This window comes from Neomonachus schauinslandi, chromosome 4 (genome assembly GCF_002201575.2).
Source record: "Neomonachus schauinslandi chromosome 4, ASM220157v2, whole genome shotgun sequence".
In the NCBI taxonomy this organism is placed as follows: domain Eukaryota; kingdom Metazoa; phylum Chordata; class Mammalia; order Carnivora; family Phocidae; genus Neomonachus; species Neomonachus schauinslandi.
Window position 1 is genome coordinate 111,110,282 of NC_058406.1, and position 72,089 is coordinate 111,182,370.

General features: G+C 39.0%; 1 protein-coding gene, 1 non-coding gene and 1 pseudogene across 3 annotated transcripts; 2 read left to right on the top strand and 1 right to left on the bottom strand.

The window, feature by feature from the left end:
• Positions 1-16,457: 16,457 nt before the first annotated feature.
• Positions 16,458-34,255, bottom strand: ALKAL1 (ALK and LTK ligand 1). The gene is made up of 4 exons (XM_021688757.1): positions 34,066-34,255; positions 19,903-19,956; positions 18,979-19,059; positions 16,458-16,522 (listed from the first exon to the last, which is right to left on the bottom strand). Exons 1-4 carry the CDS (start codon positions 34,253-34,255, stop codon positions 16,458-16,460), a joined length of 390 nt encoding a protein of 129 aa, XP_021544432.1.
• On the top strand, positions 23,637-23,742 carry LOC123324650. Its single transcript, XR_006539928.1, has one exon. It is a non-coding gene; the product is annotated as a U6 spliceosomal RNA (small nuclear RNA).
• Positions 34,256-39,273: 5,018 nt separating the features above from the next.
• Positions 39,274-40,530, top strand: LOC110578737 (annotated as a pseudogene). The gene has a single exon (XR_002480193.2). The product of XR_002480193.2 is annotated as a V-type proton ATPase subunit E 1-like (transcript).
• The last annotated feature ends 31,559 nt before the right edge of the window (positions 40,531-72,089 follow it).

Sequence of the window (72,089 nt, forward strand, 5' to 3'; positions counted from 1 at the left end):
TCCTTTATAGATGACCTAAATTGTTATATTCTCTTCAGAAGTTCAGAAAAACTTCTGCTCTATACTCAGTGTTCAGAATTTTCATAATGATGTCTTGGTCTATCTTATTTTTGTGCTGGACATTCAGAGAAACTTTCCAAATAAAAACTCATGTCCTTCCATTTGAGATATTTTCTGAGTTATCTTATCGATGGTTTTACCTACCCCCCCCCGATGTTTTTTTCTGTTCTTTCTTTCTGAAACTTCTATTATTCAGATGTTAAACATCTTAGATACATCCTCAGCTTTCCTTAGGTATACAACTTATTTCTACCTCTTCCTCTTCCTTACTCTTTTTGTCTTGTTTTACTTTTTATATTATTTTAGGTTTTACAATAGGATCTCTGTCACATATTCTTTTTTTGCCCCTAAGGCTTTAAAAAGTGTGGGGCACCTGGGTGGCTCAGTCGTTAAGCGTCTGCCTTGGGCTCAGGTCATTATCCCAGGGTCCTGGGATCAAGCCCCACATCCGGCTCCCTCCTTCTTCCACCCCCTCTGCTTGTGTTCCCTCTCTCGCTGTGTCTCTCTCTGTCAAATAAATAAATACATCTTTTAAAAAAGGCTTTAAAAAGTGTAAAGCAATTCTTAGCTTGTGGGCTGTATAAAAATAAGGTATAGTCTACTAGCCTCTGCAAGCTATAGTCTACTAGCCCCTGATCTAGACAACATCTTTAATATGAAAGTGGAGAGCAATAAATATGACAATAAATAGACCTTAGCCCCATAGGGTTAATGAGGTTAAGACTAACAGAAAACTTAAAGCTTTTGCCAGGGACCTGTTTCTCTCTAAACAGCTATTGTGTCTTTTCAGACGCCACTAACAAATCCACTCGCTGTCTCTGCAGAGACCCAGACCGGCAGAAATGAAGGTCACCAACCTCGGAACAAGCAAAGCCTTGCATTCCTTACCCCAGACAACAAACGCAAGACCTCATCCATTTTATACCTGCTCTCAGAGCATGTGCACACCCCACTCCTCGTCCTAAGATGACCTCCTGAAGTCAGGGGCTGAATTCTGCCTCATTTTAATGTTAAGTCTTTACACCAAAGTGAACATGGGATGTATTTTACATATATGTCTGCTCAATGTACATGCTCCATCTTTCCTCATGAACAGTCATAAGCTTCCCTGACCTTGTCACCAATATGTATGTAATCCCATTCCCTGTGATTATAAAAACTTGTTCTATTCTCAGGCAGATGAGACAAATTTGAGACAGCCTCCCAACTCTTCATTTGGCTGGTTCTTGAATAAGCCCATTCTTTGCTGTGCATCAGGCAGATGAACTATACAATTATACAGTGCTCTCCTTTTAGGTTCTGGTAAACTGTTCCCTTCTCTCATTTTTTCATTCTAGGAATAACTATCATCCAAAAGGTGCTAGGTCCCTAATTACTGCATTATCACTTGCAGTTCTTCTGCAACTGTACCCAATGAACAGTCCCTTTGTATCAGATTATTTTGAGTATGCCTTCCTGTTGGCATCCTGATAAATATAGTCAAAGTAATACCCACTACTGGTACAAAAATCTGTAATAGTTTCCTATTGCTGCTGTAACAAATGACCATTAACTTAGTGGCTTAAAACAACACAAATTTACTCTCTTACAGTCCCCAAAGTCAGAAGTCTAAATCGAGGTGTTACAGGGTTACATTGCTTCTGGAGGCTTCAGGAAAGGATTCATTCCTTTGTTCTTTTTTAGCTTCTGGAGGCCACCTGCATTCCCTGGCCTATGTCCCTTCCTGGTGTCACCCCCATCCCCTACTTCCATAATCACATGTCCTACTACTCACTCTGATCCTCCTGTCTTCCTATTTAAGGACCTTTGTGATTACATTAGACCACCCAGATAATCAAGGATAATCTCCCCATCTCTAGATCCTTTACTTAATGACATTTACAAAATAACTTCATGGCAACACCTAAATTAATGTTGGATTGAATAACTGAGGACCATACCCTAGCCAATTTTACACATAAAATTGACAATCACATGGTGCCAGAAAACAGACTCTCAGAACAAGATTCTGGAATTGAGTGGGACTTGGTCATATATTTGAAGAATGCAAGGATTATTTTCTTAGCCAGGCAAAAATGGGATGCAGGTGATCTGCAACATGTAAAAGCATCAGGATTATTCATATTGTCACTGTTGGCAGCATTATATGGTGTGCAGATGGAGGGCAAGTTACTATGATATCAAGTGTCTGTGGTACTATGGACACAGCACTGATGATAAAGCTTATGGATCCATGCTGCTTCTCCTGACAGCCAGGGAACACAGTGGGAAAAAATGGAAATTAAACAATATAAACACAAATTCAAATTTGAACATGAACATGAATACAAAAATACAATTAAGAGCTTTCATGAAGAAGAACCAGAAAGTCCTTGTGATGACTTTGACTGGGTCCCTTAATCCCCAGTCACAGAGTAGACACAGCTAATAAATAACTAAGCAAGAGTCTAATTGCAATATTAGCAGAATTATAGCTCCAAGCAAATGCTTGCCCCTTACAGGTCATTTTGCTAAAATAAAGACCCTGTTTAGAAGAAGCAGGACTCTGAATCATAGAATGGCGACATTTAAGCAGAAATGGATGAAATTAAAAACTCATCTTCCAAATGCACTGAACTCCCCTCTCTCCCTCCACCCTCCTCCAGTCTGAGGAAATCAGTCCTTCTCTACATTCAAGTCTTTAAATGATATATCTGTAAAAGTTGCTTTGCAAACTTGTGTGGATTCTTCTCAGGACACACCCTACTGCCTCTCATTGCCTCCAGGCCTTATGAGTTATATTCCCAAGTATCAGAGGTAGAGAGGAATGAGGCCTACTCTAGAAAGAGGTACTGTATACACCAAAGGGTTAAAAGATTTTGCCAAATTTATTTACAGGGTAAATTAGAGAAGGGTATTCTAAAAATGTAGCAATCAGCCTGTCTGAGTTCATTGACATGGATTCAATGTCATCTAGGATCTGGGATTTACTGGATTGGTTTGGGCCCCTGTGAATAATATTAAAAGCCTATTCAGTTGGCTAATTGAAGCTTGAACTTAGCTATGGCCTATAGTTAATGATGTTATGTCCTCAAAATATGAGGACATCATTAGAACGCTGAATAGAAGGAATCTAAAGTTTCTTATAAATGGATATTTCATATGATTCTGTTAGGGGCAATCTGCTAGCCATCCTTATGAGAGCCCTGAAGAAATTTCATTACCAGGACAACATGAAATGCATTGCCAAAGGGACCATCAACATCCTTGAAGAGCTCTCAGGCTCTGTAGGCAATGATAATGGTGGGAAACACTATAGTGTAATTGATTTACCTGAAACAATGGGGTTCTAGGAAGGTAGAGCCCGGATGATAGTACCTAACCATCAGAGAAAAGCTGGATAGAATTATCTGGTCTATGAATGAATCTGCACGTTACACAGGTTTAAGCTGGAAGTGGCTGGGTTCCATCAATGGGAAGCAGCTATGGACCATCTGGAGCAGCAATCTTTAGGAACATCCTGAGTATCTGAAATCATATATCCACCAACCAATAGCTTAGAGCTTTCCATTCCATCCACATCTAACCCATTTTACCAACTTCTTGAGACAACATGCTTAGAACCGTAATATTTTCATTCCTTGGCCCCAGGACCCACACCATTGGAAGATACAACCAAAATCCTTGGAACAAGAAATCTTTGCTTCTAAGTACCACCACCAATAGTTGCCTGTACCTGATTCAGTAAGACAACTGTGGCTGGAGGCATATATCTGGGATCTCACTCCACAGATCTTTCTAGACACAACATAGACTTACAACATAGAACCAAAAAGCTTCAAAGAAACTCTGGTTCTGTGTGGCTTGGCAAATTACATGGGATGGGGAGAAAGGAAGCAACAAGCTCCAAGCTCCATGTAGCTTTTTCAAGCAATGCATCTCACTTAGTGCCTCTCCTGCATACTCCAATATAATCTAATCTATTCCTATTCACAGACTGTCTCCTAAATATCTAAACTAAATCCTCCATAAATCTCCTCAGCTCTCTGTTCATTTTTCCAGATTCCAAGTTTATGTCTCTGCTGTATCCTAGACTCACATCTAAGATTTGCTGCATGCTTTTGCCTTTTCTGGTTATGACTTTGGCTTGCTTGCTTGCTTGCTTGCTTGCTTGCTTTCTTTCTATCTTCCTTCCTTCCTTCCTTCCTTCCTTTCTTCCTTCCTTCTTTCCTTCCTTCCTCCCTCCCTCCCTCCCTCTCTCCCTTCCTTCCTTTCTTTCTTCCTTCCTTCCTTCCTTCCTTCCTTCCTTCCTTCCTTCCTTCCTTCCTTCCTTCCTTCCTTCCTTCCTTCTTTCTTTCTCTTCTCTTCTCCTCTCTTCTCTCTCTTCTCTTCTCTTCTCCTCTCTTCTCCTCTCCTCTCCTCTCCTCTCCTCTCCTCTCCTCTCCTCTTCTCTTCTCTTCTCTTCTCTTCTCTTCTCTTCTCTTCTCTTCTCTTCTCTTCTCTTCTCTTCTCTTCTCTTCTCTTCTCTTCTCTTCTCTCTCTCTCTCTCTCTCCCCTCTCTCTTTGTAACCCATGCTGTCTGTCCAAGCTGATTCATGAGCAACCTTTCCTGTCAGATCTACCCTACAGACACCAGGATGTGTGCTCCATCCCATGGATGATGACACTCCCACTGGGCACATTTAGACCCAACTGAAAGGACTTAGACTATTTAGCAATGCTATACAGTCCAAAGAATATCAGGTTTAGGATCAAAAAACATAGGAATAAATCTTAACTCTGCCAGTTGATGTCTGTATACACTTGAGGAAGTTATTAAAAATCCCTGAGCTTCAGTTCTCTTATCTCTAAAATGAGGCTGAACATTGATAAGAACAACCTTATAATTGAATTTCATAAGAATTAAATAAGATGAGAAACTGCTCGGTCTGTTGTTTTTATACATAGCATACATTCAAAAAGAAATTGCTACTGTTTCTGTATTTCACTCCAACATACATGAAATAGTTTCCATTAGAACACAGCTCAGGAATCTTTCATTTATTGATATTTTCATATTTAAAGCCATTCCACAAATGCTTTGAAGCTGCTGAACTAATTCTAATTTTGGAAATTGCTGTTTTAATAACAGTGACATAACTCCAGATGATGATGAAGGAAGATTCTAAGTCTTTACAGCAAACCAAGGACATCCCATGAATCACTAAGGTTCTTTTGCACACTGATGATAAATCAGCGATGCAGTGGAATTAGTAAGATAAACAGAATCCAACTCCTTCCTTCTTGTCCTTATTACAGCTTCTCTTCTTGGCATTCAAGCAAATAGATTAAAGAGATGTTCAATATTTCACAGAAGTGAGAAGCTCTGACATACCGTTGGAAATGTGTGACCGCTTAGAGGCAAAATAGCCAGTGAACAGTGGTTTTATTTCCTAGGAAAAGCTCACTCTTTAATGTCAACACATGATCCTATCTGGGTCAGTCAGCTTCTCCCTACAAAGAATTTTAACTTTTGAATGGAAAAACATAGAAATTGAACATTTTAAGAGCTCAGTCTTATCAATGGCAGTATTCTCAAGGGAAATTCCACAAATTCTTACTGTTCCCAGCATCCTGGTCCCAGCATCCTGGATTCCTGTTCTTCCCAAGGTCAAAGTTTGAACCCTTACCCTCATATCCTTCCATAAACTATCTCTTTTTGCTTCATCTAAATCAGGTTGTTTCTGTTATTTATTTAGAACCTCAGTAATTTTGAACACATACAGAAACATATTTGCTAAAATAAACTAAACATTGATTTCTGTAAAAATATTTTGCTGCAAAACTAAAAAATTGTTTTATCTGTTTTGGCATTAAAATCCACCAGAGGGCAGAAAGGATTTCAGCTGAATTTTCTCCAATGCATGTAAAGCAAACCACACCACTCAGTTCAGGTTGAATTTTAAATGGACAGCTATTCTTATTTTAATCCAATAGAATATTCATTATTAGGTTTTTTAGAAAAGGCATAAATCAATTACTGAAAAAAATTTGAGCCTTGGGGTGCCTGGGTGGCTCAGTTGGTTAAGCGACTGCCTTCGGCTCAGGTCATGATCCTGGAGTCCTGGGATCGAGTCCCACATCGGGCTCCCTGCTCAGCAGGGAATTTGCTTCTCCCTCTGACCCTCCCCCCTCTCGTGCTCTCTCTCTCTCATTCTCTCTCTCAAATAAATAAATAAAATCTTTAAAAAAAATTTGAGCCTTAGAAATGTTTTCAAACTTTCTAAGTAAAATTTTAGAAATAACTTACATAGACAAAACTACTTTAAAATAAAATAGGACACATCTCTAATGTATCTATGAAGGCCACATTATCACCAGATAAAATGGATTTTTTTTGTACAATACTAGTTAAAGTAAATCAGCATACAATTATGTAAAAAATGCAGAAGAAATGCAAATCAATTCTCAAAACGATTGTGTTGGGCAAGGAAATTATATATAATTTGACACAATTTTTCTGTTTTTCAGATTTTTCTGAAATGTATTCAAGTTATTTTAAATTACTTCAATAATAAAGAATTAAAATTAAGTTTTAAAATACAGAGTCCATAGAGAAGTTCCTAAATTTTAAGACCACCCCCAAATAAAATATAGATAGTCCTAAAATAGAAAACATCATTAATGATAAATTTGTAAGGAGAAAATACTCTTTAATGCCTTCAAATTAATTTCTAGGGTTTTATAGTCTTCTTGCTATCTGTTTCTTTAGTCTGTAATTATCTTTGTTGAAGAAAAGTCAAAATATATCAAACTTACCAGCCATTGGGGCTTCAGTCCACTTGATGGTAGGGACTAGAAAATGTGGGGAGAAAAGCAGAAGTCTTCCCAGAGAAGGTAAAATCTCCTCTAAGATTGGAAAGACAGCTGCAACCAGGCAGAGTAGTGGGGCACTAAAACACTAAATTTATAAAGAAAAATCAATAAATGTTCATCACGGTTAAAGTAACTTTTAAAGACAAGGCTCTAATAAATTCTGAAGGAAGTTTACTCTTATTTTCTAGAGTGGAACATTTAATCATCAATCAAGATACACAACTTTTAGGAGCTGCCCTTTACACATCTAGAGCTTTCTCTTCCATCTCAGCTCAGAAAATGCATTTATCTGCCACCTGCCCAAGTCTGAATCAAAGGTGATGTCAGCACGGAGCATGACAAGAATTCAAGCTCCTGCTGATGTATATTTTCTGTAAAGAATCTGTTTGGGTTTCCCAACTGATGTTTTTTCGTCTAGACAGCCATTTGGAACAAATTATATTATTTGCTTTGCCTGAAGGAAATGGCAAGGTTTCAGAGGTGTTACACCGATCCATTGTTTGCATATTACTTTCAACGTAAAATTGCTAAGAATAACAAGAGATGGTTCAAAAGCAAGTCCATCTCTCAATTTTGAGCAGATAATTACAGAACACAAAGAGTTTGTAACAAAAGTCAACTAACTCTAACTACGTTGAGAACTGGTTTTTTTTTTTTTTTTCCTTTTCTTTTACTAACATCTATGCTGTCTAGTGGAAATGACTTGTGTTAGTCCTGGAATCATGTGAGGAGGCCAAGCCTAAGACGAGTGTCTAGCCAGAAGTTCACAGCAATATTTTAGGGACCAGATGACAAACACCTAAGACCATAGTGGTGGGTGCAATGCACACTATATACATCAGGGGTATTACACTTATTTATTTAGCAATATGTTGTGCTCATTGTGTTCTGACACTTTGCTAAGCACTTTAATATTAGCTGATCTGTTTCTCTGAGAGGTGGTTACTGTTTTTATCCCCATACAGATAAGAAAATGGAGGTACCATAGGTTTGGTAACTTACCCAAGGTCACTTGATCAGTAATAATCTATCTGTTCAAAAAGTTATCCAAAAAACTCACATGACAAACATGTGTTAATGTTTTCATTTATTCAAATGCCTACTATGAGCCTTACTTTTTTCTCTTTTGTTCCAGAACCTATCACCTCCCACCTCCTGCAAAGCCTACTGATTTGTGTGTCTCTCAATATTTAAACAGAACCAAACCTTTTGTATCTTACCCAAAACTCCCTGGGCCTTGCGTTCCCCTCCAACTCTGCCTTCTCTCTCATCTTGGCCAGGCACTTTGAGCTTTTTGAACAATAATCTACGTTTCAGGGCCTCCACTTCCTTACTCCCATTATGCCACAACCCACTATCCTAAAACCTTTGTTCCCCAAACTTACTGAAGTTGCTAGCACCAGTGACATCTCCATTCCCCAAAGTCTGTTCCTCAAGACCTGTTTGAGGCCTTTTTTGCATCTCATGCTATAATTTGCTCTCAGAGGCTTCAGTTAAATCAATGGTTCTTAACTTAGCTGGGTGTCATGGGCCTTTCTACAATTTAATGAAAGCCATGGATCCATTCCTGAGAAAAATGAAGCATGGATGATATAAAATATATTATATATACAAATTATAAGTATATAAACCTATGTGTGTGTATTCCACTCACTTTCAGAAGGGATTCACAGATTACCTGGTAGCATACCACTAGCCTGAGGCTAAGAGCTTCTCATCTGAATTCATCCTCTATGCCCTGCCTACCTGGATGCCCCACAGGCCCTTTAATGGCCACTTGTCCCCATATAGTTTCATTGCCTCCCCCCCAAGTCTATTTTCCTTCCTCTTGTGTTTCCATGCTTCTATTGACACCAAACTGCACATAAATGTCAAAGACAGATTTTCCTCAAGGTTGGAGCTTGAACTGAAGTCCTAGCATGTGTCTGAAGTCACTTTACAAAAAGTGGATCTTGCCTTTGAACAGAACTTTCACTTAGCAGTTAGAGGATGTTCTAGCATTCTGGACACCTACTCATTATGACTAGGAAACTCAAGAAGTTTTTTAAAAATTATTTTTTTTTCCTTTTTGTTTTGTGAAGAAACCAGCCTGGACACACCACCTATTCAGAGGAGGGATTAGCCCCATTGTTGAGGGTTAATCTCTCAACCTTGTGTGGACTCTGCCTCCCAGCTACAACTATTCATCAGAGCTGCTCTTGGTCATCATAACTGCTGCTTCTCCACAACCCTCACAAGTATGAAGAAGTAGCTCCACTAAATTGAAAAAGAAAGTTGCAAGGATGATATCACCTGGTACTAATTAACTGACCACTCACTCAAATATACTTTCACTACCAAGCTCCTGAGATGTGCAAGAGGAAGAGGGAATATTTTGCTGACCAGATGCAGACAGGTGGATAGAATAGTTTCTGTACCTCAAATTGTTCTCCCTCTCTCTCCTTCTCCCCTCCATTATTGGCACAGGCTGAAGAAGCTGAAGACTGCCACCTTTGTCAAAGATCAAGGGGCATCTCGGGGTACTCTGAGAGATGTGGACATATGGTTTGCCCTGCCCGGGACTCCACAGCATAGATCCCAAGAAAAATTTCTAGAAACAGGGTATTAGGGGACTGTCAGGGCAAAGCCAAGGTAAAACTCAGAAACTGATCTCCACTGGGACCAGATAGAAGAGAGAGCCAAGATTCTTCAAAGAGGATAAAAGGAAATCAAACTGAAGAAACTCCCGAGTTAAAATGTCCATCAGATGTCAAAAAATAGCAGTTCCAAACAGGGCCCCAAATTTTTGGCGGGCACAGTGTATTAACGTTTTTCTAATTAAATGCCAACATTTAGAAGTTGAGATATTTCACGTCAAAGTCCAAATTCCAGCGTTCTAGAAAACTCAAAAGGAGGCTGCTTTCTAACATGGCAGCGCTGGCCAGCTCTGAAACCCACCACTGCTGTCAGGTTGTGAACACCAGCCACTGTCCCTGTGGCCCATTTGAATCATTTGCTTTAGTCACCTGGCCCTACAGTCACTTGATTTTCCATGCACAAGGTTAAATGGCTCTCCCAGTTTTACTACTATGTTCATGCCTCTGAGTTGGATAAACTGAAGCACTTACAAAGGGGAAATGAGGTGGACAATCTGTCCTGTGGGTTTTGCTTCAGTGTCTTTCCACGAAACACAAAAGTTTACTGTGTAACTAGACAACCTCTCGATAGTGTTTCATAAACCATTGTTTTTTATTATAAATTAAAATATGTTCTTTAATATCATTCATTGGATTTTGAGATAACTGTTTATTCTTTATTACATAAAGCACTTACTATGAGCCAATCACTCTTCTAGGCTCTAGAAATACTTCAGAAGATAGGTGCTCCTCTTTTAGAACCAATTTATTGTGAAGAGATAGATAAGAAACAAATATCATTATTACATTGAGTGATAAATGATATGAAACAAATTAAGCAAGGTAATGAGGAAGGGCTGCTTCAGACAGGGCTAGACTTTCTAATCAATTAACTATTTTTTTAACATACAGAAAAGTGATAAGACACATACACCCACCCCACCCCACCCCCCAAAAATCACACACGCGTCCTGTCTTCTAGATGCTCTCAAAGGCTAGTTTTAGTAACTGCATCTTGCCTTTATTTTATTTATTTATTTATTTATTTATTTATTGGTATTAACTTTTTTTTAATTAACATAATATATTATTTGTTTCAGGGGTACAGGTCTGTGATTCATCAGTTTTACCCAATTCACAGCGCTCACCATAGCACATACCCTCCCCAATGTCCATCACCCAGCCACCCCATCCCTCTCACCTCCCCCAACTCCAGCAACCCTCAGTTTGTTTCCTGAGATTAAGAGTCTCTTATGGTTTGTCTCCCTGTCCCGTTTCGTCTTGTTTCATTTTTCCCTCCCTTCCCCTATAATCCTCTGTCTTGTTTCTCAAATTCCCCATATCAGTGAGATCATATGATAATTCTTTCTCTGATTGACTTATTTTGCTTAGCATAATACCCTCTAGTTCCATCCACATCATTGCAAATGGCAAGATTTCATTTTTTGCATCTTGCCTTTAAAGCAAAGGTTATATTGGGGCACCTGGGTAGCTCAGCCAATTAAGTGTCCAACTCTTAAGCTTGGCTCAGGTCATGATCTCAGGGGTCATGAGATGGAGCCCTGCATGGGGTTCCATGCTGAGTGTGGAGCCTGCTTAAGATTCTTTCTCTCCCTCTCCCTCTGCCCCTCCGCCCAACCTTGGCTCACTCTCTCTCAAAAAAATAAATAAAATAAATAAAATAAAACAAAGCAAAGGGTATACAACAGAAAGAGAAGTGGAAGGGCAGGTAATTATGCAGATAGTTCAGAGATTCACTGGGCTGTCTGCTGAAACCCTTAGGTGACTAGTTGAGAGCAGCCAACTTAATTGATCTCTCAGTATTCTGGAGTAAACATTGTTAACCTCCTGTCTTGTTGCTTAGACAATGAGATTATTTCTGTGATGTGTGGATGTTGCTTTGTTACTAAGTAACCATGAGTATCCTATCCTATTCATCTTTCAATCACTTATTTCCCCATGTGAGAAAATTTTCTCTGTGGAGATAAATTAAGGGTCTTTTTATTCATTACTCTCTCAAGCTCTCCCTGTTGAGTTTAATACAATGTGAAAATGAGTATCAAGCAATAAAATAAACATCTTTTTAACTGGAGATATTTTTAATCAATCCCTATAGGTTTTAAATATATATATATATGTGTGTGTATATATATGGCATAGAATACATTTCTCAGCACAGTAGTCATCTGTGGGAATGCTTAAAATCTAATGTCATAGAACTCCATCTGAAATAATTTATCTTATGAAACCATACTAATCATGAAGTCCCTTTAGGCTATTTTCTTTATTTCAGCCACACATGTCTCACCATTAAGTTCTTACTTGTCATTATTCAATAGCCTCTTCTCTTTTATAAAAATAGCACTCCAGCTCTTAGATGATTATGAGCAAAAACTACTTCATTTTTCCAAATGTTGTAAAGATTATAATTACTATGTTAAGTGCAATGAACTAAAAATATGGTATTCTTCTCATTCTTTATTACATAGCATTATTGCAAAATTCCATTCTGCCCCTCCCATGTTTTTTTTAAACATAATTATTTGTCTTTGCCCATAAGCAAAATAAATAAAACTAAAAATTGAAAATCTAGTTTCACACTATTCCTGAAGCCAAAGGGCATTTTTGAGCTTGTTTTTCTGATGAATAAAGGAGTATGTATGTTTACATACACAGACAGGATATGGGAGTTATGGGAGAGACCAAAGGTGCTGCAAAATAAAAGCCCTGGCTAGTGCAGACATACTTGCATCTGTGATACCAACACAAATGGTGGGAATGAGTAGAGTGAAGTCAATGACTGTACTGAATATGCCCTGCTTTGTCTACTTCAAAAAGATGGGGGGGGTGTCTGGGTCGCTCAGTTAAATGGCTGACCTTGGCTCAGCTCATGATCCTGGAGTCCTGGGATCGAACCCCACATAGGGCCCTACACTCAGCAGGGAGTCTGCTTGTCCCTCTCTCTCTCTCCCTTTGCCCCTTCCCTCCATCCCCACTTATGCTCTCTCTCTCAAATAAATAAATAAAATCTTAAAAAATAATAATAATAAATAAAAGTATGAGGTTTTCTATCATTTTATTGTAGGTTTCTCATTTTTTCATTGTTGTTTTTACATGAAACTATTTTAATGTATCAGGATATGTTGTTAAATTCTAAACAGAGAGCACCTGGTTGGCTTAATCAGTAGAGTATGAGACTCTTGATTGCAGGGTCATGAGTTTGAACTCTAACACTGGGTGTAGAGATTACTTAAAAAAAAATTCTAAACAGAGCATCCAGGCAACCCCTATATTCTCCTAACTCCATGACACATTTCTCTCCTCTTTTTATTTAAGACAGCACTACCATATGTTCAAACTTCAAAAAGATAGGAATTTTCTTAGGAGACTAGTTAGTTGTCTAAAAAATACATATTTATACATATATATGTATATAATAATCATACCTCAATAGTATAACCTCTGCTACAAATATATTCAATTCAAAGAAAAACAACACAGATTTTTCATATTTCAGTTTTAATAAAATTCATATTTCAAATTGGTGCAATTAAAGACAAATTCTGAATAAATGTATTTAAATATTATTAAAAAGGGTTACAAAAGTGGACTTCATACATGATTATTCAACAAGCATATTACTTAAATCATATACCAAAAATCATTTCTCACCGGCACTCAGACATAATTTACATAATTATATATTTAATCCCTACCTATATGGAACATTAACCATGTAAGAAAATAATATATATCTAAGGTGCCTGGGTGGCTCAGTCAGTTAAGCATCTGCCTTTGGCTCAGGTCATGATCCCAGGGTCCTGGGATCGAGTCCTGCATCAGCTTCCCGCTCAGCAGGGAGTCTGCTTCTCCCTCTCCCTCTGCCTGCCGCTCTGCCTACTTGTGCTCTATCTCTGTCAAATAACTAAAATCTTAAAAAAAAGAAAAAGAAAATAATATATATCTAGCAAAAATAAAAGAATATCATACTTTTTAATATTCTATATACGTTGTGTGATTTAAACTTTGTTTTTTAAAAATTTCAAATTACGGGCGCCTGGGTGGCTCAGTCGGTTGAGCAACTGCCTTCAGCTCAGGTCATGATCCTGGAGTCCCGGGATCAAGTCCCACGTCGGGCTCCCTGCTCAGCGAGGAGCCTGCTTCTCCCTCTGACCCTCCCCCCTCTCATGCTCTCTCTATCTCATTCTCTTTCTCAAATAAATAAATAAAATCTTAAAAAAAAAAAAATTTCAAATTACTCTGTACATGAAGATAAACCAAGAAAGACTGCTCTGTATGAAAAGACACAAATAATTAGTTATTTCTGAGAAGTCTCTTATTTTACTCATCTTAATACACCATAAAGTTAGATACTTCATCTCTTTGCACAGTTAATATGATTCCAGGCACTTTTTTCTTCAAATCAGATTTACATTCTTAAGAAATGTCTGTCAGGGGGAAGAAGAAAAATGTCATTTATATTCTGGTTTTTAATGTACTTAAAATATGCATAGTTTTAATATAGTAATATTTTATTTTATTTTGCTGAAAGAATCTGTGGGCTCAATTTATAATCTAATCCTGAGAATATAAGTTAATGGGTGTGTGGAGGGATAGAAGCGTCAATCAGTACTTTTAGATACTTTAAATGATGACTTCCCCTTTAAAGTTTTTGATATCTAAATAAGCCAAAAATGAACTTGGCATCACCTAAGTAACTTATAAATATTCTTAAAATTTATTAATCTGTAATACTGTGTTTCTAATACCTTGCTAAATAAATAATTAGAAACAGATACTCCTATAGAGAAAATCACTAAATCTCTTACTCTGCAATTTCTAAGGGGAATATTTATCAGCTCTGTCTTCTATGAATCTAGTCCCAGGAGAATGTAACTTTACATGCAATATTTGGAATTACAGTACAGCACTTGTTTTTTGAGAACTTTTGCAGTTATTATGTTGTTTTTGGACTTTATGTAAATTTACTCATTCACATAAAATACATTAAAACAAAGAAAGATAAATGTGTCTTGATTTAAATCACTTCAATAGCCTAATGAATTTTCTTTATTCATGTTTTATATTATTCAAAAGGTTTGAGATAGACTGAGAGTTATTAATTCAAATATTTTGCCACTGAACATTAAAATGATCTTCTCTTAATCTAAAAAAAAAAAAGAGAGGGGCACCTGGGTGGCTCAGACGGTTAAGCGTCTGCCTTTGATTCTCAGGTCATGATCCCAGAGTCCCGGGATCGAGTCCCACATCAGGCTCCCTGCTCCGCAGGGAGCCTGCTTCTCCCTCTGCCTCTGCCTCTCTCTCTCTCTCTCTTTCATGAATAAATAAATAAAATCTTATAAATAAATAAATAAATAAATAAATAAATAAATAAATAAATAAATAAATAAATAAATAAATAAATAAAAAAGAGAGAATTTTGGGGGAGCCTGGGTGGTACAGTTGGTTAAGCATCCAACTCTCAGTTTCGGCTCAGGTCATGATCTAAGGTTTGTGAAATCCAGCCCCAAATTGGGCTCCATACTCAGTGCAGAATCTGTTTCAGACTCTCTCTCCCTCTCCCTCTGCCCCTTCCTGCTGCACGCTCTCTCTCTAAAATAAATAAATCTTTAAAAAAGAGGGAAAGAGAGAATTTTTTAAATTTTGCAACTGTAAATATGCAGAATTAAAAGTACCAATTATTATTGTTATTTTATAATTGCTTTTTAAGTAAGAATACAGGGACCCCTGGGTGGCTCAATCGTTAAGTGGCTGCCTTCGGCTCAGGTCATGGTCCCAGGGTCCTGGGATCAAGCCCCGCATCTGGCTCCCTGCTCCGCGGGGAGGCTGCTTCTCCCTCTCCCACCGCCCCCGCTTGTATTCCCTCTCTCGCTGTCTCTCTCTCTGTCAAATAATAAATAAATAAAATCTTAAATAAATAAATAAATAAATAAGAATATAAATAGCAACAACAAGAAGTCGGGGTTGTCTTAGTAATTGGCACAATGAACCTGTGAGATGAGTTAAGTAAATTCCCATGCAGTTACCTGGAGTAGGTTAAGTTACATAGGCCAAATGGAGATACTTGTAGATACTTTTATACTACACAAATTCCATGACTTCCATTTCTACTCCCACAAGCTGTGAAAAACTGTTTCTTTAAAGGGACTTGTCCGTGGTGCTGAAACACTGACCCAAAAAACGTGTTGGCTTTGTTCTGCCCTGGGAAAGAACTACTGAGTAGAAAAATCCCCGGGGGCGGGGGCAGAATATCTTTCAGTCTCTTGTATAGAGTCTACTTTTGCAAATAAATTTTATATTTTTCATTAGATTTATTTAGGTTATCCAAATACTTTATTGCCCTAGGGCTCCTAGGGTAATTTAGCCAGAATGAAAATTCGGACTTACAGTTTCACTCTGGCAAAGTATATGTGAGAGCTGGTGATGATTACATACTCATCATATTTTTGATCCCTTGCTTTTTCCTTTACTCTTCCAATACTTTCTCTCTTTTAGTTCATGTATCCTGCATAAACAAAAATTTTAGAACCCAGTGCTACTTTTATTATATCTTTTGACCAGTTAAAAAAAGGTAGAGCTTTAGTTTTGTTCATCTAATGTCTATCTGCATAAGGTTTCTGCACAATAATTATATAACCCCAAAAGTTGAAATATTTTTAAAAATCACTCAGGACTGGTAAGGCTGCCAAAAAGCTGTTTATTTTATTTAATTTAATCACTGTTGAGGGCATTTTAATTAATTCAATAAAGCAATCTATGCATTTAGACGAAGCTTTAACACTAAGTGAAAAATCCACAGATTAAGTTCATTAGGTGTTGCTAAAATCAGCTACCTGGCTTTTTAAATAGTTCAAAATTTCTTAAGAAAGTTAACTTATTAAATAGAATAAGAAAAATAAATAAATACATACTCATAAGGCAAGTCTTCTAGGTCTGTGAGCACAGGGGACTCACTGCTAATCTTGTTAGCAATCTAGCACATCTCTTGTAATCTAGAAAAAACATTTAAGGTCAAATTATGTATATAGTTACCACAAATGTGGGGAAAACCATATTATTATTGTCACTAATTAATAACGAGAGCTAAGATTTAATAAGCACCCAACATGGGCGCCTGGGTGGCTCAGTTGGTTAGGCGACTGCCTTCGGCTCAGGTCATGATCCTGGAGTCCCTGGATCGAGTCCCGCATCGGGCTCCATGCTCGGCAGGGAGTCTGCTTCTCCCTCTGACCCTCCCCCCTCTCATGTGCTTGCTCTCTCTCATTCTCTCTCTCTCAAATAAATAAATAAAATCTTTAAAAAAAAAAAATAAGCACCCAACATAACAAATGCTTAACCTGGGTTTTCTCATTAATTCTCATAACACAATTAGGTAGATGTTACTGTTCCCTCACTTTAGAGACAGAGATGAAAAACCAACATCCAAATGTCAAGAATCTCGTAACTAGTGAGTAGCTTGAGTTCAAAGAGTAAGCTTTCTCCACTATGCTGTGCTACCACTTAGTAAGTTTGCTTTGACTCCAGTGTGATTAATTTCCCTTAGTCATTGAACACAAGCAGTTTTTGAAAAAATTAAAACAATTCTGATTCCACATCCTGAGTAAAATTAAACATGCTTCAAGATGACCAATCTAGACATCGTCCACAGCAACTTCTTTCAAGATACATCTCCAAAAGCTAGTGAAACAAAAGCAAAAATGAACTTTTGGGACTTCATCAAGATAAAAAGCTTCTGCACAGCAAAGGAAACAGTCAACAAAACAAAGAGGCAACCCACAGAATGGCAGAAGATATTTGCAAATGACACTACAGCTAAAGGGCTGGTATCCAAGATCTATAAAGAACTTCTCAAACTCAACACCCAAAAATCAAATAATCAAGTCAAAAAGTGGGCAGAAGATATGAAAAGACACTTCTCTGAAGAAGACATACAAATGGATAATGGACACATGAAAAAATGTTCATCATCATTAGCCATCAGGGAAATCCAAATCAAAACCACATTGAGATACCACCTTCCACCAGTTAGAATGGCAAAAATGGACAGGGAAAGAAACAACAAATGTTGGAGAGGTTGTGGAGAAAGGGGCACCCTCTTACACTGTTGGTGGGAATGCAAGTTGGTACAGCCACTTTGGAAAACAGTGTGGTTTCCTCAAAAATTTAAAAATAGAGCTACCCTATGACCCAGCAATTGCACTACTGGGTATTTAGCCCAAAGACACAGATGTAGTGAAAAGAAGGGCCATATGCACCCCAATGTTCGTAGCAGCAATGTCCACAATAGCCAAACTGTGGAAAGAGCCAAGATGCCCTTCAACAGATGAATGGATAAAGAAGATGTGGTCCATATATAAATGGTATATTACTCAGCCATCAGACAGGATGAATACCCAACTTTTCCATCAACATGGATGGGACTGGAGGAGATTATGCTAAGTGAAATAAGTCAAGCAGAGAAAGTCAATCATCATATGGTTTCACTTACTTGTGGAACATAAGGAACAGCATGGAGGACATTAGGAGAAGGAAGGGAAAAATGAGGGGGGGGGAATTGGAGGGAGAGATGAACCATGAGAGACTATGGACTCTGAGAAACAAACAGGGTTTTAGAGGGGAGGGAGGAGGGGGGATTGGTTAGCCTGGTGACGGGTATTAAGGAGGGCACGTACTGCATGGAGCACTGGGTGTTATACAAAAACAATGGATCGTGGATCACCACATCAAAAACCAATGATGTATTGTATGGTGACTAACATAACATAATAAAATTTAAAAAAAAAAGATGACCAATTAGTTAAAAAGAAACAAAATGCTTAAAATCCATTTACCTTAAAAGGGAAGTTTAGGTTTAGAAAGGAATTTAAAAACAGCCAACTGAGTTACCACACATGATCCCAATTTGGACAGTTTTGATGATAGCATTTAAATATTACATTTGAAATTATTAACTTTGGTAACTTAAGTGTCCAAAAGAATTCATTAGAGCCACCTTTAAAACACTATGCTACCATTATTCAGAACAATCGATCACTCATTGTATAAATGATATGAAACTATTTACTTTAAAATAACTTAAGAGGAAATTTTGACTTATTCTTCATGGTCATCTTATTTTTTTTTTCATTTATATGACAGAGCCCTTTATGCCAAGGAATTTGAAAAATGATAAAAGGTTTAAATCCTGACAAACATTTCAGTCCTTAAGGAAATCTGGCTATTTTCAGATTTGGATATAGTCCCAATTACAATGCAGTTCCATTCCTTGCACTCTAACAGCACACACAAGTCTTCAGTTAAGTACTGTCAATGTTATAAATAGAATCTCATACGATGTTTAGTCTATTCCTAGCCGCCGACAGTTGAAGTTTAAAATTACATGCATTTATTGTTGGGTAAAGATTTTTTTTTAATGAGGAAAAAAACCCAAACTATCCAAACTACTTACAAGCTGGTGTTGAGCAATCCCTGGTGTTGTGATAGAGTCGATGGAAATGTTTGCTACATTCAGCTGAAAATGTGACTGGCCCTATTAGACAGGAAAAGAACGTTTATGATAAATATTGGCGTATTTTCCAAACAAATTTGCTAGCACTTTATGGATGGAACTAATACAACTGTAACTTAACGTCCTTCCATGCCCTTAAAAGAACTTATCTGACTCCTTACCCTAGCTCTGTAGGACTTGGTAAGTTGTAATCTGTGAAAAATCATCTGAATTCATTACCAATTCTCACCATTTCACATAATGGAAACTTCAGTTTCTGAAGAACTCTTTAGAATAATTATGAGGGGGAAAGCTCTAGACAGAAAAAAAAAATTGTACAAACAAAACCAAGTAGGTGTGAAGAATAAAAAATAAATATCCTTGGTTCCCACTTTCTGTTCTTCAGTTTTAGGATTCTTCACAATATGACTCCAACCTGCATTTCCAGGCATACTTTTGTCCAGTGGCCACATACACCCTTACCTAAACATACCCCACAGTGCATCCACACCATCTACCTGTCATGCCCCCAAACTACCATGTTCTCAAAGAATTCCTTCTGACCAGAATGCTTCTCTTATCCAGGAAAATACTATTCATCCCTTAGAGCCCAACTTAAATATCATGTCTACTACAAGCCTTTCCTGGTAGTTTTTGGCAAAATTATTCACTTTCTGTGCATCCCTAAAACTATATTTACACTTCTATTATTCACCAAGATCTGGTTTATATTACTATTAATACAAGTTAATGGCATTTGTCCACTTTCCTAACTGGACTGTTGAGCTTCTTACGGACACTTACCTTCATATCCCTAATGCCGAACACAGTAATTTGCATACAATCTTTTTATTTAATTGAATCACTGATAAATTTTGTGCTTACCTGTGAAATGCTTTATGAATTTGTCTTTTAAATTCAAATCTCTTGGGAATATTTCTGAAAAGAAAAAAAAAACTTTAGAATTTCTTGGATGCATTTCCACCATTAAAAATAGAATTTCTTGGATACATTTCCACCATTAAAAATATCCTTATAAATAGTCTATAATGACAACCACCTAACACATGAACTCATGGCAGTTCATGCAGCTGATTCCAAATCTGTATCTCTGGCCCTGAGCATTCCCTGGGGCTCCAGCCCTCCCCCAGACCTACCTGCTTGCTCTACCATTCTAATCAGGAAACTTATAGACCTCTCAAAAGTAAATAGCCAGAACTGAACATCTGATTTCCCCAATACCCCAGACCTGTCTTCCCCCCATGTTCCCTGGTCTCATACATGGCATCACTCTTTACCCTTTGCTCAAGCCAGATGTCAAGAAGGTATGCTTGACTTTCCTCTTTCCCTCTCTACTATGTAAACTTCATTATTTAATTTTATATATTCCAACTCCAGAAATTACCCGACTCATACATTTAAATAAGTGAAAATAAAAAATTGAACTACATCTCACACTTCACTTTGTACTCACTATAAGTACACCATCAATGAGGGGTAAGAGCGCTTCCTTGCATAGGGAGCTCCCTGCTCCTAGCAGCCCAGTTGTGAGTCCAGAGCAGCACTATAGGGCTATAGAAGTGCAGCTAGATTGGAGCTCCCCTTCCACTGACAACAAACATCTGCACTTATGAACCATCCAAACTAATCCAGAAAAACAAAGCAACAGTGAAGATATAAGTATTTCTTTATATAAATATTTTGGTGTTCTCGTTAATTACATTCCAGCCTGAACATGGGTCTTTCCCCCATACCTCTCTGAAACCAAGCATGGCAAATTGGCTCCTGGGATGTCAATACTCCACAGTTTATCTGGCAAAGTAGCTCCTCTGGCCCTTTCTGAAAGCTGAGTCAGTTGAGTGCAGTTGGAGTTCTATGGTTAAAGTGTATTCGAAGTCTATAAATAATTCTAGTCCCAAAAGCATTTTCAACTATGATTTTTTTAACATTTTAAATTTAAGTTCAATTAATTAACATATAATGTATTTTTGGTTTCATAGTAGATTTCAGTGATTCATCAGTCTTATATAATACCCAGTGCTCATTCTATCACTGCCCTTCTTAATGTCCATCACCCAGTTACCCCATCCATCCACCCCTCTCCCCTCCAGTAACTCTCAGTTGATTTCCTATGATTAAGAGTCTTTTATGGTTTGTCTCCCTCTCTGGTTTCATCTTGTTTTATATTTTCCTCTCTTCCCCTATGATCCTCTGTTTTGTTTCTTAAATTCCACATATCAGTGAGATCATATGATAATTGTATTTCTCTGATGATTTTAATCTGTGGACCTGGGCACAATGATGACACTCAGGATGATACTCCTCTTCTACACTCCCATAGCACATTTTCTAACTTCTATAAAGGCAATTGTCACATTATGATTAGCATGATAGTGAACTGTGCACGAGTCTGTCTCCACCACAATATTGTGGCTTCTTGAGGAAAGGGACAATGTCTTGTTCATCACCTGTAGGGTGTACAACAGTGCTTTACAGATGGGTCATCTGACAAATGTTTAAGGAATTAAAAGCTGAGAGGATGATCCTTCAAGTAGGTTGTTACCTTTCAAATGAAAACAATCAATGCCTTGCTTGAGCTCAGTATAGGCCACTAGGAAAACCATACTTTTAATACACTTGAATTTTCATTTCCAAGTACAAACACAATGTAAGAACATAAAGCAGATTGACTTAAATGAAACAGAAAAGTGATATTTAAGTTGACACCCAAAGTGATAAGCAAGAGATATCTAGGTAAGAAGAGATGGGAACAGCACCCTAGACCAAAAGAAAGAAAAAAGAAAGAAGAAAGAAAGAAAGAAAGAAAGAGAGAGAGAAAAAGAGAAAGAAAGAAAGAAAGAAAGAAAGAAAGAAAGAAAGAAAGAAAGAAAGAAAGAAGAAAGAAAAAATAAAGAAAGAAAAAAAATCTCTGAAGAGGAAAAGGTCACACTGTGTTCAAGTATTTGAGAACTGTCCAGGATGGCTAAAAGAGAAGAAGGTGAGGGAAAGAAAAGTCAGCTAAAGCAGCAGACAAAGGCACCTGGGTGGCTCAATTGGTTAAGTGTCTGCCTTGGGCTCAGGTCATGATCCCAGGGTCCTGGGATTGAGTCCTGCTTTGGGCTCCCTGCTCAGCAGGGAGTCTGCTTCTCCTTCTCCTTCTACCCCTCCTCCCCTGCTCATGCTTGTGCTCTCACTCTCTCTCTCTCTTAAATAAATAAATAAATAAATAAATAAATAAATAAATAAATAAATAAACAAGCAAGCAGCAGACATAGATGACATTATAGTCCTTTATAAACTTTGTCCTTAATTCTATGAGTGGTGGGAAGTCAAAGAATTAGGCAAGGGATGACACAGTCAAGATTCACTTTTAAAAAATCATAAAGCCCAGGATGGAGAAACAAGAATAGATGGAGAAAGATAAGTCAAAAGGTTTAAAGATAGGCTATTGTATTTCTAATGAATAGCACTAGCTTCAGAAGTCAAATTCTGCTCTATGGCTGTTTTTGCAAATAAAGTTTTACTGGAACACAGCCATGCTCATTTGTTCACAAGTGGTCTATGCCTGCTTTCATGTTATAATGCAAAGTTGAGTGGTTGTTGCAGAGATTAGAGAGCCCACAAAACCCAAAATATTTACTATCTGGCCCTTTCTAGAAAAAGTTTGCCAATGCCTGCTTGGTAGCACACTCCTATTTGTATTAAAACTGTAATGGTGATTGCAGAAAGGCTCCAAGAAGTAGGATTCTGGGGGTGGGAGAGAAGAGGTAGTAGTTTTCAATGCATACTCATTATTAATTTTAATTTTGAACATAAATCTGTATTACTTTTTCAATAAAAAATTAGTTGATTGAAACTGAATTTGTATTTAGTGTTAGATGCACCTGTGATAGTTTTTGATCAACAAAATATTACTTGAGAAATCGAATATAAGAGAATTACCCCCACACAAGATTAGCTGATTGATCTTTGATGGAAAATGGTCTTAAAAAGCAATCTTCATTATAGAAATATAAGTCACATATGTAATTTCAAGGTTTTTAGTAGCCACATTTTAAAAAGTAAAAAGGAATAGGTAAAATGTATTTAATAATTTATTTTGCTTAACTGAATATATTCTAAATGTTATCATTTCAACACATATTCCATACTTTAAAACTATTAAGATATTTTACATCTTTTTATACTAAGTTTTCAAAATCCAAAATGTATTTAACAATTACAGCACATCTCAACTTGGACTAGCCACATTGTGAGTGCTCAATAGCCACATGCATTGGGTGGCTACCATGTTGGACAGCACAAGCCTCAAAAGCATGCTTCATTCTTTTGGTATCTAACTACAAGGTATAAAAGATTACATATACAGATGGATTAAAAACAAAAGGATCTCCCCATAATGCGTGACAAGTATCCCAAAACTACTATCTCATTCATCTAATTTGTGAAAAGTTCTAGTTTTTATTTAACCAAAACAGTTGCCAACTGCCACCATCATCAGTTTTAAGTTTACAATAATATTTTTATGAAGAAATAGATAAGCATATACATATATGTATATAAATGCTGACAGGCTTATCTCTTGTTCCTACTTTTCTTGTTCAAAATGAGCAGAGATCATGCTCACCTCTGCAGCACATATATTAAATTGGAACAATACAGAGAAGATTAGCATGGCCCTTGTGCAAGGATGACATGCAAATTCATGAAGTGTTCCATATTTTTAGTCAGCCAGAGAAAGACAAGTACCATATGATTTCACTCATATGTGGAATTTAAGAAACATAACAAATAAGCAAAGAGGAAAAAAGAAAGAGAGAGAGGCAAACCAAGAAACAGACTCTTAACTATAGAGAACAAACTGATGGTTAACAGAGCGGAGGGGGTAGGGGACTGGATGAAGTAGGTGATGAATATTAAGGAGTGCACTTGCTGTGAAGAGCATGGGGTGATGTATGGAAGTGTTGAATCACTACATTGCACACTTGAAACTATTATTACACTGTATATTAACTAACTGTAATTTTTTTAGAAATATATTCTTTATTTAGCATATTGAGGACTACAAAAGGAGTAAGTATATATATATATTTTTTTGACAGTCTGACCACTTTTTTTTATTTTTTGCATCCTTTTTTAAATTTGAATTCAATTAATTAATATATAATGTATTATTAGTTTCAGAGGTAGAGTTCAATGATTCAACAGTCTTATATAATACCCAGTGCTCATTATATCACGTGCCCTCCTTAATGCCCATCACCCAATTACCCCATCTCCTCACCCCACCCCCTCCAGTAACCCTGTATGTTTCCTATGATTAAGAGTCTCTCTCTCTTTTTTAAGATTTTATTTATTTATTTGAGAGAGAGAAGGAGAAAGAGAGAGAACATGAGAGGGGGGAGGGTCAGAAAGAGAAGCAGGCCCCCCCACCAAACAAGGAACTCGATCCCAGGACTCCAGGATTATGACCTGAGCCAAAGGCAGTCGCCCAACCAACTAACCACCCAGGTGTCCCTGATTAAGAGTCTCTTACGGTTTGTCTCCCTCTCCAATTTCATCTTTATTTTTCCCTCCCTTCTCCTACGGTCCTGTTTTTTCCTTAAATTCCACATATGAGTGAGATCACATGATAATTGTCTTTCTCTGATTGACTTATTTCACTTAACATAATACCCTGTAGTTCCACAATGAGATACCACTTCGCACAGGTCAGAATGGCTAAAATGAACAAGTCAGGAAACAACAGATGTTGGCAAGGATGCAGAGAAAGAGGAACCCTCCTACACGGTTGGTGGGAATGCGAGCTTGTGCAGCTACTCTGGAAAACAGTATGGAGATTCCTCAAAAAGTTAAAAATAGAGCTACCCTATAAACTAACTGGAATTTAAATTAAAAAATTTTTTAAATGAGCAGGGATTATGTGGAATAATAAAAAAAGTCATAAGACAGAACAACTAGAAAACAAAATAATAGAAAATGTTTAGTGTTCACTTCTACCTGCATATAACAATATCTTACCATAAAGATAGTTGCTCCGACTTGATTGATTCTTTACAAAGCCATGTTAATTGATCTTTGCACCTTATTAGGTACTGAGGGGCATTCCTTCATTTTATGTTTTAAGCTAGCATTTTTCAGGTACCTAAATTGAAATGTTTGCTATATAGTTTCTTGAGTTATCACTTCCTTTAGTTAGAGATGACACAACTATTCTCTTTCTCAATATATAAAAACAGTTCCATTTTCAAAAATAAAAACTAGCCTTATTATATCAATGTTGAGAAAATTGCTGGTGGGAAATATCAGTATTTGAAAAACATTGAAATTTATTAAATATTTGAGGAAAAAAGCTGATGACAAACATATTCAAGCAAGCAATATCTTTAAAAAATACTTTTAGGATTTTTAAATACACTGTCATGGGGCGCCTGGGTGGCTCAGTCAGTTAAGCATCTGCCTTCAGCTCAGGTCATGATCTCAGGGTCCCAGGATTGAGTACCGCATCAGGCTCCCTGCTCAGCTGGGAGTCTGCTTCTCCCTCTCCCTCCCCCTGATCCTTCTCTCTCTCTCACTCACTCTTTCTCAAATAAATAAATAAAATCTTTTTAAAAAAATACACTGTCATAAAGTACTTTTTTCTGTCCTTGTATAATTACATGGCATCTGTACTAGTATATATTTGTAAATGTGTAAAATATATGTTTTTACATCATTCCTCTTTTATTAGAGTTTAAGATTTTTAAATAAAGAGATTAACTCTTTGTATGTAACTTTTAGGGGTCCTAATGCTATTTCAGCTACAAATTATACTCAGGATAATGAAGTAAACTAGTTGCCTTTTTTTTTTTTTTTCCAAATTTTTGCTACTCAAAGTATGTTCCCTAGACAAGCAGCATCAGCTCCCAAGAAGGCACCCTTACAGTTCCTAGTGTCTGCTGACTGAATAACTCAGTTCTGTGGATCTTGGCGAAGCTTGTAAGGAATACAGAATTCCAGGCCCAGAGCTATAAAATCACTTTAACAAGAACTCACAGGAGTTCAAGTTTGAAAGCAGTCATATAAATCTTCCAAGCAAGATACAGAACTTTTGCATACTCTGTACTGAAGTACTTCATAATCAATAAGCAGTTTGTGATTATTAGAAGACAAGATACAGAATTCTTTTCAGTAAAAAAAAAAAAAGTCATCATGGAGGTTGGCGGTGTTGGTGGTGGTGTTGCTTTGCATTTTTATCACTTCTTTACTTTCTAGCACTACCAGATGTTACTGGCTCATCTTGAATCATTCCTTGTCCCAATCTTAGTCTCGGCCATTTCCTTTATTAGAGCCCATTTCCTTTATTAAAGAATGGTATTAGAAACCACAATCTGGATACGAGGTGAGCTTGTTGCTGCTGGGGTCCAGTAGCTTCGAGGCTCTCTTAGCTGACAGAGCAAGGACATATATGTGTGATATGTATGGATGACCTGATTTTTAATACACCTCATGTTTAAATTATTTCTAAACTTGTGCTATGGTGCTTGATAGAATATATTTTTAGAATGTACAGTAACTGTAATATTTCACCAATGATTCTACAAATGACACAAACAAATCATTTAAAATTATCTGAGTTCAAAAATACAGTCATATTGAATCACACTCTGTACCCAACTGTGCACTGTGCCCTCTCCTAACCCAGTAGTCACTTGCCTTCTCAAGCCACACACCTACAAAGATGCTTCAGTTTCTTCTTTTCTACACTGAGGTAAACAAACTAAATAATCTTAAAGCAGCTTTCCAAGTCCTAAGTTATAAAATATTATGACAAAATTCTAACATTATGTGGTATGTTCACCAAAGCACAAAATATCAAATAAGTCCAGAAAACTGTAAAAAGTACAAAAGTGTGTTGTAAGGTAGATTTCTTCCAGGTTTTAAACCACAGGCTAATTCATGTTTAATTAGAACTTTAGCCATTTTATTTAAGGACTAATCTCATGAAAATGATTTATTTCCTTTCTGGTTTTGATCTAGTTAATCCCCCTTTCAGATTTATAATGATCATTTCCATAGACACTTAAAAAGACAAACCAGATTTTTATAAAAATGTTTTTTAAAAGCATCTCAAAAATAAATAGATGTACAGCATTCCTCAGTGTGAAAACATTGTTATTAAGAATGACAACCAAGGGGCGCCTGGGTGGCTCAGTTGTTAAGCATCTGCCTTCAGCTCAGGTCATGATCTCAGGGTCCTGAGATCGAGTCCCGCATCGGGGCTTCCTGCTCGGCGGGAAGCCTGCTTCTCCCTCTTCCATTCCCTCTGCTTGTGTTCCTGCTCTTGCTATCTCTCTCTGTCAAATAAATAAAATCTTTAAAAAAAAAAAAAGAATGACAACCAAATGTCAGTAGATGAGTGCAAACGAAAAATACAGAATCCAGAACTACTATGTTCTTCTTGGGTTAGGCAGCTAGAAACTTGTCAACAAACTGAACCACTGGAAAATCCCACAGTGCTGTTAATCCAATAGTCAATTCATGACACCTGAGAAGCACAGCCTCTTTACTGAGACCAGAAGTACTAAGGCAGATTTGAAGGCAGAGGCATGGTTGAGATAGGGAAAGGTCAAGTTTGAAATTCCTATAGTGTAGATATTCAGCAAATAGTGGATGTATGCATTTAAATGCCACAGAAGGGCCACACAGAAGCAATAACTGAAACTACAAAGGTGCTTGGGATCACATAAGGGAATACTTTGAGTGCAAAAAAATTCATGATTGGGACTTGAACCCTGGGATGCACACTTAAAGGGGAGCTAAAAGACAGGTGGTCAGGGAGAGAAAGAAGAGTGATCAGAAAAAAAGAGCAAAGCAGGAATAATTGTGGACAGGGAGGAGTCAGTGGCAGCAAAGCTTCTGAGGGTCCAGTAAGATAAAGACTGACAGGTGCACAGTAGACAGGAACAGAGATCGGAGGGCCAGCCAGCACCCAGGCAAAGTTGGTGAAGGTGAAATCATGCCTTTCAAGTTTCTGTATTTCTGATGCTTTGACATCTGAGGCCTTGCTGGCCCTGGTGAGATGGCCCCTCCCAGGCTAACCAATTCCTAGAGACAAGAAAGCCTGCAACCCCACCTTTCATTTACATACCAATCAATTCAGAGCCCACACCCCCACAAACTCCCTCATCCAGCTCTCATACTCAAGGTCAATATTCTCCTGCCCTAATCACCCAGGGCCAGAACCAGACAACTGCAGACCACTACACCCCAGAGCCCACCGAATTTATTTAAACTAATCAATCCTAAACCCACTCTCCTTGCCTTTCCAGAAGGAACCACTGATAAAGGCTTTTTGCTCTTTTTCACTCACTCTGCTTCTGACCAAACCTGCTGCTTGCCCAGAGGCATGCTGTGCCTCCTGTTTCTAGGGAACTGTGAGTAAAACTTCTCCCTTCACAATGGTCACTTCCATGTCTTGTCATGCATGATCAAAACAAATTCTGGGTACATCTTAAAATATGAGTGGTGGTAGACACAGGCATACCTTGGAGATGTTACAGCTTCAGTTTCAGACCACCATAATAAAGCAAGCCAAATGAAATTTTGGTTTCCCAGTGCATGTAAAAGTTATGTTTATACTATACTTCAGTCTATTAAGTGTGCAATAGCATTATGTCTAAAAAAATGTACATATCTTAATTAAAGATACTTTATTGTTAAAATGTGCTAACCAACATCTGAGCTTTCAGCAAGTTTTCATCTTTTTGCTGGTGGAGTGTCTTGCCTCGAGGTTAATGGCTGCTGACTGATCAGGTGTTTACTGAAGGTTGAGGTGACTGTGGCAATTTCTTAAAATAAGATAACAATGAAATTTGCTGCTTCAACTGATTCTTCCTTTCACAAATGCTTTCTCTCTAGCATGTGATGCTGTTTGATAGTATTTTAGCCACAGTAGAACTTCTTTCAAAACTGTATTCAATCTTCTCAAACCCTGCTGCTGCTTTATCAACTAAGTTTATGTAGCATTCTAAATCCTTCCTTGTCATTTCAACAGTATTCACAACATCTTCACCAGGAGTAGATTCCATCTCAAGAAACCACTTTCCGTGCTTATCCATAGCAATCAACTCCTCATCTGTAAGAGTTTTATCATGAGATTGCAGCAATTTAATCACATCTTCAGACCCACTTCTCTTGCTATTTCCACCATATCTGCAGTTACTTCCTCCACTGAAGTCTTGAACCTCTCAATATCACGCATGAGGGTTAGAACCAACTTCTTCCAAACTCTTATTCATGTTGGTATTTTATCCTCTTCCCATGAATCATGATTGTTTTTAACGGCATCTGGAAGGCCAATCCTTTCCAGAAGGTTTCAAATTTACTGTCTGGCAGCTGTAGCTTTATGAAATGTATTTCTTAAATAATAAGACTTGAAAGTCAAAATTATTCCTTGATCCATGGGCTGCAGGCATGCTAACATGAATCTCACTGTACATCTTCACCAGAGCTCAGGTACACTGCCAATGAGCAGTAACATTTTGAAAGGAATCTGTTTTCTGAGCAGTAAGATCTCAATAATGGGCTTAAAATACTCAGTAAACGTGTTGCAAACAGCTGTGCTGTCATCTGGGCTTTGTTGTTCCATTTCTACAGCGCAGCGTAATTCTTAAGGGCCCCAGGACTTTCACAGTGGTAAAGGAGCACTGGCTCCAATTTAAAGTCACCAGCTGCATTAGCCCCTAACAAGAGAGTCGACCTGTCCTTTGAAGCTTTATGCCAGGAATTGACTTTCCTCTAGCTGTGGAAGTCCTAGATGGCATCTTCTTCCAATTGCAGGCTATTTCATCTACCCTAAAAATCTGTTGTTTAGTATAGGCATCTTCATCAGGGATCTGAGCTAGATCTTCTGGAGAACTGGCTTAGCTTCTGTATCAGTACTTGCTGCCTCACCTCACACTTTGATGTTATGCAGATGGCTTCTTTCCTTAGATCTCATGAACCCACCTCTGCTAGCTTCCGACTTTTCTTCTGCAGCTTCTTCACCTCTCTCAGCCTCCACAGAATTGAAGAGAGTTAGGGCTCTGCTCTGGATTAGGCATTGGCCTGGGAGTGTTGTGCCTGGTGTGATTTTCTATCCAGATCATTAAAACTTTATCCATATGAGCAATAAGGCTGTTTTGCTTTCTTATCATTCGTGTGTTCACTGGAGTGGCACTTTTAATTTCCTTCAAGAACTTTTCCTTTGTATTATTTATTTATTTTTATTTATTATTTATTTATTTATTTGATAGAGAGTGCACAAGCAGGCAGAGCTACAGGGAGAGGAACAAACAGGCTCCCCACTGAGCAGAGCGCCTGACGTGGGGCTCGATCCCAGGACCCTGGGACCATGACAGGAGCCAAAGGCAGATGCTTAACCGACTGAGCCACCCAGTGGCTCCCAGTGCCCCTTTCCTTTGCATTCACATCTTGGATAACTGCTTCAAGAGGCCTAGCTTTTGGCTTATCTCAGCTTCTGATGTGTCTTCCTCATTAAGCTTAATCATTTCTGACTTTCAATTTAAAGTGAGAGACCTGTGACTCTTCCTTTCACTTGACACTTACAAGCCACTGTAGGGTTATTAGTTGACCTAATTCCAATATTGTTGTATCTTGGGGAAGACTAGCAGTCTGATAAGTGGCCGCTCCCCACTGCTCTGCCCTCAAGTCACCTTTCCTTGTTTCTGTTGTCACTTACTCTGTCCTGGGCTTTCCCCTTGTGTCCCCCAGGTGCTGAGGTAAAGCTGGGCGCATGCAGTGGCCAAAACAATGTTACCCAGAGTGGACTCCTTCAAAACCAGTACTGTGAGATGCAAATAAACGTTAGATTTTAAAAGAGAAAGAGGGAGGGAGGGGAAAAAAAGAAAGGGAGGAAGAGAGAAAGGAAGAGAGAGAGGAAGAAAGAAAAACAAAGAAGGGGTGGGGAGAGAAAGTTTGGCTAATACTGGTTTACATAAAGCTCCTCATACCACAGGTCTTCAGAGTTCTTGTATAGTGCTTCTCTAACAAGAGACCTAATGGCCATGTCCCTGAGGCTGGCAGACCAAGGAAGCCTTTTTTTCACAGATTATCACTCAAACATGTGGGAAAATGTAGCTATGGTGCTGTGGGTACATGTGGGAATGAAGGAGTGGGCAGAGAGCTATGGAAAGAGAAGTGTGGTCAGGGTTGTGGAGGCCAGTCAGGAACTGTCTCTGTCTCAAAGAAACTTTCCAGAAGATTCTTATATACTACTTTTCTCCTCCCCACCCTCCTCAATTAAAAATCTCTGGTGATTCCAAAAACTCAATGTACACAAGAATCTCCCAAGAGCTTTTTGATGCACAGGCACGGGCTATACTCAGGGATTTAGGATATCCAGTGAATACAATAATTACATTCAAAACTTGCCTCCCAGTTGCTTCCGAGATGTATGGCCTCATTCTAAGAACCACTGCCCTAGAAGGTATTAAGGGCAGCAGATGTCGTGTTGTCTAAACTTGGTCATAAATGCTAAGAAATGAGCTCATGACTCAGAAATGACACAGATTAAGTCATAAGATCTAATCAGGCTTTGAGGGCAAATAAAAGATCAATTCTTTTAAAGCTGATTTAAAATTTTTTCTTTTCAAAATTTCAGTTCCAAAGAAAAAAATTCCTCTTAAATGTCAAATGTGTCCAGTGACTTTGATAGGCTACAGGGCATTAAAAACTGAGTAATCCTCAGTTCCAACTGCAAGAGGCTTATATTCAGATAATATAATATTATATTATACAGATATAAACTATGTATATATTTTATATATATTATGTATATATAAACTATTACAAGTTACAGTATGAGGAGTGTTATAACTGCTTACAAAGATACCACAAAGTAACAGGGCCTAGGAGGATAGACAGAATTTGGAGAGATGAAAGAAGCACATTCCTGGAGGCTCCAGAGTAGCAGAGGCAAAGAACCGGCTGGCATTCCTTACAGGAACAGCCTGAATCTGTGTGGCTGGCACAGGGGTACCTCCTGTGGTGCCTGATGAGAACCACAGAAGGCAGATGGGACAAGTCACAGGGGGATGGAACGTCCTGCGTCCAAGAGTAGTTAGGACTTTCTTAGAAAACCAAAAAACACCACTGCAAATCTGTGACTAGGGAAAAAAGATCTGTTAAATGAAATTGGTCTTAAATAATGTGTTAACAATGTTTCTGTAGTTTGGGACTTTCTCCTACTCTTTTTCATTCCAACGTGACATTTCTTTCTCTGAGATGTTGAAATCAAAACCAAATGGAGACCAGCCTTGAAAATTCTGAGCTGACCAAGCCAGTTTTGTCATACAAACAAAGCTTAATTTAGCTTATTTTGCAAGGCTGACTTGACCTGGGTCGTCTCTTGCTTATGCCTCTAAAAATCATAAGCAAAAGTTTCCCAATGTGGATATTAGGTAACTACAGACCAATTCCCAAACATTTAATTTAATACTATAACCAATCACTGTGAAGAATAAATGGTCACTGCTTTCTCACCACATAGGTTGCTTTACAATATACCCTGAGCCTCATTCCATGTTTCAGTTTGAGTGCGCCTGGTGTGCAAACTGTCTTTTTGGTGCTTGCCCAATAAAATTTTACTAATTACTGTTTTGGTCATTCACTTGTTTTACTTTGGCTATTTCTGAACTTTTGACAGAGATAAGAATTTGGGCTCACAATAATTTCAAGTCCATGTATATGAAGGATGTGGCACCATCACTGCTGTAGTCACCCACAGGGCCCCACCTCCCCTCCTGAGAGCCCTGGGCTTGCCAGTCACCCTGGAAAGCTCACCCCAGACACCGGAAGCTCAACAGCCCACCTCAGCTTCTGAGGCCCTGGCCCACACCTTCCTCTGCTTCCTCTCTGGTTTACCTGTGCACCAGCCTTCCCTCCGTCCACACCCAGAGTGCATACTGACAGGGCGCGGGCTGCCTGCTTCAGTAGGTGGCCTCAGCCCTCTGCACGATGACTGGCATATAATAGGCACTCCAATGAAAGTTTGTGGAGGAAATAACTATGTATTTATATCACAACCTTTATGAAAAAAAAAGCGATACTAAGTAATCCCTCTTTGCTTTCTTAAAAGTGAAGTATGAGGCAAAAGAGTTATGAGGTGAGAGCAAGGCGGAGCCTGCTGGGCCTCCTCAGGCAGCCCAGCGGGGCTGGTCCCCGCAGCAAGCTGATGGCCCCGAACAGGGTCACTTCTGCTCCACACCTGGCCGTGGATCTACCTCGCTCGCTCTGTAAGGCACAGGCTCTCAAGAGAGACACGTGGTAGCAGCTTCTCTGTTCCTTGCTCACTACCTTCCTTCCTGCCCTGGGTGCCCTGCACTCTTGTCCGCCCCCTCTGACCTCACTGTGCCCTGGGATTTTCACATTTCCCAATCATACTGGACTTCCTTACCTTGGGGCGTCTCATGACCTCTATATTGGCTGGGGTTTTTTTCGCCGTTTTTCCCTAGTCCCCTCCTTCCGCATCTAAGTAGCCAGGGACCTGAGTGCCCAGAGCTGATTTGGGAGCCCGGCCTAGGGAAGGTCCGATTGAACAACAGCCACCTCAACCTGCCCAAAATCGCGGGTTCCTCAACCATTCCCTGAGGCCAGCTTGAAGGGGGAAACAAAGGGGCATTCCTGAGCCTGTTCAGGCTGCGTCTGTGTGTTCAGGCAGTGCTCACTGAATTCTCAAAAACCCAGGAAGACCCAGAATGAGGCGCTGACAGGTACAGAACCCGTGCACTATGCGTGGGCCGGTTGGGGCTAAACCCCACAGGTTTCGGCTGCTCCACCAGCCTACTGAAAAGACCTTCACCCGGGAAGGGACACATCACTCCCGTTCCTTTGCGAGATGGGGGTTTTTGCTACTTAAGTCTCAACAATGTTAAATCTAATAAACTCTTTACCTCTTTTCCTGAGAACCGGTTATCTGCAGAGATGGTCTGTCCTCTGCTCTGCTTAATTCCGCCTTCCTAAAACCCTCATCAGAGCAAAGGACTGGCTGGGAAGGGGATTGCTTACCAGTGCTCCGGGAGGCGTTGGGAGCCGGGCCGGCCCTGGCCGCGGGGAGGAAAAGCCACGACTTGGGTTCTTGGTCCGTGGCACGTGCTCCCCTGCCACCCCGGGGCCTCCCCTGGGCCCCGGGCAGGGACAAAGCCAGAGCGAGCACGAGGAGCGCGGGCAGCGGGGCGCCTGGCTTAATTGGCCTCATGTCTGCGCACGCGGAGGACCGCGCAGGAGGCTCACAGGGGCGGGTCCCGAGGCAGGTGTGTGTGCCGGGACTGGGGGGTCCGAGAGCCAGGAGAGGGGCTGTGGGGAGCTGTCCCCACGGCGTCCAGCTGTAACAGTGCTGGGACTTAGCCGGCGTAGGCTGATACCTGCGTGCCTCGGTGTCTCTGGGCGGGGACGCGGAGCGGAGCGGCTGCTGGGGACCGCAGGGTTGTCCCAGGGCACAAAGGCGAGTCCGAGCGCACCGGACTCCCCGGCACGGCACACACGAGCCTCGGGATCAGCAGGTCCTCGGGGCTCCCTACGGAATGCCCCTCCGGGGCCGGGACCTGGGTCTTGGTTCAGTCTCTGAGGGTCAATAGAACCCGAAACTTCTAGGTCGGGACGGAAGAAAGCAGAGTCGAGACTCGGGCCATGGTGTGCGGAGACGGCGATTCCGGGGGCTGAAAGGTACAGAGCTCACTTTCTCCAGCCTGAATCCAGCTGCGCTTGGAGGTGCTGGCCGGCGCGACCCAGCCGGGAGCAGGAGGCCCAACCTGCGGGGAGGGCGGCTCCGCCCCGGCGCGATGGTGCCTTCTCGCAGCAAGGGCGGAGCTGAGGACCCACGAGGTCAAGGCTGGGCCCGCCGACCACCCACGCCCAGCTCTCCCGCCTTCCTGCTGGGGTTGCTCCGATTCCCCAGGTTGAATCCTACTACAGATGAAGTCATCAAGGTTTACCCGTGCGCCCAAAACCGCAGAGGGCTAGATTTTCTTTTTTTCTTTTTTTTTTTGACATAAAGTACTCTCCAAATATTTTGTGGATACTAACAATAGAAAAATGAGATTAAGTCCACTTGTTCTGATTAAAATAAAATGGGCATCTCTGGATCAAATTGTGCTGTGTAAATTACTGTGATTTTAGTTATTTCATTAGCCCGATTTATTACTTTATATTAAGTATATTGAGAAATGTTTAAGTTACTCCCTAATCAATTGACTGCTAATCATCTTTTCGGATGCAATGTGGCAAATAGCAGAAAGAGACAACTCAGAGGGAATAACCACATGAGGCACCGTCCAACATTAAATTCTCCTACAAAGAGATCTTGTTAGTCATAAACCCTGAAAAATAACCCCAATGCGTTCAAATAATTTTTCTAGATTTGGTATTTCCAACCTGTCCCAGGGAACTGGGGAAACATAGCAAGCTTTTCAAGAGCCCTGTAAAAATCATGCTGAATGAAACTTTCTATATAGAGAAAGATACTGGTGAAGACTGCCACTTCCAATCTCTATACTATTAAGCATCTGGCAGATGAGAATGACTTCCACCATAGGAGACACAGAAAAGTGATCTTAGAAAAATTATGTTAAAAGAGTCTCGGAAGACCCTAGTTAGGTAGAATAAGTTCTTCTTACAGCTTTACTTAAGTGAAATAAGAAAACATAGGAAGTCTATGGACATTGACAAGTGTTCCAAAAATTTACTTCAATTAGAAATATAGTAAGTTAGCGGCCACTGTGAAAAACTGGGAAGATACAAGGTGAAATAATGATGGTAGAAGTGATACAGAAGTAGCAATGAGAAATGAACTCCAAATCAACTATCAGGGGAAGGGGGAAAAAAAAAAAGCCAAGAAGCTTGATTATTTCCCTTTCCATACACTGAAACTAGAGGAAGTAATCAATCTGATGAACTTTTCAGGGCCTGACAGTTTGAGCTCTACTTTTTGCTCAGTCATTAGCCATATGACCTTGAGCAAACTATTTAGCCTCCATTTTTCTCTCTGATAAAGTGAAAAGATTGAATTTCTGTGGTCCTCAGGCTGCGTGTAGCTTGTGAAAGAAGCATCTGGTGTGTGTCTGTGAAAAATGCAGATTCTGATACTCCCAGGGATCGCAGTTCCACCTAGGAGGTACCCAGTGAATCTGGCTTTTAAAGGACTGTGGGTAGTTTTGAAGTAACTGGTCCTTGAAACCCTCTTTTATTCATTCAACAAAAATTATCTGAATGCAAACCAGAGGTCAGGCACAGTGGGAACACTGAACCTCAAGAGTGGGCAAAATTGACAAGATCCTTTTCTTGTTAAGCATCTAGCCTCAGGGATCTGGTTCCCCAACATAATGATTTCATCATAAATAATCAGGTTGTATATAGCTAAATAACCGTTTGTTTTTTCTTCTCTGTTTTGTTTATTGTTTATCCTTGACTACTTATTGTCCCAAGTAAATGCTACTTGCCGTACCTCTTTGTAATTAGTTCAGAAGCACCTTTATGTGTTCATGTAGATACAATCTCAGTAACATATGCTAACTTATTTTTTAATAGACTTTTAAGACCATTTTCAAATTCACAGGAAGATTGAGAAGATACACATTCTATATAATTCCTGTCCCCTGCCCTCCTACACACACATAGCATCCTCCATTATCAACATCCCCAACTAGAGTGGTGCATTTGTTAAAACCAATGAAACTACATTGATAGATCATTATCACCCAGAGGGTTTGGTTTACATTAGTGTTCATGCTTGGTGCTATACATTGTATGGGTTGGATAAATGTTGTATGACATGTATCTACCATTATAGTATTATATGGAGTAGTTTCACTGCCCTAAAAATCCTCTTGGTCCATCTATTCATCCCTCTCCCCCATCCAGCCCTGGCAACTATGGATTTTTATAATGTCTTTATACTGTCTCCATAATTTTGCCATTTCCAGAATACCATATTGTTGGAATCATAGAGTGTGTAGCATTTTCAGATTGGCTTCCTTCACTTAGTAATATGCATTTAAATCTTTTCAGGTCTTTACATAATTTGATGGCTCATTTCTTTTTAGCATTAAATAATATTCCTTTGTCTGGATGTATGACAATTTTTTTTCCATCGCCTACTGAAGAACATCTTGGTTGCTTCCAGATTTTGACAATTATAAATAAAGGTGTTCTAAACATCTGTCTTTAGGACTTTGTTGGACATAAGTTTTCAATTCCTTTGAGTAAAAGCCAAGAAGCACAATTGCTGGAGCATACAATAAGAGTGTTGTTTTGTAAGAGACCACCATTTTGCATTCCTGCCAGCAATGAATGAGGGTTCCTGTTGCTCCACATGCTCTCAAGCATTTTGTGTGGTTACCTTGTTTTTTTTTTTAGTATGTAAAAGAGGGGGATCTGTGTCTCAAAGGGTACTTAGACAATAACTTGTGTTTTAAATAACCCAATATTTAACAGTACACATGTTAGAAACAAGTTTTTAAGCCTCAAATCTTATTTTTTAATAAATTAGCTAATAAATCAAACAGCTTAAGTTTCTCTAAATATTTAACACCAACAAACCCTATTCAACATTTAAAATTACAATCACACGGCGCCTGGGAGGCTCAGTTGGTTAAGCGACTGCCTTCGGCTCAGGTCATGATCCTGGAGTCCCTGGATCGAGTCCCCGCATCGGGCTCCCTGCTCGGCAGGGAGTCTGCTTCTCCCTCTGACCCTCCCCCCTCTCATGTGCTCTCTCTCATTCTCTCTCAAACAAATAAATAAAATCTTTAAAAAAATAAAATAAAATAAAATTACAATCACAAATTAAATATATTTGATTCTCTCAAACATTTTCTTTGGCAGGGGAAAGAGGTGAAAACATTTAAGTTCTACTCTTACCCAATTTCAATTATACAATACAACTATTCAATATGATCTCTATTCACCATGTTATACATTAGATCTTCAACCTTCATTCATCTTATAGCTGAATGAATGCTATAAGACCCTTTTTATTAACCTTTTTATTAACCTTTTGCTATTTCCCTCACGCCCAGCCCCTGGCAACCAGTTTTCTACTCTGTTTTTATGAGTAACCTTTCTTAAAATCCACAAATACATGATACCATGCAGTATACGTCTTTCTCTGTCTGGTTTATTTCAGTTAGAATCATGCCATCAATGACCATCCATGTTGTCACCAACAGCAGGATTCCCTTCGTTCTCATAGATGAATAATATTCCATTGTGTATATCTTCTTTATCCATTCATCTGTTGATGGACACTCAGGATGTTTCCCTATCTTGGCTTTTGTGAATAATGCTACAATGAACATGGGAATGCAGCTACCTCTTCAATATTCTCTTTTCATTTCCTTTGGGTAGATACACAGAAGTGAGATTGCTGGATCATATGGTAGTTCTGTTTTCCATAGGGGCTGCACCAATTTACATTCCCACCAACTCACCAGTGCACAAGGGTTCCCTTTTTGCCATAGCCTCACCAACATTTGTTATCTCTTGTCTTTTTTTCATAGCCATACTAACATGTGAAGTGACATCTCATTGTGGTTTGATTTGCACTTCCCTGATGATGAGTGATGTAGAGCATCTCATCTTTTCAATTGGCCATTTGTAGGTCTTCTTTGGAAAAATATCTATTCAGTTCCTTTGCTCGTTTTTTAATTGGGTTTTTTTTTTTTGTTACTGAATTGTGTAAATTCTTTGTATATTTTGGATAGTAACCCCTTACCAGGTATGATTTGCCAATATCTCCTCCCATTCAGTAGGTTGCCTTTTCATTTTGTTGATAGTTCCTTTTGCTTTACAGAAGCTGTTTAGTTTGATGTAGTTCCACTTGTTTATTTTTGCTTTTATTGTCTTTCCTTTGGTGTCAAATCTAAAAAATCATTGCCAAGACCAATGTCAAGGTCCTGGACTCATGACCTTTAAAACTTAGATCTTTGATACCCTGTTGATGGGTCATCCCACCTGCCATGTTTTGTCATGTGGAGGAATCTGATATTCATCTCTGCTAAAACCTCCTAGAGAGTAGCCAATTCAATATCTCTCCCTGATAGAAAGGAATCAGGGAAATCAAGATGTGCCTGGACACCTTTGTTGGTGCTAGAGAGCAAGGGTACTTGATGCTATCACAGATGTTTGCAGTGTCAAAGAGAAAGGAGATGGCTTACAGGGTTCCAGCTGACCAATTGTGTTGTTTGAGCATCAAAAAATAAAACAGTTTTGTCCCCTTCCTTCCACCGCCCCCTTCCAGCCTAAGCTAGAGCCAGTGGGCCTCCGGCCTAGCAGAGCTTTCGCCATGGCGCTCAGCGATGCTGACGTGCAAAAGCAGATTAAGCATATGATGGCTTTTATTGAACAAGAAGCCAATGAGAAAGCAGAGGAAATAGATGCAAAGGCAGAGGAAGAGTCCAACGTTGAGAAAGGTCGTCTTGTGCAAACCCAAAAGTCTTTGGGTTTGCACAATCAGTCTTCTGATTGAGCAGCAGAAGAAAATTCAGATGTCTAATTTGATGAATCAAGCAAGGCTCAAAGTCCTCAGAGCAAGAGATGACCTTATTACAGACCTTCTAAATGAAGCAAAACAGAGACTCAGCAAAGTGGTAAAAGATACAACCAGGTACCAGGTGCTGCTGGATGGACTGGTCCTTCAGGGTTTGTACCAATTGTTAGAGCCCCGAATGATTGTTCGTTGCAGGAAGCAGGATTTCCCTCTGGTAAAGGCTGCAGTGCAAAAAGCAATTCCTATGTACAAAATTGCCACCAAAAAAGATGTTGATGTCCAAATTGATCAGGAGGCCTACCTGCCTGAGGAAATAGCTGGTGGAGTTGAGATCTATAATGGGGATCGTAAAATAAAAGTTTCCAATACCCTAGAAAGCCGGCTGGATCTCATAGCCCAGCAGATGATGCCAGAAGTACGGGGAGCCTTATTTGGTGCAAATGCCAATAGGACGTTTTTGGACTAAACCTTTGGGCAAGGTGGAGTTCATCCATTGCTCTCCTGCTGTCAGGCAGAAGTTTCTGATATTTGAAGAAACAAGATATCTGTGTGGCTTCCTCTTCGCTCTTCTAATATTCTGTATTTATCAGTGGATCCTCTCTGTAGCTAATGCCCTTGGCCTAATTGTTAACATGAGAGAAAGTTTCACTTACTATGATCAGGAAACCTTCTTAGCTTATCTGAAAGTAGCACAACTTTCATTTGCTTCTGTAGCATGAAGGTGAGGGTATCAGATGGTGGTTACTGGAGCTTCCCTGAGTCTCTGCTCTTCCTCTCGTCTTCTGCTGTCAGTTCTCGAGTCTAGAGGGTGATGTGTATGGTGTTCTCTGACATTCAGTCTCTGCTCTTTAGGCTTCAGATGCATGGGGGGCATGCATTCCTGCCAGCACTGGTAGCTTCACTGTTCACCTGTTTGGGCCTAGAAGCGTTTCTCATCTGTAAATGTGATTTTGAATCTAAGCCATGAATCGGTCTTATTTATTAAAACAAAAGGTTTACATGGAAAAAAAAATAGAACAGTTTTGAAAATTGCTATGAATTTTTAATGTGACTCAAAAGAGGAAGGCAAAAGCATATGTGTGAGGCGAACGTGATAACCGCTGCACCACGGAAACTGCAAAAGCATATGTGATTCTTCATTTATATTGACAGAACATATTGTATATTATTCAGTTCAAACCATGGGTATATGGAATGAAGTTAACGTCCAATCAAACATACAATATCATGTAAAATCTTGTAGCCTGGGATATGTGTGTGTGCATATCCACACCTTCCTGATCCTGATGAGTTCATGAGGTTGTTTCCAATTTTAACTTTGCTAAGTCCTTTAGAATCATTTTTAACATATGTTTTTAGTTTCCCTATCTTAACTGCCAGCTCTTCAGAGTTTTCATTATATGTGTGTATGTATATGTGTGTGTGTTTGTGATTCATACAATTATATATAGAACAAAGAAAAGAAAGGGGAAGGAGAAAACAGTAAGGTCTCTTATAACTTAAATGAATAAATAATAGGCATATTTATGAACATTTATATTTATAGCATTTCCTTTAACTGGTTTTATGAAAACATGCAATTTCTACAAACATGTTTCAGAAATGTTTTTAATTAACAAGGTTTGGAGTTAATGAGTTACATTATGGACAGTTAAGGGCTCTATAATAAAAAAATCAACAAAAAAATCCTTATCTCTCTGCTAAATGTCAGGAAAATAAAACAAAGAATCTGTAGCCTTATGATAAATGTGACAGCCACTCTTATTTAAAATCATTGAGTTAGACTGAGCAGACAGGTAACACAAGGTTTTTTGTTTAGTATGCGGAATGGTAAATATTCTGTGTTTCTTATCATCTTAGGAAAATGAAAATATTTTGCAGTGCGGCTTCTAAATAAAGAAAAAATGTTTAGGTCTGAGGAGATTGGGAATTGCTTTCCCTCTGTGTAAGACTCCCTGTCCACATTTCACTTTTAATCGAGGCCAGGAAAGAATTAAAAAGTATATCTGTATGACACATTTCTCCTCGGTGACATAGGTCCTGATTCCACACTGGAATCTTCCACGTCTCTGCCCGAAGGTGTACCAAACTAGACTTCATGGAAAGCTGCCTGGATACTTACAATCACAGGTGATAGTGATGTACAAAGTGGCCACTCTGAACACATGGGGACTTTAAAGGGGGATATTACTGAATTATTTCAGAATAAGAAATATAATCAGAGGGGCGCCTGGGTGGCTCAGTCGTTAAGCATCTGCCTTCGGCTCAGGTCATGATCCCAGGGTCCTGGGATCGAGCCCACATCGGGCTCCCTGCTCCACGGGAAGCCTGCTTCTCCTTCTCCCACTCCCCCTGCTGTTGTTCCCTCTCTGGCTGTGTCTCTCTGTCAAATGAATAAATAAAATCTTAAAAAAAAAAAAAGAAATATAATCAGAAAAAGCTCAATTTACAAATGTTAGTGCACTTCTCTCTTCCATGTTTAGTTTGAGCTACCTTTACATCACTTTTATGATCCTGAATCAGCTAAGTGGCATACTAAGGCGACAGGAGAGAAAGAGGATATTATTTATAATTATCACGCAAGTGCATCATTAGTGCATTCTATTCATATTTTTGACCTGAGATACTCAGACACAAAGAAACAAATTGTTATATTCTTAGATGAATGTTTGAATCATTACAAACTTTTATAATGTTTATGTCCTATGCTGAGTACACCTAAACATGCCAAAGGATTGGGTATAATTCAAAAAATAAAAGACTAGAATTTAAAAGTATTCAATGAAATTTTATTTTATTTTTTTAAAGATTTTATTTATTTGACAGAGAGACAGAGAAAGAGAGAGATTGAGCACAAGCAGGGGAAGCAGCAGGCAGAGGAAGAAACAGGCTTCCCACTGAGCAAGGAGCCCCATGCGGCACTTGATCCCAGAACCCTGGCTGAGCCACCCAGGCATCCCTTTAATGAAATTTTAAATGTAAAATGCTATACAAGGCAAAATGAGTTATGAGACACCGCTCTGATCTTGAAGGAGAAACAAGGTAGTCTATGTTGGACTGTGCTTAAAATAATAAAAATTAGTCATAGTCCATGGTACCAGCAATTTACCAAAGACCAGCTGCTGTTAACTCAAGCAGAGCAGAGTGTAAGTAACAGTCTAATGTTGTAGTTCCAGAAAGTGGGCTCCAAAATCAAACTACTTGGATCCAAATCCCAGCTCTACCACTTCATAGCTGTGTGACCTTAGGAAGTATCCATCTCCTCACTGTCAATAGGAATAATAACCCACTTTAAGTGATTGCTATGTCTAGGTTAGACTTAATTTTAGGGTTCTTTAAAATAATACAAAGGTAAAAATTTCAGGACAGCTGGTGGCCAGCTGCCATTTGGTCTCCATTTTAGCCGGCTTAGTTAACTGCTTACAGTTTTCAGTCCTCCGCTTGTGCAGTAAATAACATTTTCATTTCTTTGGATAGATCTGGATCTTCTACTTTTGAGGAGGTAGTCACAGAAGGCTTTGACTGCAAGCAGTGTCTGCTTTCAAGAAGGGAGGTGTTCTTATCCTCATAGCATCTCATACGTCTTGGAAAAGTGCACCTGGCTTACCACTTGGGACAATTAACTGTCATCCCTGTTTGTTATAAACACCACTGGAGTCAGGTTGAGAGCTCTCTTGGGTACCTTGGACCTGTGAACTTTCTTTTCAGGCCACACCTACAGCTTGAGTTCCATATGTGTCCTTCTTGGATGAACCTCATAGCGCCACCCTTCAGCCAGCGACAAGCTAAATTAGTCCCACCAAATTCTCTCTTCTGGGACATCACACTGCACTTAAACAAATTAGTAGGTAACTGTTTTGCATATATTATTACTCCTAAGCTCTATCTTAAACTTTTCCAGCCTGTAGAGGGAGTATTTACTGTTCACTCCACTCAGTACTTTGAACAGAGCTCAATAAAGTATTTTGAGACTGTTGATTCCAGAGAGTAAGAGAAATCAGCATCATTCTTGCCAATATATTATAAAATGTTACTTTGTGTCTAGGGCAACCTTAGAATGAGAGTCTTATTCACCAATAGGTGGCACTGGTGGTTTAATTTCTGGACAGATTATTGTAGCTGAAAGGCAGTAAATTGCCAAGAATGGCTGATTTCATTTTCCGTCCCTGCACTGTATTATCTTTTTTCTTTTTTAAAGATTTTATTTATTTGACAGAGAGCATGAGCAGGGGTAAGGGGCAGAGGCAGAGGCAGAAGCAGACTCCCCACTGAGCAAAGTCCCTGGATGAGGGACTAGATCCCAGGACCCTGGGATCATGACCTGAGCTGAAGGCAGAGGCTTAACAGACTGAGTCAGCCAGGCACCCTCTGCATTGCATTTTCTACCAGCCTCCAATGTCCTCACCATCTTTCTCAGCTCTGTCTGCTACTGCCCTAAATAACTGTTGTCTGAACACTTGGAGCAGCTTCTTCATCTCTGCTTCACAGTTTTCAACTCTCTTCCAAGCTACCTCTGGAATTTCTACTGAATCACATTCATCAGAGCTGATCTTGGGGTGCCTGGCTGGCTCAGTCTGTAAAGGATGAGACTCTTGATCTCAGAGTTGTGAGTTTGAGCCCCACAGTGGATGGAGATTACTTAAAAATAAAATATTAAAAAAAAAAAGCTGATCTGATCATATCAGTTCTCTGCTCAAACCTGAAGGGGCTCCCCATGGCATACAGTGCCAAATCCAAACAACCAACCTGGTTACTCAAACTGTCATTGTTTACAACGTTGGTACTTTTTAAAAAAATATTTTATGTATCCATTTGAGACAGACAGAGAGAGAGAGAAATAGAGTAAGCACAAGTGGGGGAGAGAAGCAGAGGGAGGGGGAGAGAGAGAATCCTAAGCAGATTCCCCACTGAGCACAGAGCCCGACCCAGGGCTCGATCCCATAACCCTGAGATCATGACCTGAGCTGAAATCAAGAGTTGGATGTTCACCTGACTGAGCCACCCAGGTGCTCCAAAAGTTAAATACTTTTTAAGGACTATTTCCTTGAAGCTGTTTTCTCCATCCTTGGGATATTTAAAACAAGAGGGGACTCTACTCAGTGAAAGATGTCAAATGGTTTTGCCTTCATTTTTTTTAAATCTGTCACCAGAAGCATCATTGCTTTGTGAAACATGAACCACACCATTATTGAATGATCACTGTTTTCTTTATATCAGTCTATAATCAGCTTGTATGATCTTGGTTGACATCCTGACCTCTGACAGAAACTTGGAAATCTACCTGAATTCATTAACTTGACACTTCACAATGATTTATATACATGGCTAAACTAATCCATTGCATGTTAGTTTTTATAACTTTCAATCCAGAAGATAAACCTTCTGACCTTATCAGATGTTCTTTTTTGCAGCTTAATATAGGAGTTCCTACTCTTCTCAAACTCTAGTGTTCTTAAAAACCACCCAGGGATTTTGTGAAAATGCAGTTTCTTGGGTTACATTTGAAGAAATTCTGATTTATAGATTTAAGTGTGGGGCCCAAGGACCTGCATTTTTAATAAGCAACCCCTGGCCCTCAAAAAAATTCTGTGCAGGGAGTCTGTAAATCACAATTTTTAAATTTTTTTAAATTTGTTTTATGTTGAAATCATTGTAAACTTACAAAAAAGTTGTAAAAATAGTACAGAGAGTTCCCATATACTGCTTACCTGGCTTCCTTAATATTAACATAACCATAGCACCATAGTACATAGTACGTAACCAAACCCAGAAAATTAACATTCATACAATCCTGTTAGCTGATCTACAGACTGGAGTCACTCTTCCTTAGTTGTCCTGCTGACATCTTTCCTAGCCCAGGGTACAATCCAGGATTCTGCCTTGCACTTAGAAGTTGTGTCTCCATAGTCTTTCCTAATCCAATCCAGGGCAGCAACTCAGTCCTTTGTCTTCCATGACCTTGACACTTCTCAGGGGTACTGACCAGTTATCTTGTAGAATATACCTCAGCGTTAGTTCTCTGGTGTCTCTATGAAACCAAATTCTGCTCATGAATTGTGGCAAGAACACCACATAAGTGATGGTGTACCCTTCTCAGGGCATCTTATCAGGAAGCACATGATGTCACTATGTCTCATTACTGCTGTTATCTTTGATCGTTTGTCTGCCAGATATCACCAAGTAAATTTACTAGTTTTCCCATTGTAATTAATAGGTATCTTATGGGGAGATAATTCTTGGCCAAATATCTTGCTTCCCATCATACTTTAATACACTAATTTTAGCAACCATTGATGACTCCGCATTGCAACAATTATTCCATGTGTTTGCTAAATGTAGCTTTCCATTTTTATCAATATTTTACATTTATTCATTGGAAGTATATTTAAGGAACAAAAGTCCCTTCTCCCTCATTTATTTACCTGCATACTTAGTTGTATTTATTCAATTCCCTTACTTGAGAAATATTCTACTTTGTGTTTACCCAGCACTTAGTGAGTTTCTACAATCAGTTAGGCTTTACTCTAACCTCTGGGACACACAAGTAAGAAGTAGTCCTTGCTCTTGAGAACATTCTAGTGTATTAATCAGATCCAGGCGAGTTTGATTAGCATAACTTAATTTCCCCAAGCCTGCTTTATCAGACTGAGTAGATAACTGAACTTCTGGTACCCACCAGGTGCTCTCAGATTTTCATGAGCATAAGAATTGTCTAGGCAACTTGAGAAACAGGCAGATCCATGCCAAAGAATCTGGCTTGGTATAGCCAGAAAGAGGCCTGGGCCTCTGCATTCGTTGTTATGGCTCCTCAGTGATTGATATATAGGTGATCAAGAACCCCACTTGAGAACACCTGCTCCAGACACAAGGGCTTCTCTTTCACTTTGATGTGGTTTTAATTACAACATGTCTTCACTACTTCAAAAGATTCTCTCTTCTAAAGCTTTGGGAGAATTGTTTTATTCAGGGCTATCGCTTTCCCTGGACACATCAATTTCTCTGCTCAATGGAAGAAAACATTTATGGAGGCTGAAAAAATACTGATTTTCACTCAAGATTGTATCACCAGGACTTGTTAGCGGCCTTGAAAAAAGGTAGTTTTGCTTAATCCTGATCTCTTGGGGCTCTGGATGTCCTGAGGCTTGTTCTTTAAGCTCCCTGAAGACCATCATAGAAAAACTGATAAAACACATTATTATAGCTCAAAATGTCATAAAAAGTTAATGTCCAAGTAGACTCAATAGCAGTTTTATGTATGTTTCTATAACTTCGACTTCATTCCTAAGGAGGACCTGAACTATAGTAAGTCAAGAAAGAGAGTTTACTTGAAGTTTTGGTAATGAAAAACTACTATTTAAAAGCAGCTTCTCTGCTTCCTAGCATGTGAATTTGGGCGACTTAGCTTCCTCATCAGCAAAGCCAGGTAATCCTGTTATCTGTTGTGCAAATCTCACAAAGGATGGAAGGGGCTCCATTGAGATTGTGATGCAGGAAAGCATTTTTTTTTTTTGTTACAATAACTCACATAAATACTGTTTGTTATTATGAGTCATAAACAAATTAATTCTTTAGGGAATTAACTTTCATTATTTAGGGTTCTGTGAAGACAGTGCAGTATTGCATTCTACTTAGATTTTTAAAAGCTTAAATATGATCAGAATAATGGGGCAAATGGCTTTTCTGCCTCAATGGACTATCAATATACTTGCTGTTTCTAGTTTTATTTTATCCATTCAACAGCAGAAAGAATGTTTATTTATAATAAATTTTAAGAAATACAATTTGAGGGATATAGATAGAAATATTATTTATTACTTTAAAAAAGAAATATTATTTATTGCTTTAAATAAACCATTCACATGATGGTTTATTTCTTATGAATGGACTTGGTGCCACAAGTTCAATTAATGATTTTTTTCTGTGTGAGAGGAATGGTTGAGCTGAGAACACAGGGGGAAGTCTCCCTCCCTCCTGGTGTTGCTGAGCATGTTCAGCTTACTATAACATTTGTTTAAATTTCAATCTATCTTCTTAAACAGTCTTAAATATAAAACAAACTCAAACCCTTTAAGGAAAAAAAGTTACTTTATTTATCTGCTAATCTCCTTGTAAATCTCCTGAGGATGTTTAATATGATGACTTAAACCTAACTGTCCAAGGGGGATTTTTGACAGTTTTATGAGGGAATTAGTTACTTTCTGTTTTATGGCTGGTCTTTTGCCTCTCAGCTGTTCAGCATCATTCTGAGGCATCTCCGGGCTGTCTCTACACACTCAGCGCAAGGCCAGAGCCTGAGCTGCATTTCTTCCACATTTTTGTCTCAGCCTTGCCTCTGTCATGTCATGGACATCTCTCCTGAGAAGACTTTCCTTCTGTGCTTCCTCTCTCTCCTGCAATTCTCTTTTGGCTGATCAAATATATATATGTATAATGATTAAAATAATGTTTTCTATCTCTTTAGCCATATTATTGCTAAATTGAGTTTCCCCTTTTATCACAATATACAGGTGTTTCTGTACAACCCATTATTTCCCAGAACCTCAGCACTGAAAGCCCAGGTGTTTAGTTTGAGACAACCATTCCTCTGATTTGCTTAGACGTTACTTTTACTATAAAGATTTACACTTTTGGGGCACCTGGGTGGCTCAATCGGTTAAGCAGTCGCCTTCGGCTCAGGTCATGATCCCAGGGTCCTGGGATCAAGCCCCGCATCAGGCTCCCTGATCAGCAGGAAGCCTGTTTCTCCCTCTCCCACTCCCCCTACTTGTGTTCCCTCTCTCATTGTCTCTCTCTCTCTGTCAAATGAATAAATGAAATCTTAAAAAAAAAAAAGATTTATACTTTTCTCATCTCAGGCTTCCCCTTATTTCTCCAGATTTATGGGGCAGTTAACACTCTTTTTCATTCTGCTCAATTCTGGGCCCATATATCAATTGCCTTAGAAAAGGCACTTGGACTGTCATGTTCCAGAATGTACAAAGACTAGAGCAGTGGTTCTCAAAATGGTTCTCCAAGCCTCACCTGGGAACTTGTTAGAAATGAAAATCCTCTGCCCTTCCCAGACAGCCGAGTCAGAAGTCTGGCAGTGGGGAAGAGGGTGGCCACAAATCTGGGTTTCAACAAGGCCCATATGGGATGCTTGTGCTCCCTAGGGCAGGACCACCAGATTAGAGGATTAGCTGGGGTGCTAACAGCAACACATGGATAACTGGGTCCCTAGGAAGTCTGTATAATTTGAAGAGAGTTTCATAAATGGACTATTTACAAGATATAAACAGAATGGAGAGAAACTACAAGTACTTTTAACAGGAAGTACCGTCACTACCCAATGCCACAAGGAGCAAGGGTAGGAAACATGGAGACAGGGAGGACTTTGTAAAAAGCACAGCCTGGCAGGTCAGGTCAGATACTAGTGTCAGGAACAAGCTATGACCTCCCCCTCCCTCCAGTTTCTTCATGGAGAAATTCCACAGGGGCTAAATCCCACCAGAAGCTTGAGGATATACTGATTATGCAGGGTGGTCAGGCGGAGAGCTGGTGGGGAACAGGGGAGGCTAAAACAGTAGGGATAAAGAGAAGCTATAGCCTAACTTACCATGAAGGCACAGTCCTTGCCAGAAATTGAGAATGGCCCAGTGGGAGATAGCAACACATAAGTAGCTCACATAATGCAAAAGAGAATATGCTAGAATTAGGGTCATCGACCATCTCAGTTTGCCTGGGAAGAGGGGTTTTCTGGAATGTGGAGTTTTCAGTGCCAAAATCAGGAGAGTGTGGAAAATGACAAGCATTGGCAAGAATGTAGAGAAATTGGAATCCTTACGCATGCTGGTGGGACTATAAAATGGTAGCCACCAGGGGAGACAGTATGGTAGTTCCTCAAAACAAAACAAAACATGGAAACTAGGGACACAGATACTTGTATACTAATGTTTATAGCAGCATTATTCATGAATGGCAAAGGTGGGAACAACCCAAGGGTTGATCAACAGATGAATAATATACAAATAATGGAATATTACTAAGCCATAAAAAGGAGTGGATGGGGAGTCACATGATACTGTTTGAGGTTTTTCATTTTATTTATGGGGAGATGAGTTTGATTGGTTCTACTTAACACTAACAGTTCAAACTCATTATTTGTTTCATCATCTGCTGGTATAATTCATAAAAGGTCAATTCAGAACCCCATTGCTGTATGAGCTTATACTTGGCTCCTAATTCTCAAGTAATTATTTTTAGAATTACTTACTTCCAAAACACTCTTCTTTAATTTTTTTTATTTAAATTCGATTTAGTTAACATATACTGTATTATTAGTTTCAGGGGTAGAATTTAGTGATTCATCAGTTGCATGCAACACCCAGTGCTCATTAAAAGTACCCTCCTAATTGCCCAACACTTCATTACCCCATCTTCCCTCCAGCAACCCTCAGTTTGTTTCCTATAGCAAAGAGTCTCTTATGTTTTGCCTCCCTCTCTGTTTTCATCTTATTTTCTTTTTCCTTCCCTCCCCCTATGTTCATCTGCTTTGTTTCTTAAATACCACAGATGAGTGAGATCATATAATTGTCTTTCTCTGCCTCACTTATTTCACTTAGCATAATACCCTCTAGTTCCATCCACAGTGTTGCAAACAGCAAGATTTCATTTTTTGATGGCTGAGTAATATTCCATTGTATATATATCTTGCATATTCTTTATCCATTCATCTGTCAATGGACATCTGGGCTCTCTCCATATTTTGGCTACTGTGGACATTGCTGCTATAAACATTGGAGTGCATGGTCCCCTTCAAATCATTATGTTTGTATCCTTTGGATAAATACCTAGTAGTGCAATTTCTGGGTCATAGGGTAGTTCTAATTTTAACCTAAAACACTCTTGAAATGAGTGACCCAATTATCTATGTGTTGCTGTTGCTATCATTTAAAAATGATAACTAATTTCTGAGGTGCACTTAAGATTATGAATGTTAACTAAACTTGGGGTAATCATTTCATAATATATATATAAGTAAAGTCATTATGCTGTATACCTTAAACTTACACAATACTGTATGTCAATTATATCTCAATTAAAATAAAAAGGCATGGGGTGACTGGGTGGCTCAGTTGGTTAAGTGGCTGCCTTCGGCTCAGGTCATGATCCTGAGGTCTTGGGATTGAGCCCCAAGTCAGGCTCCCTGCTCAGCAGGGGAGTCTGCTTCTCCCTCTCCCTCAATCCCTTCCCCCACTTGTGCTTTCTCTCTCACACTCACTCTCTCTCAAATAAATAAATAAAATCTTTAAAATAAAATAAAATGGCTTTATGGATCTATTTTTGAAGAGAAGGGAAGCAAAGCACAGCTGACCTGGGGACTGAGGGGGCTGTGTGCTCAGAGCAATGACCCTCAGACCTGAGACCCTGAAGCAGGTGGAAATGGATGTGAGGGCAGGCAGTAGGGGTTGGGGTGTCCAGTGCCCTGGGCTTTGAATTCTCAACTTGGTCTAGCACTCAGATCTCATCCTTTCAGAACAGGAAGGCTATACATACTTATCTGTTCCAGAAGTCTGATGCTGCTGATGTCAATTATGGGAGAGATTGAGACCCTTCTGATAGGATAATGCCACCATCTCCCCAGGAAGCTTAAAATAAGAGGCAATCTGGAAAGGAGACACTGAAGACTCAGAAGAAAAGGAGGGAAAACACAACAAAATTCTTACCAGAGGAGAGTGAAGCTTTGAAAAAAAAAATAGTAGGGTTAATGTATGGTGACTAACATAACATAATACAATTTAAAAAATAAATAAATAAAAAACACTACATCAAAAACTAATGATGTATTGTATGGTGACTAACATAACATAATAAAATTTAAAAAAAATAAAAATAAAAATAGTAGGGTTAAGATGGTGGAGGAGTAGGGCAGCCCTAAGCTTGCCTTGTCCCTCAAACACAGCTAGATAAATATCAAATAATTCTGAATACCCAAGAAATCGATCTGAGGCCTGAAGGAACAAAGCTGCACGTCTACAAATAGAAAAACAACCATCTCTTAGAAGGTAAGAGCTGTGGAGATTTGATTTGGGGGAGAAAAGAGCCACAGGCACTGCAGAAGGGAAGGAGCCCTGATCATGGAGAGAGGAGCAAGAAAGAGAGAAGAAAGAGAGAAAGAGGGCGCCTGGGTGGCTCAGATGGTTAAGCGTCTGCCTTCGGCTCAGTTCATGATCCCGGGGTCCTGGGATCGAGTCCTGCATCGAGCTCTCTGCTCCTTGGGAGCCTGCTTCTCCCTCTGCCTCTCTCTCTCTCTCTGTCTCTCATGAATAAATAAATAAAATCTTAAAAAAAAAAAAGAAAGAGAAAGAAGAGAGTTAAGAGTAAAAAAAAAAGAAAGAAAGAAAAAATAGTGAAAATAATGTGCAGAGGATTGCACAAGAAACCTCATCCCCAAAACCATTGACTGGGAAAACGGGAGGGGCTGAGTACCACAAGCCTTTATAAGGAAAGGAGCACAAAATCTGAAATTTTAGAGGTCTGAGTCATTGCCAGGGTCGTTCCTGGTGGGCTTAGGGTGCTCTGGAGGGAAAGGAGGGCAGAGACCTGGAAGCAGACAGCATGATCTGAGGAGCCCCTAGGTTGCCTGGGAAAAAACAGTTCCTCTTCTTGGAGTGCATTTGGGGGAGGTGGTGTGACCTCTCTGGAGATAAAAGACCCACAGGCACCACTGAGCTGCCTGGTTCATCACCATAGAACAAAAACGCCCGCTGAGATCAGTGAACCTTCGTGCCAGTTTTCTGCTGTGCTTTGCTATAATCTCCAAGCTGCTGTGCTGCTGGCTTCTCTGAAGTTTGGAGTTTTGAAACCCAGCCACACCTGAGATAAAATACAGGCGTGCTGTGCCACCTAGCAGGCGGATAGCCTGGACACAAACAGAGTGAAAGCAAGAACCCGACAGAAGCCCAGGACATAGGAAGGGTGACTGTTTGCTCTTCTTTGGGGACTTTCTGAGGAGTGGTGGGCAGGAGCTCCCTGCTCCCAAGTCAAGAAAGCTGTTGAAAGCCATTTTCCTTCCCCTGCGCATCAGAACTTGAATGTGCTGAATGGGAAAAATATGCAGCCAAGAATACTTTATCCAACAAGATTGTCATTCACACTAGAAGGAGAGATAAAGAGTTTCCCAGCTGAGCAAAAACTAAAGGAATTCATGACCACTATTAAAGGGGACTCTTTGAGTGGGAAAAAAGACCAAAAGCAACAAAGACTAGAAAGGAACAGAGAACAAGGAAAGACCACAAATACATGGAGGTTAAAGAACATCCTACTAAAGAATGAATGGGTTTTCATTTTTATTTCCTTCCATGTACTTTTTCATTTCTTCTTTAATATCCTGGTTAACCCACTCAAATCCAACAGTACAGTAAAAGAATTATTCACCACAATCAAGAGGGATTTAATCCTGAGCTGCAAGAGTGGTTCAATATTTATAAATCAAACATGATACACCACATTAATAAAAGAAAGGATATGAACCATATGTCCTCTCAACAGACGCAGAAAAAGCACTTGACAAAATACAACATCCATTCTTGATAGAAACCCTCTACAAAGTAAGGATAGAGGGAACAAACCTCAACATCATAAAGGCCATGTAAGGGTACCTGGGTGGCTCAGATAGTTAAGCATCTGCCTTCAGATCAGGTCATGATCTCCAAGTCCAGGGATCGAGCCCCACATTGGGCTCCCAGATCAGTGGGGAGTCTGCTTCTCCATCTGCCTGCTTGTGCTCTCTGTCTCTCTCTAAAATGAATAATAAAATCTTAAAAAAATATATGAAAGACCCACAGCTAATATCATCCTCAATGGGGAAAACTGAGAGTGATGTCCATTCCCTTACTATTTGACATAGTACTGAAGTCTTAGCTTCAGCAATCTGAAAATGTAAAGAATAAAAGGCATCCAAATTGGCAAGGAAGGAGTCAAACTTTCACTATTTGCAGATTATATGATACACTGTGTAGAAAACCCAAAAGAACAGCAAAAAGTCACTAGAATACATGAATTCAGCAAAGTTGTAGGATATAAAATCATGTACAGAAATCTATTGCATTTCTATACAGCAATGATGAAGCAGCAGAAAAAGAAATCAAGGAATCAATCCCATTTACAGCTGTGCCAAAAAACATAAGATACCTAGAAATAAACTTAACCAAAGAAGTAAAAGATCTGTACTCCGAAAACTATAGAACAGTTATGAAAGAAGCCGAAGAGGACATAAATAAATGGGAAAACATTCCATGCTAATGGATTGGAAAAACAAACATTGTTAAAATGTCTATACTACGTAAAGGAATCTATACTTTTAATGCAATCGCTCTCAAAATAACACCAGCATTTTTAACAGAGCTAGAACAACCTAAAAATTGTAGGGAGCCACAAGAGACAATGAATAACCAGAGCAATCCTGAAAAGGAAAGCAAACCTGGAGGCATCAAGACTCCAGACTTTAGACTATATTACAAAACTGTAGTCATCAAGACAGTATGGTACTGGCACAAAAAACAGACCCATAGATCAATGGAACAAAATAGAAAACCCAGAAATGGACCCACAACTCCAGGGTCAACTAATCTTCAACAAAGTAGAAAAGAATATCCAATGGGAAAAAGACACTCTCTTCAACAAATGGTGTTGGGAAAACTGGACAGCCACATGCAGAAGAATGAAACTGGGCCACTTTGTTAAGCCACACACAAAAATCAAAATGGATAAAAACCTGAATGAGAGACAGGAAACAATCAAAATCCTAGAGAAGAACACAGGCAGAAACCTCTTTGAACTCAGCTGTGGCAACTTCTTATGAGACATGTTGCCAGAGGCAAAGGACACAAAAGCAAAAATGAAATTTTGGGACTTCATCAAGATAAAAAAAAACTTCTGCACAGTGAAGGAAACAATCAACAGAACTAAATGGGAGAAGATATTTGCAAATGGCATAGCTGATAAAGGTTTAGTATCCAAAATCTATAACTTATCAAACTCAACACCCCCCCCCCCCAAATAATCCAGTTAAGAAAGGGGCAGAAGAGATGAATAGACATTTTTCCAAAGAAGACATACAGATGGCTAAAAGACACATGAAAATATGCTTAACATCACTCATTATCAGGGAAAACAAATCAAAACCAGGATGACATACCACCTCACACCTGTCAGAATGGCTAAAATTAACAACACAAGAAACAACAGATGTTGAGCGCCTGGGTGGCTGAGTCATTAAGCATCTGCCTTTGGCTCAGGTCATGATCCCAGGGTCCTGGAATTGAGTCCCGCATTGGGCTCCCTGGAAGCCTGCTTCTCACTCTCCCACTCCCCCTGCTTGTGTTCCTGCTTGTGTTCCTGCTCTCACTATCTCTTTCTCTGTCAAATAAATAAATAAAATTTTCTAAAAATAATTAATTAATTAGTTAAAAATTAAAAAAAAAACAGGTGTTGGCAAGGATGTGGAGAAAGGGGAACTTTCTTGCATGTTGCTGGGAATGAAAATTGGGGCACCCACTTTGGAAAACAGTATGAAGGTTGCTCAAAAAGTTAAAAATAGAACTACCATATGACCCAGCAATTGCGCTACTAGGTATTTACCCAAAGGATGCAAACAAACAGATTCAATGGGGTACATGCACTCCAATGTTTATAGCAATATTATCAACAGTAGCCAAACTATGGAAGGAGCCCATCAGTGCACCAAGTGATGAATGGATAATGAAGAAGTGGTCTATATATACAATGGAATATTACTCAGCCATAAACAAGAATGAAATCTTGCCATTTGCAGCGATGTGGATGGAGCTAGAGTGTATTATGCTAAGCAAAATAAGTCAATCAGAGAAAGAAAAATACCACATGATTTCACTCATATGTGGAATTTAAGAAACAAAACAGAGGAACATATGGGAAGGGAGGGAAAAAGAAAAGAAATAGAGATGGAAATAAACCTTAAGAGACAGTTAACAATAGAGAACAAATTGAGGGTTGATGGAGGGAGGTGGGGGGGGGTGGGCTATAAGGGTGATGTGTATTAAGGAGGGCACTTGTGATGAGCACTGGGTGTTGTATGTAAGTGATGAATCACTGAATTCTACTCCTGAAAACAATATTACACTGTATTTTAACTAACTAGAACTTAAATAAAAATTGGAAAATAAAATACTAAAAATGTTTGCAAGCAAAGGCTCTATTTTGACCCATGAGTATTGAAAGGCTTCTCACCCCCATATCCACAGATTTTCCTTTTTATTATTATTATTATTATTATTAATATTATTATTATTTTTGTAAATAAAAATTTGGAAGCATTTTACTTAATGTGATGAGTGTGCTGTCTTTATAAGTTCATTCCAGTCTGGTATACACCAGAGCAATTCTCACATGTCCCATACACTATTATTTTTTTATCATATTTTGTTTTATTTTATTTATTTAAATTCAATTAATTAACATATAATGTATTATTAGTTTCAAAAGTAGAAGTCAGTGATTCATCAGTCTTATATAATACCCAGTGCTCATTACATCACAAGCCCTCCTTAATGTCCATCATCCAGTTACCCCATCTGCCAACCCCCTTCCCCTCCAGATACCCTCAGTTTGTTTCCTATGATTAAGAGTCTTGTGCTTTGTCTCCATCTCTGATTTTGTCTTATTTTATTTTTCCCTCCCTTCCACTATGATCCTCTGTTTTGTTTCCTAAATTCCACATATCAGTGAGATCATATGATAATTGTCTTTCTCTGGTTGACTTATTTCACTTAGCATAATACCCTCTAGTTCCATCCACGTCGATGCAAACGGCAAGATTTCTTTTTGATGGCTTCATAATATTCCATTGTGTGTGTATGTATGTGTATATATATATATATGTTACACACCACATCTTCTTTATCCATTCATCTGTTGATGGACATCTAGGCTCTTTCCATAGTTTGGCTATTGTGGACATTGATGCTATAAACATTGGGGTGCAGATGTCCCTTTGGATTACTACATTTGTATCTTTGGAATAAATACTCAGTAGTGTGATCACTGGATCGTAGGGCAGCTCTATTTTCAATTTTTTGAGGAAACTCCATACTGTGTTCCAGAGTGGTGCACCACCTTGCATTCCCACCAAGTGTTCCTCCACATCCTTGTGAACATCTGTCATTTTCTGAGGGGTTAATTTTAGCCATTCTGACCAGTGTGAAATGGTATCTCATTGAGGTTTTCATTTGGATTTCCCTGATGCCGAGCGATGTTGAGCACTTTTTCAAGTGTCTCTTGGCCATTTGGATGTCTTCTTTGGAAAAATGTCTGTTCATGTCTTCTGCCCATTTCTTGATTAGATCATTTGTTCTTTGGGTATAGGGGCGCCTGGGTGGCTCAGTTATTAAGTGTCTGCCTTCGGCTCAGGTCATGATCCTAGGGTCCTGGGATCGAGCCCCGCATCGGGCTCCCTGCTCGGCGGGAAGCCTGCTTCTCCCTCTCCCACTCCCCATGCTTGTGTTCCCTCTCTCACTGTGTCTCTCTCTGTCAAATAAATAAAATCTTAAAAAAAAAAAAAAGAAGTTCTTTATAGATTTTGGATTCTAGCCCTTTATCTGATATGTCATTTGCAAATATCTTCTCCCATTCTGTCGGTTGTCTTTTGGTTTTGTTGACTGTTTCATTTGCTGTGCAAAAGCTTTTTATCTTAATGAAGTCCCAATAGTTCATTTTTGGCCCTTGGTTCCCTTGCCTTTGGCGATGTTTCTAGGAAGAAGTTGCTGTGGCTGAGGTCAAAGAGGTTGCTGCCTGTGTTCTCCTTTAGGATTTTGATGGACTCCTGTCTCACCTTTAAGTCTTTCACCTATTTGGAGTCTATTTTTGTGTGTGGTGTAAGGAAATGTTCCAGTTTCATTCTTCTGCATGTGGCTGTCCAATGTTCTCAACATCATTTGTTGAAGAGATTGTCTTTTTTCCATTGGACATTCTTTCCTGCTTTGTCAAAGATTAGTTGACCATGGAGTTGAAGGTCCATTTCTGGGCTCTCTATTCTGTTCCATTGATCTCTGTGTCTGTTTTTGTGTCAGTACCATACTGTTTGATGATGACAGCTTTGTAATAGAGCTTGAAGTCTGAAATTGTGATGCCACCAGCTTTGCTTTTCTTTTTCAACCTTCCCTTGGCTATTCAGGGTCTTTTCTGGTTCCATACACATTTTAGGATTATTTGTTCCATTTCTTTGAAAAAAGTGGATGGTATTTTGATAGGGATTGCATTGAATGTGTAGATTACTCTAGGTAGCATTGACATCTCCACAATATTTGTTCTTCCAATCCATGAGCATGGAACATTTCTCCATTTCTTTGTGTCTTCCTCAATTTCTTTCATGAGTACTTTATAGTTTTCTGAGTACAGATCCTTTGCCTCTTTGGTTAGATTTATTCCTAGCTATCTTATGGTTTCGGGTGCAATTGTAAAGGGGATCAACTCCTTAATTTCTCTTTCTTCTGTCTTGTTGTTGGTGTATAGGAATGCCACTGATTTCTGTGCATTGATTTTATATCCTGCCACGTTACTGAATTCCTGTATGAGTTCTAGCAGTTTTGGGGTGGAGTCTTTTGGGTTTTCCACATAAAGTATCATATCATCTGCAAAGAGTGAGAGTTTGACTTCTTCTTTGCCAATTTGGTTGCTTTTTATTTCTTTTTGTTGTCTGACTGCTGTGGCTAGGACTTCTAATACTATGTTGAATAGCAGTGGTGATAGTGGACATCCCTGTCCTGTTCCTGACCTTAGGGGAAAAGCTCTCAGTTTTTCCCCATTGAGAATGATATTCGCTGTGGGTTTTTCATAGATGGCTTTTATGATATTGAGGTATGTACCCTCTATCCCTATACTCTGAAGAGTTTTTTTTTTTCTCTGAAGAGTTTTGATCAAGAAAGGATACTGTACTTTGTCAAATGCTTTTTCTGCATCTATTGAGAGGATCATATGGTTCTTGTTCTTTCTTTTATTAATATATTGTATCACATTGATTGATTTGCGGATGTTGAACCAACCTTGCAGCCCAGGGATAAATCCCACTTGGTCGTGGTGAATAATCCTTTTAATGTACTGTTGGATCCTATTGGCTAGTATTTTGGTGAGAATTTTTGCATCCATGTTCATCAAAGATATTGGCCTGTAATTCTCCTTTTTGATGGGGTCTTTGTCTGGTTTGGGGATCAAGATAATGGGGGCCTCATAAAACGAGTTTGAAAGTTTTTGTTCCATTTCTACTTTTTGGAACAGTTTCAGAAGGATAGGTATTCATTCTTCTTGAAATGTTTGGTAGAATTCCCCTGGGAAGCCATCTGGCCCTGGGCTTTTGTTTGTTGGGAGATTTTTGATGACTGCTTCAATTTCCTTAGTGGTTATAGGTCTGTTCAGGTTTTCTATTTCTTCCTGGTTCAGTTTTGCTAGTTGATACAGCTCTAGGAATGCATCCATTTCTTCCAGATTATCTAATTTACTGGCATATAGTTGCTCATAATATGTTCTTATAATTGTTTGTATTTCTTTGGTGTTGGTTGTGATCTCTCCTCTTTCATTCATGATTTTGTTGATTTGGGTCATTTCTCCTTTCTTTATGATCAATCTTCTTAATTCTTTCAAAGAACCACCTCCTAGTTTCGTTGATCTGTTCTATGGTTCTTTTGGTTTCTATTTCATTGATTTCTGCTCTGATCTTTATTATTTCTCTTCTCCTGCTGGGTTTAGGTTTTATTTGCTGTTCTTTCTCCAGCTCCTTCAGGTGTAGGGTTAGGTTGTATATTTGAGACCTTTCTTGTTTCTTGAGAAAGGCTTGTATTGCTATATACTTTCCTCTTAGGACTACCTTTGCTGCATCCCAAAGATTTTGAACAGTTGTGTTTTCATTTTCATTTGTTCCCATGAATTTTTTAAATTCTTCTTTAATTTCCTGGTTGACCCATTCATTCTTCAGTAGGATGCTCTTTAGCCTCCATGTATTTGCGTTCTTTCCGACTTTCCTCTTGTGAGTGAGTTCTAGTTTCAAAGCATTGTGGTCTGAAAATAGGCAGGGAATGATCCCAATCTTTTGGTACCGGTTGAGACCTGATTTGTGACCTAGGATGTGATCTATTCTGGAAAATGTTCCATGGACACTAGAGAAGAATGTGTATTCTGTTGCTTTGGGATGGAATGTTCTGAATATATCTCTGAAGTCCATCTGTCCAGTGTGTCATTTAAAGTCTTTATTTCCTTGTTGATCTTTTGTTTAGATGATATGTCCATCTCAGTGAGGGGGGTGTTAAAGTCCCCCACTATTATTGTACTGTTGTCAATGTGTTTCTTTGCTTTTGTTATTAATTGGCTTACATAATTGGCTGCTCCCATGTTAGGGGCATAGATATTTACAATTGTTAGATCTTCTTGTTGGATAGACTCTTTAAGTAGGATATAGTGTCCTTCCTCATCTCTTATTACAGTCTTTGGTTTAAAATCTAATTTGTCTGATATAAGGATTGCCACCCCAGCTTTCTTTTGGTGTCTATTAGCATGGTAAATGGTTTTCCACCCTCTCACTTTCAATCTGCAGGTGTCTTTGGGTCTAAACTGAGTCTCTTGCAGACAGCATATCGATGGGTCTTGTTTTTTTATCCAATCATATAGCCTGTGTCTTTTGATTGGGACATTTAGCACATTTACATTCAGGGTAACTATTGAAAGATATGAATTTAGTGCCATTGTATTGCCTGTAAGGTGACTGTTACTGTGTATTGTCTGTGTTCCTTTCTGGTCTATGTTACTTTTAGGCTCTCTTTTGGCTTAGAGGACCCCTTTCAATATTTCTTGTAGGGCTGCTTTCGTGTTTGCAAATTCCTTTAATTTTTGTTTGTCCTGGAAGCTTTTTATCTCTCCTATTTTCAATGACAGCCTAGCTGGATATAGTATTCTTGACTACATATTTTTCTCATTCAGTGCTCTGGATATATCATGCCAGTCCTTTCTGACCTGCCAGGTTTCTGTGGATAGGTCTGTTGCCAATCTAATATTTATACCATTGTAGATTACAGATCTCTTCTCCCGAGCTGCTTTCAGGATTTTCTCTTTGTCTCTGAGACTCGTAAATTTTGCTATTAGCTGTCGGGGTGTTGACCTATTTTTATTGATTTTGAGAGGGGTTCTCTGTGCCTCCTGGATTTTGATGCCTGTTTCCTTCCCCAAATTAGGGAAGTTCTCTGCTATAATTTGCTCCAATATACCTTCTGCCCCTCTCTCTCTTTCTTCTTCTTCTGGGATCCCCATTATTCTAATGTTGTTTCATCTTATGGTATCACTTATCTCTCGAATTCTGTCCTTGTGATCCCGTAGTTGTTTATCTCTCTTTTTCTCAGCTTCCTGATTTTCCATCATTTGGTCTTCTATATCACTGATTCTCTCTTCTGCCTCATTTATCCTAGAAGTTAGAGCCTCCATTTTGGATTGCCCCTCATTAATAGCCTTTTTGATTTTGACTTGGTTAGATTTTAGTTCTTTTATTTCTCCAGAAAGAGTTTCTATGCTTTTTTCAAGCCTAGGTAGTATCTTTAAGATCATCATTCTGAACTCTAGTTCCAACATCTTACTAATGTCCATATTGATTAGGTCTCTGGCAGTTGATACTGTCTCTTGCTCTTTTTGTTGAGGTGATTTTTCCATCTTGTCATTTTGTCCAGAGGAGAACAGATGAATGAGAGAACAAAATGCTAACAGGGTAACAACGTGCCCAGAAAATATACACCAAACAAATCAGAAAATACCTGAAACTGAGGGAAAAGAAAGGGAAAGAAAAAAAAGAAAAAAGATAAAGATAAAGATAAAAACAAACAAAAAAACCTGAATATGATCTGTTGGAAGATGAATTGGTCTGTTAGAAGAAAATGCGTCCCAAAATTTTAAAAAAAGAAGAACGTATATGTACAAAAATAAGGGTTAATATGATGAAGGGATGGAATATGACTGTAAAGGTGAAAATTATAAAAGATTTTATGAAAGGAATTGATGATAAGAAGTTGGTTGAAAAAAGAAAGAAGAGGATAAAAAAAAAAAGGTGGAGAGAATGTGTTCAGGCAGGAGACTAGAACAAAGCCATACACTAGAAATTTAGGGTATATTTTGATCTGTTAGAAGAAATTGTATCCCAAAAATTTAAAGAGAGAACAACTTATATATATATAGTAAAAATAAGGGTAACTACTATGAAGGGATAGAATATGACTCTAAAAATGAAAAATAAAAAAGATTTTTTAAAAAAGGAATTGATAAGATGTTGGTTGAAAAAGGGGAAAAGAAATTCAAAAAAAAAAAAGTTAAAAAAATTAACTTTGAAAGACTAAAAAATCATGGGAAAAAAAGCCATGAATTCTATGTGCATTATTCCCCTAGCGCTGGAGTTCTGCCATTCTCATTGATGGGTAAATTTGGTCTTGGCTGGCTTTTCTTGCAGATCTTCTTGGGGAGGAGACTGTTGCCGTGGTTTCCAGATGTCTTTGCCGGAGTCGGAATTGGCCTGCCCTTGCCGGGTCCAGGCTAAGTAATTTGCTAGGGTTTGCTCTCAGGAGCCTTTGTTCCCTGCAAGCTTTCCATACAGTTGGAGGACAAGAGTGAAACAGCACTCTCCTCCTCCCAATTTCCACCCTGGAGGAGCCGAGAACTTGGGGCTCCACTCCTCAGTGAGCCTCCAGAGAAAAACAGTCAATCACTTCCATCTCCCTGGTCTCCAGCCACACTTTGTGCTCACCCGGCCTATGACTGAGCATTTCTATCTCTGCCTCATAACCCCTTGTGGAGTCTCCAAACCCAGCAGATCCCTGCAGTGCCCACTTGCACCACTCCTACCGGGGGAGGTAGGGGAGTCTCCCTGGATCTGCCACTTGTTGGGTCCCTGGCCCGACTGTTCCACAGATCACAGTCTATGAAAACCCTGACCTGAGAGCCCATTCCTCAGCTCCGTCTCTGCAGCCGGCTTCCCTGCTCCAATACCTGGGAGCTCTGCCGCACTCAGGCACCCCCGGTCTCTCTGCGACCCCAAGGGTCCTGAGACCACACTGTCCTGCCAGGCTTCCACCCCCCAACCCCCCCAACCCCCGCTAAGCCACTGGAGTGACATCCCTCAGCGGAGCAGACCTCTAAAATTTCCAATTTTGTGCTCTGCTGCTCTATCACTTGCCAGAAGTGGCTGATGGAGGCCCCCTCCCCGCCTTCTATTTTCCAGAATATCACCTCAGATTCACTTCTCCGCATGTCCTACCTTCCAGAAAGTGGTCTCTTTTCCGTTCAGAGAGTTGTTGCTATTCTTTTCCTCGATCTCCTGTTGAGTTTGTAGGTGATCAGAATGGTTTGATCCCTATCCAGCTGAATTCCTTGGACTAGATGAAATCCAGGTCTCCTACTCCTCTGCCATCTTGCTCCTCCCCTCTCCTGAGATTTTTATCTTGATGAAGTACCAATAGTTCATTTTTGCCTTTGTTTCCCTTGCCTTTGGAGATGTGTCTAGCAAGAAGTTGCTATGGCTGGGTCACAGAGATTGCTGCCTATATTCTCCTCTAGGATATTGATGAATTCCTCTTTCACATTTAGGTCTTTCATCCATTTTGAGTCTATTTTTGTGTATGGTGTAAGGAAATGTTCCAGTTTCATTCTGCATGTGGCTGTCCAATTTTCCCACTATCATTTGTTGAGGAGATTGTCTTTTTTCCAAAAGACTGTCATTTTTCTTTCCTGCTTTGTGGAAGATTAGTTGACCACAGAGTTGAGGGTACATTTCTGGGTTCTCTATTCTGTTCCATTGATCTATTGTCTGTTTTTGTGCCAGTACCATACTGTCTTGATGATTACAGTTTTGTAATAGAGCTTGAAGTCTGGAATTGTGAGGGCACCAGCTTTGGTTTTCTTTTTCAAAAATTCTTTGGCTATTTGGGGTCTTTTCTGGTTCCATACAAATTTTAGGATTCTTTGTTCCAGCTCTGTGAAAAAAGTTGCTGGTATTTTGATAGGGATTGCATTAAATGTGTAGATTGCTCTCGGTAGCATTGACATCTTCACAATAATTAGTCTTCCAATCCATGAACATGGAATGTTTTTCCATTTCTTTGTGTCTTCCTCAATTTTGTTCATGAGTATTCTATCATTTTCTGAGTACAGATCCTTTGGTTCTTTGGTTAGGTTTATTCCTGGGTATCTTATGGTTTTTGGTGCAATTGTAAATGGAATTGACTCCTTAATTTCTCTTTCTTCTGTCTCTTTGTTAGTGTATAGAAATGCACTGATTTCTGTGCATTGATTTTATGTCCTGCCACTTTGCTGAATTCCTGTATGAGTTGTAGCGATTTTGAGGTGGAGTTTTTTGGGTTTTTTTCCTTTTTTTTTTTTTTTTTTTTTTTAAGATTTTTTTTTTTTGACAGAGAGAGATAGCGACAGCAGGAACACAAGCAGGGGGAGTGGGAGAGGGAGAAGCAGGCTTCCCACTGAGCGGGGAGCCCGATGCGGGGCTTGATCCCAGGACCCTGGGATCATGACCTGAGCCGAAGGCAGACGCTTAACGACTGAGCCACCCAGGCGCCCCTGGGTTTTTGATATAGAGTATCATGTCATCTGCAAAGAGTGATTGTTTGACTTCTTCTTTGTCAATTGAGATGCCTTTTATTTCTTTTTGTTGTCTGATTGCTAAGGCTAGGATGTCTAGTATTATGTTGAACAATAGTGGTGATAGTGGACATCCCTGCCATATTCCTGACCTTAGGAGAAAAGCTTTCAGTTTTTCCCCATTGAGAATGATATTTGCTGTGGGTTTTTCATAGATGGCCTTTATGATATTGAAGTAGGTACCCTCTATGCCTATACTGTGAAGAGTTTTAATCAAGAAAGAATGCTGTATTTTGTTGAATGATTTTTCTGCATCTATTGAGAGAATCATATGTCTCTTGTCCTTTCTTTTATTAATGTAGTGTATCATGTTGATTGATCAGTGAATATTGAACCACCTTTGCAGCCCAGGAATAAATCCCACCTAGCCATGGTGAATAATCCTTTGATATACTGTTCGATCCTATTGACTAGTATCTTGGTGAGAATTTTGGCATCCATGTTCATCAGGGATATTGGTCTGTAATTCTTTTTTAGTGGGGTGTTTGCCTGGTTTGGGGATCAAGGTAATGCTGGCCTCATTGAGTTTGAAGTTTACCTTCCATTTCTATTTTTTGAAACAGCTTCAGAAGAATAGTCATTAAATATTTTTTTAAATGTTTGTAGTATTCCCCTGGGAAGCCATCCAGTCCTGGACTCTTGTTTGTTGGGAGATCTTTGATTACTGCTTCAATTTCCTTGTTGGTTATGAGTCAGTTCAGGTTTTCTATTTCTTCCTGTTTCAGTTTTGGTAGTTTATACATCTCTAGGAATGCATCCATTTCTTCCAGGTTGCCTAATTTCTTGGCATATATTTGCTCATAATATATTCTTATAAATGTTTGTGTTTCTTTGCTGTTGGTTGTGATCTCTCCTCTTTCATTCATGATTTTATTGATTTGGGTCATTTCTCTTTTTCTTTTTGCTAAGTCTGGCCAGCGGTTTATCAATCGTATTAATATCTTCAAAGAACCAGCTCCTAATTTCGTTGATCTGTTCTACTGTTCTTTTGGTTTCTATTTCATTGATTTCTGCTCTAATCTTTATTAATTCTCCTCTTCTGCTGGACTGAGGCTTTATTTGCTGTTCTTTCTATAGCTCCTTTAGGTTGTGTATTTGAGACCATTCTTGTTTCTTGAGAAAGGCTTGTATTGCTATAGCCTTCTCTCTTAGGATGCCTTTGCTGCATCCAAAATGTATTGAACAGTTGTGTTTTCATTTTCATTTGTTTCCATGAATTTTTAAAATTCTTCTTTAATTTCCTGGTTGACCCATTCATTCTTTAGTAGGATGCCCTTTAGCCTCCATATATTTGAGTTCTTTCCAAATTTCCTCTTGTGATTGAGTCCCAGTTTCAAAGCATTACAGTCCAAAAATATGCAGAGAATGATCACAATCCTTTGGTACTAGTTGAGACCTGATATGTAACCCAGTATGTGATCTATTCTGGGGAGTGTTCCATGTGTACTTGAGAAGAATGTGTATTCTATTGCTTTAGGATGAAATGCTCTGTATATATCTGTGAAGAGCATCTGGTGCAGTGTGTCATTCAAAATCTTGTTTCCCTGTTGATCTTCTTAGATGATCTGTCCATTGCAGTGAGTGGGGTAATAAAGTTCCCTACTATTATTGTATTATTATCAATGTGTTTTTAATTTTGTTATTAATAGGTTTATGTAATTGGCTGCTCCCATGTTAGAGGTATAAATATTCACAATTATTAGATCTTCTTGTTGGATAGACCCTTTAAGAATGATATAGTGTCCTTCCTCATCTTTTATTACGAACTTTGGTTTAAAATCTAATTTGTCTGCTATAAGGATGGCTACCCCAGCTTTCTTTTGATGTCCATTAGCATGATAAATGGATTTCCACCCCCTAACTTTCAATCTGGAAGTGTCTTTGGGTCTAAAATGTGTCTCTTGCAAACAACATATTGATGGGTATTGCTTTTTTATTCAATCTGATACCCTGTGTTTTTTTATTGTGGCATGTAGCCTATTTACATTCAGAGTAACTATTGAAAGATATGAATTTAGTGCCATTGTATTACCTGTAATGTCACTGTTTCTGTATATTGTCTCTGTTCCTTTCTGGTCTATGTTACTTTTGGCCTCTCTCTCTTTGCTTAATGGATCCCCTTTAATATTTCTTGTAGGGCTCATTTAGTGATCACAAATTCTTTTAGTTTCTATCTCTCTTTCTATTTTGAATGACATCTTTGCTGGATAAAGTATTCTTGGCTGCATATTTTTCTCTTTTAGCACCCTGAATATATCATGCCAGTCCTTTCTGGTCTGCCAGGTCTTGGGGGGATAGGTCTGCTGCCCGTCTAATGTTTCTACCCTGGTAGGTTATGGACCTCTTGTTCTGAGCTGCTTTCAGGATTTTCTTTTTGTCTCTGAGACTTGCAAGTTTCACTTTTATATTTTGAGGTGAGGTGTTGACCTATTTTTATTGATTTTTGAGGGGTTTCTCTGTGCCTCTTGTACTTGAATGCTTTTTCCTTTCCCCAGATTAGGGAGTTCTCCACTATAATTTGCTCCAATGCACCCTCTGCCCCTCTCTCTCTTTCCTCTTCTTCTGGGGTCCCAATTATTCTAACATTGTTTCACTTTATGGCATCACTTATCTCTCATATTCTCCCTGCATGATCCTGTAGTTGTTTATCTCTCTTTTTCTCAGTTTTATTCTCCATCATTTTGTCTTCTATATCACTATTTCTCTCTTCTGCCTCATCTATTCTAGCAGTTAGAGCCTCCATTTTTTATTGCATCTCATTAATACCCTTTATTTTAGGTTGATTAGATTTTAGTTCTTTTACTTCTCCAGAAAGAGATTCTCTAGTGTCCACTATGCTTTTTTCAAGCCCAGCTAATAACTTTATAATCATTATTCTGAACTCTAGTTCTGACATCTTACTTTTATCCATACTGATTAGGTCCCTGGCAGTCAGTACTGGCCCTCGTTCTCTTTGTTGAGGTGAGTTTTTCTGTCTTGTCATTCTGCCCAGAGAAGAATGGATGAACAAGAGAACAAAATGAAAATGGCAACAACAACCCCAGAGAATATAAACTAAACAAATCAGAAGAGACCCAAATCTGAAAAAAAAAATTAAAATTAGAAAAAGAGAGAGAATATAATCAGATAGGTGAACAGAACATAGCAATACTCTAGATCTTGTGTGTATTTTTGTCTGTTAGAAACTAGATCCCCAAATTGTAAAGAAAGAAAAAATTATATTTGTACAACAATAAAATTAAATACATTGAAAGGATAGAATGTGACTATAAAAATGAAAATTAAAAGACAAAAAAAAGAAAGAATATAACCAGACAGGTGAACAGAACAGAGCAATACACTATATGGTGAGTGTATTTTGGTCTGTTTGTTAGAAGAAGCTACGTCTCAAAATGGTAAAGAAAAACATATATTACATATACAAAAATGAAATTGAAAGGATAAAATATAACTGTAAAGATGAAAATTAAAAATTAAAAAAGACTTTAAAGAAAAGAAAAAAGGGAGAATATGATCAGACAGGTGAAGAGAACAGAGTAATACACTAGATTCTGGGTGTATTTTGGTCTGTTAGTTAGAAGAAACTGCATCCCAAAATTGTGAAGAAGGAAAAAATTATACACATACAAAAATAAAATTAAGTATAATAAAAGGATAGAATGTAACTGTAAAAATGAAAATTTAAATAAGAAATTGGTTGAAAAAGGAAAGAAAAAATATTAAACTTGAAAGACTAAGGAATCATTGGGAAAAAAAAACATGAATTCTTATACAGTATTTTCCCCCTGGTGCTGGAGTTTTGCAGTTCAATATGATTGGTTAACTTGGTCTTAGCCTGATGTTTTTGCTAATCTTCTGGGGAAGGGGCCCTTTGTGCTGATTCTCAGGTGCATTTGTCCCAGGCAGAATTGCACCACCCTTATCTGGGGCCAGGCTAAATAAGGGACTCTGGTTTGCTCTGTGTTTTTTGTTCCCTGAAGGCCTTCTGTGCTGCTTTAGAAGAGGAGGATGAAAACGGTGGCCTCCCAATTTCCAGCCCAGTGCCAAAAGCTCAGGGCCCCACTCCTCAGTGTGCCCTCAAGGAAAAGCTGTCAATCACTCCTGTCTTCCTGGTCTCCTTCGGCACTCCGTGCTCACCCAGCCTATGATGGGGCGTTTCTATCTCAGGCACGCAACCTCGTTTCAAGTCTCCTAACTCTGCAGACTCCTGTGGCACCCATACCACTCCTCCCGGGGGAGCAAGAGGGGTCTCTTGGCGTTCTGCCACTTGCTGGGCCCCTGCTCAGGGAATGGTTGCCTGACTGTGCCACTGTTTGTGGTATATGGCGACCCTGAGCTGAAAGCTCACTCCTGGGCTCTCTGATTTCAGCCAGTTACCACTCCGATGCCTGGGAACTCTGTCACACTCAGGCACCCCATCTTCCTGTGACCCTGAGACCACACTGTCCAAACTAGGATTCTGTCCCACTTCACCACCTGAATGCCTTTCAGGCTGGAACATCCCTCTCCAGAGCAGACTTCTAAATGTTCTGATTTTGTGCTCTGCTGCTATATCACTTTCTGGGAGCCAGCTAATGGATGCTCCCTCCTGTGGTTTATCTTCTGATATATCCCCTCAGATACACTTCTCTGCACCTCCGACCTTGCAGAAAGTGGTCACTTTTTTATTTGTAGAGTTGCATCTATTCTTTTCTTAGATCTCTGGTTGAATTTGCAGGTGTTCAGAATGATCTGATAGCTATCTAGCTGAATTTCTGGGACCAGATGAAACTAAGGTCTCCTACTCCTCCGCCATCTCGGACTATCTCTCTTTATTTCTTTTTTAAAAATTGTGTTGTTTTTAAGTGTTTCCTTCCCTTTATCATCCCCAATAAAAGTCATTGTCACATTATTCAATGTATTGGCTACTTTGTTTCTGTCTTATTTACTTATTTAGTGGAAAATCTCGTAAGTGTGAAACAATAAGATATAAGAACACTGTGGAAATGTCCCTTTTTACTAAATACTAGCAGGTAGAGCAATAATCAAAATTGTACATGAATTTCTAATGAAAATCATTTCTTTTTTTTCTACCTGGATTTAAACAACATAAAAAAAAAACCCAATATCCATATCCATTAATACAAATACATGTCTATTACTTACAAGTGTTAAGTCTAAATATCCATTAATTAGGAAGGTAAGCTATAAATGATAGTTCTGAATTTTATTAAAATTACTCATTTTTTTGCTTTATGGGATAGTCACATGATACTTCCTGAGAGGTTTGTTTGTTTTTGTTGTTTTGTTTGTTTGTTTGTTTTTCCTGTTCTTTTTATGAGGAGATGGAGTTTGGTTTGTTTTTGTTTTATCTTACAGAACTTGAAGCTCTTTATATGTACTTCTATTCTGATGAAATCTTTAGAAAGCTGATGCCCAACCTGAAAAGCAGAGAAACCCCAAAACTGAAATTGTGCTTGATTTCAGAGCATTTTCTCTAATGTCTTCTAGATATAATTATTTGTATATAATAAAATTAAATACAATATAATATATTTAAGTATAAATATAACATAATTATATACATATAAAATAAAACTCTACCAAGGATCAAAAATTAATTAAAGTAAATTAGAAATTAAAAATCATAATATTGTTTTATCATATTACAATGGATTCCTTCTCAAACCGACAATATTTTAAAAAAGAAAAGGTACAAATTAATGTGGGATATGAAGAAAATGAAAATTGGAGGGTATTTGGTTAAAGATGGTGGAATAAAGCATGAAAGGAATTTTGTTATTATTTCTGGAAACCCTCCAAAGACTACCAAAAAAGCAAAATATAGACACAAATCTGCAGGCTCTGGGAAACAAGTACATATCCATAACACTAACCCAAGGACTCTAGAATATCCTCAAGAGTTAGAATAATTAGAAAATCTGTCAATAAGTGTTGCCTCTTATCATCCAGTCAACAGCAAAAGTGTGGGGGTAATCCCTTTGCTCTTGTTGATGGGAGTTGAGTTGTTTCCCCACATGTTTGGCTTGAGTAGATGATTATTATCTAATGTTTTCTGTCTTGCTTGGCTTCCCCTTACTGATCCTTTCACTACATTGAACATGCTTATCATAGCAGAACATTTTGTCATCTGAACTCCATGGCATTTCTGGGTTGCCGGCTTCTACAACATGCATTTTGAGGGCAAAACAAAACCACTGCTGTTGAGTAAGGGATAGGTAAGGCTAGGTAGGGAGAGATAGATAAGGGCCTATGTGATCAGGCTCACAGAAATCCCAAAAATGTGGAAGTGTGGGAAAACAAGAAATAAGGGAACAAACCGGACTTTCCTGCCCTAGGACCACCCTGACCTGTGTGTGGAGGGTGGGTGGCTTTTTTTTTTTCTTTGATAATCACCTGTGACCAACAAAGAATAACCAGACCCTAAAAAGGAAATAAGCCATCGAAGGTATTATCATTAGTCCTTGCTCAATGGTTATTAATAGAGATGTTAAAAGGATTTAAGTTCCCTCCTTAGCTTTCTATATATAAAAGACCAACCCTGAAGGCCCTCGTTGGCAACCCTGTCCGGACCCCTCTCACTTTTGAGAACTTTTTCTGTATCTTCACTTAATAAACCTCTATTGCTTTACTCACTCTCCATTGTCCTCAAGATTTTCTTCGACCAGGTGAGACAAGAACCTAGCTCTCCCATTTCACTGTGTCCTGTGGCCCCTCATTGGTCTGCTTTCTTTACACCTTTCAGGGATTTCTATGTTTGTTTTATCTATAATTCAAAGGGTTTTGAGCCATACTTTATGGTAAGAAAGAAGTGTGTCTACTCTACCTTATTCCAGAACAGGAAGTCTGTGTGGTATAATTTTAATCATTCTGTTGTCTCCTTTTTTCTTAAAGCTACATCATCAAGACGGCTAATAATAGTATGGCTACAAGGTCCTCTTCTGGATTTGAGATTTTATAATTTGATATCAAACAGGCAAAATAAGAAAAAACTGTTTTGCATTTGATCTGAGAGTTGCTCTAAATTTGGTTCTACTTATCACTAACAGTTCAAAGTTAATCACTGTTTCATTATGTTCTGGCATAATTTATTAAGCTGATGATTAATCCAGAGCCCTGTTATCTTATGAGCTCATTTTACCATATTTTTAAGTTTTAATAAATAAGTTCTCAGTTTTAAAAGTACCTGCTTCCAAAACCCTTTTATATTTTAACTTTTGAGGTGCACATTAAGGTTTTCAGAATGGCTTAATATGCATTTTTTCAATTTTTCCTCAGTCCAGGAAATTAAGCCTCATAGGAAGTTAAATTATGTATCCAAATTAATGGTGAAGCTGTGATGCATAATATAGTTTGTGTCCAGATTTGAAGGTTTTCATTATGGGAGATTGTTCCATGAGAGAGGGGTATAAGCAAAACGACCTCTCACAGCCAAAGGAGTCACAAGACTGAAGAAAAAGGCCAACAGGTCCAGCTTGTTGAGAATGTTTAGGATTTAGAAACAGAAGCATATCTAGGGCAACCACAGGACAGATCTCCCCAACCCCACCATCTTAAGACCTGCTTTTATAGCCCTGAAAGCTGGAGTATATGTTGAGGGACCAGGCAGGAGGAGAATGCTTGAGGGTAGGTTTGTGCCAGAGTTCTAGGGGCAGAGCAAATAAGGATGTTATGCCCCAAGATTGTACTTAAGGGTGTGGTTAAACAAAAGGAGAGAATGAGGGTGGGGGCTGTGCTCTAGAAGGTTTCGGGTCACAGAACAGTCATAGTGGCCAATTTGTTCATGATGGCGTTGGTCTGGTTCACACAAAGATGTATCAGAACTGTTCTGTTTGCCTTCAAGAAGACCAGTGGATTTTCG

What these genes read in the sequence shown, in the direction of transcription:
- ALKAL1 (XM_021688757.1), bottom strand. Translation starts at nt 34,255, where the DNA reads ATGAGGCCAATTAAGCCAGGCGCCCCGCTGCCCGCGCTCCTCGTGCTC. An exon ending in CAACGCCTCCCGGAGCACTG is followed by an intron (nt 19,957 to 34,065) that starts GTAAGCAATCCC and finishes TTTTCTTTTCAG; the next exon opens with AAATATTCCCAAGAGATTTG. An exon ending in ATTCATAAAGCATTTCACAG is followed by an intron (nt 19,060 to 19,902) that starts GTAAGCACAAAA and finishes CCTGTCTAATAG; the next exon opens with GGCCAGTCACATTTTCAGCT.